Genomic DNA, 60,148 nt, shown 5'->3' with positions numbered 1-60,148 from the left:
CCACTGTCTTAATTTTCCATCCAGAACATGTAAAGTTGTAAGCATTTTTGAAGAGTTGCTTTAAAATTCTCAATGTCCACAAGTCCTAGAATATTTCCATTAACTAATTACCATGGTATTATTTTCAGTTAAATAGTTCGGCAATTGTAAATTGATAATAACATAGTCTTTTTCTGATCCCATACTTTTTTATTCTTTCACATTTAATGGAATTCTGTAATAATGGATTTTGCCACCTTCTGTCACTTTTATTACATCCAAAGATAGCTGATAGTGAGTATTGGCAATATTATTTGGTGCATGACTTAATGACCTTACACTCATCTATTCTAGGTGATGTTATGACACATTTTTTAAAAGTTGAAACACTAATTTAATATAATTTACTTTATTTTAACAGATTAAGAATCATCTTTGCAAGAATTGAACTGAACTAGAAGTTTTCATACTTCTTATTGGTAAAAAGTTAACTTCAAAGACAATGTCATTTCTTACTGAATTATGGAGTATGAAGCTACCTACCTAGTGAATAAGAGTGCATAAACATGTAGCTCCACAATTATTGATCTTGTGGCAGCATTGACAAGGGATACCATTTCACTATGATATTAGGATGGTCAAGTCTCGTACAAGCATATGGCAGAATATTCCAATGGCATTGATAATATACAAAAGTCAGCTGCATAGCACAATGATATGCAGAAATACCAATACAGTTGACCATCTAGGTGTAATTTTCGGTGTATTAGGCTTGAGACTGCGTAGCTATCAACAGATACCTTACAAATACCATTTACTAACATGTGAATATTGCAAGAACCATCCAGTTTGTGCATACATAACCCAAAGTTCTGAATTGATATGAAAACAATTGACTGCACAGATATTCATAAATTTGATTCAACCAATCTATGTAAAGTACCATATGGACATGTAACTTTACTGCTTTAAATTATCAAAATCTGCTTTCAAGAATCATCAATAGGTTCAACCACAGAAAAGATCAAAGGAGGGTTCTTGACACATAAAAGGTAGGTATATGCATAGACAATGTTGAAATATACTAGTCGAGGAGTGCACAAACTTGAGAATATGTACACTTTAGAGAGAAAGACCAAACCTGCTGATTAGAATGGCAGGTTGCTGATAATATAAAATGAATAGCCTTCATTATATAACTGTTTCTTTTAGAAGAGATGTTTGTTATGCCAGAGATGACACAAAAGGTTTATACAGCACAATCCTCAGTTCTCTTAATTATATCCCCCATTTTTTTTCACATTTTCCAGCTTCTTGACAAAACCATGAGCAAGAAAAGCATTCAATCCAATAATGGTTGTTTCATTTAGCGTTAGATGTGAAGGCTCCCATGCTCGAAATGGTTTGTGTCATTCTCTCCATAGACGCAATCAATCCCTTGCCGATTTCGATAGTGGCTTCCAGCTTTTTTTCTTCAAGGAAAAACCTCTTCTCCGCCAACCTTACCTTCTTTTCCTCCAAAGAAAGCTTGCGTTCGGCTAATTCAGCTGATTTGCTTTGGGAAGGTGGATCTTTTGAAGCCTTTGCTACAGCTGACTTACTTTCAACCTTCACTGGATTAGTAGTCCTAGGAGAGTTACCAACCCTCCTTTTCTTACTTGATGAAACAAGCATCTGATCATCATCTACTGATGGACTATCTTCAAATATTATAGTGTCATTTTCTACTGGCTCACTACAAAAATCTGTGGCCAAATCCACTATAAAAAAAACAGACGTAAAATAGATCCACAATAAAAAGTAAGTTCCAAAAAGCCTACCAAGACCATTCAATTTAGCGCAAAACACCAAAATACCCCATAATTTGTCGGGTATTTCTCTGAATTCCCTAAGTAGAGTTCTCCCAAAGTTTTAATAAAATGCCCAGAATATCCAAATTATCAAAGCTGACCTGAATACCCCTTTGCACTAAACTTTTGTAATCAAATACCCGAGAAATTAAGGGTATTTTGGTGTTTTTCTGTTCCATTTAGCAACATGAGCTAATTTGCATACCTGAATCTTCATTTGATGAGTCAACTATAATAGATGATATGTCCATTGATTTCATGAGCCCGAATCGAGCCGCCATCGCATCATATAGCTCTTTATCAAAACCACGAGGAAACCCTTCATGCTCTCTCTCATCACCCAACATTGTCCAATAACTCGGTTTTCCAGAAGAAACTTGTTTCTCCCAATCAAAAATCTTTCTGAACATTGGCCAGATCTTCTCCCATTTGTCCTTACATTGTGCAGCTGATTTAGTACAACCTTTAGTCTTCACAAATTCCGCAACTCCATCCCATCTTTCTTGTGAAAACTTAACCTTTTTCCCAGGCATCTCAATATCAGACTTATCTGCTTCAGCTTTCTTTGCATCAAAGAGGGCCATCACTTCAGCATGTGACCAGTGGCACCGTGAACGTTGTGTAGCTTTCGGAACAACCTCCATAGCCATCTTATCCTGCATACTATTATTTGACAGCTTTTCTTGCATTCCATTATTTAATATTCCGGCTTCTAACACAACTTCTTGCGGAATCTCTACTTGTGGGTTCTGGGTAGCTTCATTTTGAGGATGCAAGTAATTCGGGATCAGTTCAAACTCATTTTGAGCTCTCTGGTTGTTTTGTGAAAACTTCTGCACGAAATTCAGATCCAGTGTTGGCTCTGGTGTACAATCAGAAAAGACACTGGAAAAATGGTTTGAGTGAAGTAGTTGCCCTGTTGGAGATCCGGAAAGTGATGAGAAGTTCATAACAGAATGGGGGTGGCTTGTCATGTAGAATATCTTGATTGGATGATTTCACCAACCTGCGAATTAATTTCTCTCTCTCTATCTATCGATCCCACTGCATACAACATTGTAGTTTTCAATTTCTTCATCAACATTGAAAGTTGCAGCATCCAAATTGCATATTACCCAACATAGAAAACAAGCTGCAACCTTGCTTCATGAATTATGATGCATTTGAAGTTCCCATTCTAGACATATGTTTGATTCACTGGTAAGGGAATTGCATGTACAAAGTTCATAAAAACTCCACTAAAAATGCAGGCAGTCATGATGCGTGATAAATGTGTGCTTAGAAGTATTAATTGACCAGTGGATCATATCTTTTATGAGCTTAGTGAGACAATAATTTCAACTGTGAAACCCTCTTATACAAAGGCAGGAGTGACTAGAATAATGAGCCAATGGGATCATGGAAATGAGGACATTCCCATTCTCCAGGGGGCACGATTGATTGAATTTACACATAAGATCTATTCCATAACCTATTTTGTGTCACCTTCTTCTTACCCCTTTTTTCTCAGAGCATTGTGACCTTTTTCCTGTGTACTGTTATTCTCTTTGTTCTTGTTCTTGTTTGTTCTTCTTCCATTTTTGTAGCTATGAAATATCCTATTTAAAATTCGTCCTCTTTTCTCTATTTCTTTCTAATTTTTCTTCCAGTTTCTTTTCAGTATAAACTATTATTCTGTATTTCACCTCATTTGTTTTCTGTTATTCTCTTTTTCTTCATATGTATCTCTCTCACACACACCTCCCAGAAAATGAGAAACTTTAAAATGAATACTTTATAGTAAAAAGCCAACAAAGAAAAGAAGAAGCCATTCTTCTCCAATGAAATGGGAATGGGGGGAAAAAGAAAGAAAGAAGGTGAAGTAAAAAAAAAAGCAAGCAAGCAAGCACCATAGAGTAGTAACGAAAAGGAAGTTTACCAGGAAGAAATCGTGTGTTACAGAAACAGAGGAGCGGAGCAGAGCAAGCAAAAACCCTTCTCTTTCTGCTGCTGCCGGTAGAAAAAACGAAAAAAACAAAAACAAAAACAAAAGCAGCTGCTCCAATTTTGCTAAATTACATAATTACCCCTCCGCGTTTTCTAAAGTATTTATGTATTTCCTGCAAATGACCCCCTTTCCAAAGCTATCATCATAGTATCCTCTTAACAACACACACACACACACACACACACAAGAGACTCCTCACAAAAACTCTGTGTCTCTTCCCTTCTCTCTACTCACGTTGTCATGTCAATCATCGCTTATGTCTTTGTATTAAAGGAACCGGGACCCCGAGAGGAATGTGTTCGACACCCTTTCCTTCTGTTCTCTTTTTCTGTCTTTTTCGTTCTTTTCATACTCGAATCGAGGACTGATCTGCACCATGTCCGAACCTGGGCACCCTTCTCTCATGGATTTCTTGTGCTTTTCCCTTCACAAAACCAACCATGAGGGCTAAGAGCTACTCTCGTGGGCATGGGCATGGGCATGCCCACGACCCTTTTTCCCTGCCATTTGTCTTTTCAATTTTTATCATGTTAGCTCTCTAATCTTTTGTATGTAGGAGGTGTCGTTACCATTTTTATAAGCCGAAGGCACCCCCCCCCCCCCCCCCTATCATGTCGTTGACATGATTTGCCCTTGTTAGAATAACCTTCCAAAAGAGGAAGGAAGGGAGATGTTATGCATTTGTTATTGGTGTGTGTAGCATCAAGATTAATAGTTTGCGTCTCCTCCACTTTCTCAAAATGTGATGCAATTCCTCAACACTAGTTTCACATTGATAACATTACATGGAACAATGAATTGCCATAAGAGAGAGTTATGTTTTCCCGCCTTCAGTAGTCACAATTTTTTCCCACCCACGATATTTTGAGGATTTGGTAATTACACTTTTTCCATCATTCATACAAAACTATGGCAACATTTGAAGCTAAGGTTTGGAGTTGAGTTTAAGAGCATCCATGTCGATACTATAAAAAGGACTTTGTGCGCACATTGTACAACCAAGACCAAGAAAGAGATTTCCAATCTTACAAATATAAATGTACACAACCTATCAAGTGAAGAATACGTAAGTGCACATCAATGCCTTATAATATATCCTTGACCATAATTGAATTTTATACATATCGAGTCTCAATGGGAGACTTGTCTTTTTTATACTTAAAAATCGTTGTATAAAGTTTCACAAACTCCAAGATTCATCCTTCTTTGTAATATATCCGTGACCGTAATTGAATTTTAGACATATCGAGTCTAAATGGGAGACTTGTCATTTTTATACTTAAAAATCGTTGTATAAAGTTTCACAAACTCCAAGATTCATCCTTCTTAGCAAACTATATGATAAATAAAACGTGGTATCCAATCAACATGATGAGCAATAGGCAAGCTTGCATTGAAGCCCCACCCAACTTTATGCCATGCAAAGTTGGTGACCCTATGATGCTCTCACAACCCAATGCCGTGTTATAGTTATATGTTTGTGTCTTAGCATATTGAACCTTCACAAGGATAACAAAATAATAATAATTGTACGAAATGTTCTTGATACATGATATGGATGCTTGTACAACCTACAAAAATATTCAAGAGAAGGATGACCAACAAACTAGAAATTTTGTACAAACACTAATAATCTCACTATGCTTCCTTTAATATCATGGATTTTCATGACCTCGCTTTGAGGTTTCCCATCATTTATAATGTATATGTATAACAGTATATGCATATAAATAAGGTTAACAAATAACATAGGTAATATATCATGTTTGAGTCATAGGTAAAGGAAATATAAAATGCACCATTAGTAAAAGAAGGGAAAAGTAATTATATGCTTAATTTTGATTATATACTACTATAAAAAAACATTGGTATAACCTGTAGGCATAGAAAAAGGTTCCAATTTGTTGTGTGGAAAAAGGGATTATTATTCATACCTCTCGAAACCTATGGGATAATTTACCTTATCATTGGTCAATGTGGCCTAGTCTCTTTACATAACATACTTATATATGTCTCAAGTTGATTCAAATAACAGAAACAAAACAACCTCCGACTAACATGAAAATGAGTAATATAACACGGGAATGCTTGTATGAGAAGTATGTGATGCTATGACATAAGAGGAAAGACAAGTTAGCGAAGGCATTGAGATTGAAACGCCATGATGGTAAAAAGCCAAAACAATAGTATCGCGACGCAAGCATCATCGACCCTAAATGTTTGTGCAAAGGACAAGCCAAGAACGTAGCTCACGAGAGATAGATATGTAGATAGATAAGCAGAGAGATAGACAGACAAACAAACAACCAGATACATAGATTATATTATCGTCTTCGGAGGTAAAATATGACCTATGAGACCTTACATCTCTTTCGAACTAACTATTGCTCGCGCAAACAACCTTAGTTTGAGGTAGTGTGATGGCTCTAGAAAATGAGTGTGCATGGCCTGCCTTGACTTTTATGTGTTTGAAATGCCCCTTTTTACCGAACTCAAAATTTGTTTTTCCACTACTTTCTTGCCTTCAAACCCCAACACCCCAATCCCTCACACAACCCCTTCATCATGCCTCTCTCTCTCTCTCTCACACACACACACACACACACACACACTCACTCACTCACTCACTCACTCACTCAACATGTTACACACACATCTCTGTTGTGGGCAGTTTCCACATTTTTCATTCTCCTCTGTTTCCCCCCTTCCTCTGTTTTCAGTGAAGAGAAAAATAGATCTTCAAAAGGGTAAAATTATATAAGTATTACAAACATGGCTTCGGAGAAGAAAGCAGCACCAGGAGGAGGAGTGTCAGATGTAGGGGCATGGGTCATGAATGTACTCAGTTCTGTGGGCATCATCCTGGCCAACAAGCAGGTCATGTCTACCCATGGCTACGGTTTTCAATTCGGTATTCTTCTTTTTCTAATTCTTCTTCAATTATCCATCCATCGTCAATTAATCAATCATTGACCCTCATCAATTGATCGATCAATCAATCATCCCATTGCACCTATTGTATCCTTCATCAACCAGCCTCATTCGGTTGCATCTAAGTTTTGCTTCTAAATTTATTCATTGTATTTTTTTCAGCATATGCCATTTCATAAATACTTGCATTGGTTTAGTCCATTTTATAATGGCCTTGATGATTCCATCGTATCAATTTATTTATTGTTACATTACACTTGGCAATCCCATTGCATCGTTGTGTTACTGATGCACTTTCTCGGATCATGATTTGCTTTGTCATAAATTAATCAATCACGTTCCATTCAGATTCAAGTTGAGTTATTCTTTCTTATTAGATTGTCTTGTTTCATTCAGTTTGCCTTGTCAATTGTTATGGGCATGACCATAATTTATCTCATGGTAACCCGCTTTACACTCTTGGTTAACCCTCACACTTTATCCTCATGTGTAAAATACTACGGGACTAGTTACCAGAAAATAAATTATGGCCATGCCTGTAACATCAATAGATTAGAATATACCTTAATCAATCATGTCCCCTTCAGATTCAAGTTTAGTTATTGTTTCTAAGATATTGACTTGTTTTGTTCGGTTTTGCCTTGTCATTAATTGAGATGCTCATGTAACATAAAAGTATTGCACAATGGATGCCAAAAACAAGGCATGGTAATTGATCAGAACTGCATGCTTATAAATGGGTTTCGAGGCTTCCAATGGGGATGTAACTATATATCTATTTCTGTTGTGATGCAAGGAGGGAAACCCAAGTCCCATTATAAATGTTATAATGGAAGCATGTTTATACATGGATTATCAGTCTCTCATTGTCAACCTATGCATTCTTTTCTCCTCACATGTTGGTCATCCAAGTATACGAGCATCACGACTGTATACCCATTCATTGCAATGTAACTGTAGATATTTGTAATATCTATGATGTGAAGGAAGACATCATCACCGAGCAGATTGATACCTAATTGAGGCCTGTTTATGCTTCTGCTGCCTACATGGATCTGTCTCACCCTATCAACATATATGTCATTTTTGTTGACCCATCATGTACGCACTCATGTGTCTTTTATCTGGTACGCACTGCACAAATCCACTAATTCTGAGATCCAGAACTAATCGACGAGGTCATGCACATTGAATATGTCAAAATAAGAAAATCAATTCCAATTTTGAAAAACAAGCAACTCCAAGATCATGAAACTTACATTGTTGCTGACAATTTATTTCAATTGTTTCTGCAGCTACCACTTTAACTGCCTTCCATTTCACAGTAACTGCTCTGGTGGGCTACATCTCAGCATTGTCTAGCAATGCCCCCTACAAGACACTCCCTTTCTGGGACCTTTTCTGGTTTTCGCTCATCGCGAATTCCTCAATTGTGTGTATGAATCTGAGCCTTATGCTCAACTCTGTCGGATTCTATCAGGTTTGTTTTGACTATATAAAGTTTTATGAATTTGGCACATATTTGTGTCACTAACATTAAACATTCATGTATATCACTGGCGTTTCATCAAACATTCATGCATATAGTATATGAGTGCCATGAGCATTCATGCATATAATTTTGGGCATCATTAAGCATTGATATGCATACCAGATTTTGATTGCCATAAACATTCATGCTGATAAATGTGTGTGTCACCATTGGCATTTATGCATATACTTTCTGAGTGGCAACCAACATCCATACATATAACTTGATGTAACTAAACATGAATGCATATTTTGCTTCAACTGCTCATTAATATCCATAGATAGATATTTCGAGTTTAACTAGCTAGCATGAATGAAATGTATGAAGTAAAATATGCAATGTGCTGAATGCAGATATCGAAGTTGAGCATGATACCAGTCGTGTGTATCCTTGAATGGTTACTTCATAACAAGACTTACACGAGGGAGGTAAAAGCAGCGGTATTCATAGTCGTTTTTGGAGTGGGTGTTTGCACAGTGACTGATGTGCACATCAACTTGAAGGGCTTCATTTCTGCAGTATTTGCTGTCTCATGCTCATCTTTGCAACAGATTGTATGTCTTAAACCCAATTTTGTATTTCCGATACAATAATATAAAAATAACTATGTCTTTCTTCCTTTTTAACCACCCATTTTCTTGCAGTATATAGGCTCCTTCCAAAAAAAATTCTCCATTGGCTCATTTGAGCTCCTAAGTCGGACAGCTCCAATCCAAGCTGCATCATTGCTCATCTTCGGTCCATTTTGTGATTATGTATTGAATGGGAGAAGTCTTTTGAATTTCCAGTTCACTCCTGGATCAATTGTAAGTTCCTCATACAACAAATTGCTGTTTTCGGTTTCTTGTATAGAATGTTTAAAAAAATTTACTCATTTTTTTAAACAAAAATCTTCTGATCAAAATGAAATTTTTTTGCTTTATTTTGTTTTGGGGCAGTTCTTTATTAGCCTCTCATGCGCATTGGCTGTATTTTGCAATCTGAGCCAATATATATGTATCGGCCGATTTTCTGCCGTGTCATTCCAAGTGCTGGGACATATGAAGACAGTGTGTGTATTGCTATTAGGGTGGATGCTTTTTGACTCAACTCTAACTTTCAAGAACATAATGGGCATGTTGATGGCTGTATTGGGTATGGTTTTATATAGTTTGGCGATGGAGGCTGCAAAGCAATCTCCATTGAAGATTGTTCCCATCATGAAAGATGTCAATTATGCTGATGAAGATGTGTCTTTGCTCAAAGGTGGATTTGGGTCACAAGACATTGAAGGTGGCAAAGAGAACTTGAAGTGAATTCAGTAATAATGCTAATTATAAGTTATATATTTTTTACACATCAACTATGGAATAGACAGAACCTAGTTGATATGTTTTACAAAACATATAAAAAAACTATAGAAAAAGAAGTCACACCACCATAACTAAGCTTGGCATTAAACAAAAAAATCGAAACTAAATCTTGCCCCACATGAGCATAGGTTGACGGATGTCTTTTTATGCCCTGCTCTCTCCCTCAACCAGCAAAGACAATATCTATATATTACCATGCACCTATGGGATAGAGAGTACCATTTTGCTTATAAGCTCATTCATAGTTATATCTAAACTGGTCTATTTTCAATGTGTAATGCAAACTCGTTTTTTCCAATCCTGAATAATTTTGGCTATTTCAATGACTATTGCACGAGATTTGCCCAATTCTACTGTAAATCAAGTAACACTAAAACAAAATATAGGATATTTTGAAAGACTAATCTTATTTTCTCAATTTTCAGGGCTAAATAAGCTGTAAATATTCACTGTAACTGATTTTGATGATTGGTCTAACAAATGTGAAGCAGAATACATGAAATGGATGTATCTCCAAACATGGGCTGAACGACAAATAAATGTTTGGAAATTAGGGCTTTATAGAAGAGGGATAGCAACAGCACTTTTTGGTGCAAACTCTCTTACATCATTCCTCCACCAGAAATTATGTGAAGGCCTGTAGGAATTCAAGCAACCAATAAATTAGGTTACTCAATTGCAGTATTCTTGAGGGAGAGAAAACATGCTTTGGTTGATGTTCCATTACGACAAAGGGGAAAAGTTAACTTTAATGAAGTATTTATGTTTAATAGGTATAGGGGGAATCAGTACTGCATTTAGGTTTAATTTTATTGTTTGCAACAGAATTAGTAACAATTATACCAGTCGTGACAGAGAGTGAACAAGAGGAACACCATTAGCAACAATACACATTAAGCAGAAGAAAATTATATTAACGTCTCTTTGTCAAACAATGGTTGAAATTGCAATATTTTGTACAACTGACGGTTCACCCCAAGAAGCTAGGGGCTTTTATATACCATACTGCAATATAACTAATTTATTATAGGATGAATGGTTTTTTATCTTAAACATTCAGTTTTCAATCATTACAGTAAAAATATACATCACCACTGTTTCACATGGAAGCAAAAACCTTTACAAGTGAAAAAAGCCTTTTGACGATGAAATATAAAAAAACAATTACAAAAGATATACCGATGCACCATGATGATTACAAAACAATTACAAATCTTCATGATGAAGAATTGCTGCACCTTGATTTAATATAAAGGAACCTTCTTTTGCCAAGAGGATCAGTGATTTGCAACCTTCCATTCTATAGCACTATTTGCAACTGTCTCAATTCAGCCTGAAATATAGAGTTCCCGGCCAACATACGATGCGCCAGCATCCTAATGTCTTCTCTTGAACACTCTAGAAATGCGGACCAGCTCCCATAAAGCCCCTCCACTTACCAAATCTGTTACGTTCATTTCTATACCACAAAAACAAAGATGTTTTTCTGAAAGCATGAATACAGTCAAGTTCATAATATGGATGGTACTATGAAAATATGAATTACAAGCTTTTCAACTAAGACAAATAAATATTAACTGTGTTATCTACAAAGTATATAGATAGATAGATATATCTTCTTCTTTTTATTACACCAATATTTACTAACTTTCTTTTATAATTACAGCATTACATAATAAATACAACATTATTGTACTAACTATAAATACAGAATAATCTATGTGAATACAAAATGTAGATGTTATGTACAAAACATAAACAAATACAAATACTGCACTGCACTGCACTGTCAAACTACAATATTACGACAGAATTCCTGTAATGACTCACAATATATTGACATAAATGTGATTTTGTCTCCATCTAAAAGCTTACTTTATTACTTAGTACCTTGCTGTGCCAAATGGCAAAGTGCCAGCTCGATATGACGCCGGATGGGTGACACGTCATTATTAGCATTCAAAACTATCCACGGCAAGGCACCCTCGTCGATTAGCATCGATCGACCTTTCTTTAACCCTGTGTGAAACCCAACCCCCCAAAAGGACGAATGATTACACATATCTATAGACCAATATGCATTCAATTTATCCAGAATTTCTTATATAAATGATCTACCTTGAGCAGCTGCTCGAGACTCGCACTTTGCAAAGTTTGCAATACCTCGAGCAACTTGAGCAAGGACATCAGGATGCCTCGACTTGGCCATGCTCAGAAGTGCCCTAATGCCACCCTCGTCTCTTAGCTTCAATTGCAGCTTATCTGAAATATTTGAATCATCAATAATATTACTCAAAATGATGAATAAATTCTACCAAACACATGGGTTTCTGGAGACATGACTCAAGTTTCTGAGCTAAATAAACATCAACCAGCTCAACTATCACACTTCAGTACCATTTCCACACAGGTTTGCAATTGCACCAGCTACCATGCGGAGGGTCTGTGGGTCTTCTGCATCATCAGCTGTTCTGGAAAGCAACGTAATGCCACCTTCAGACATTATCAGCTCTTGGTTGGTTTCTAAGAGGAAAGCAAAAAGTTGAAAATCACCATTTAGGTTAAAAATCCCAAAAAAAGACAGATTCTCTGAGTTAAAAGCAGACATTCAAGGCATCCATCAGTAGACAGTGGTGCACACCTCAAAAAAGATGGGAAAGAAGAAGACAGGATAATCTTGATAGGAGGCCATCTGTATCCTTAACTCTTGTGGAGGTTCCAGTCATATCCTCCAAAACCACAGAGAAAATACTTCCTTAACAATTTTCTCAGTTAGTGTTGTCCTCAAGGAACACATATTTTTGTGATACTTACTGATGAAACTTGTGAAACTGAACACTCCAAAAAACTTCACCTTCCTCAAGGGAGGTTGGATGTACTTGTCAAATTTGGTTAAAAACACTCACACATCTACTGCTCACCTATGTAATGCTATAAATCCCAACGGATATCATAAAAATAATTTGATTCCTCCTCAACTACGATTTCCTGTGAATACGGTAAGATTCAATATTAAATCCATCTATCTGCCTCCCAAATGCAGACAATGTATAGAGTGTTGACTTTCGAACAAGGCCTCGAGGTTTGATCACTATCAGCATAGCTCTGAATTCCGCTTGAAAACCAGGCATGCCAGGACTAAGCCATTGCCATAGGTCATGCAAGAATCACCATGGCAGGTTTTTAACATTATGTCATACTGACACATTCACCACCATGAGCAAGTGGAACCATTTTATCCTACCACCCTCAGGATTCAAGAGAATGAAACTTTACCTTGTAAGATAGGTGGACCTACAGCAACACAGTTGATAGTTGTTGTGAGATTTGCTTCTAGAAAGTTTTATATCAGTACTTGCCTTGAGTTAATTGACAACAGTTCTTGCAAGCTTCAAGTTACTTACTTCAATGGCAGAATTTCATTCCTCTAGGCATTTTACACTAAGGACACATTGTCGGAAGTCAAAAAATATGCATGGTATTTATCCAGTTCTCTTTATCAATTATCATGATCTATCATTTAATTACAGTATTCATATCAGTAGCTTCACAATGAAACATGGGGATGTCACTAGTAGTTTACATCAAAGAATATGGGTTAAACCATCCTAACAGTTTCAGCTCCAAGAAAATTAACAGACCATATGAACAATAAGCATATAAGAATCTAAAATTATCGAAGCTACAGTTAGTCCATACCATTCATGGCCAGGTTGGCTATGGCCCCTGCAGCAACCCTACGGATTGTCTCATCTTCTGAACGCTTTAAGAGCATCAATATGGAGTGAAGGCCTCCTGCCTCTACAATCTTTTCTTGGTTCTTTTCTGGGAATATGTAAAGGATAAAGAGTACATCATTTTCACATTCATTATAAGCATTTGCACTATGCTATATAAGAATTCAACAGGATGTATACCCTCTGCAGCAAGATTTGCAACAACTTTTACAGCATGTACCCGGATATCGACCTCCTCAGACTCCAGTAATGATAGCACTTTCTGCAATCCTGCTGCAGTGCAGTAATTGTGGTTCAACACAAATGTCTGTGACACAATTCAATAAGCTGATGAGGACAGCCACAATTTTACCATGATCATGGAGTTTGGTTGTAATTGATTTTTGACCCATCGGCATCTCAAAAGTGGTTTGAGAACTCTGTGTGCTTCTGTAGTTTTCAGATCCGAATGAGCTTCGAGAAGAACTTAATCCATCTTCCACTATCTTAGCCTGATATCACAACTCATTCATATTTTAGTTGTCTTAAGAACAAAGGAAAAGACTACATTTAAGCAAATCAGGCATGCACCTCATCTGCTCCAGTGTCTAGATGACCCAATTGATTTCGCAATTTCGTAATTTCATCCTCAAGTTTTTTCCTTATTATTGTTTCCTCTTCCAGCCTTTTTGTAAGCAGTCTAAGCTCCTGACCCTGTTTACCCGTGTCACAGACCTTAAATATTTCAGCAAACTTCTAAAACCTTGTAGATCCACTGGCAATCAGAAAAATACGATTCAAGATCTATTTTTGTGTATGATACTAAGGATTATCTGAGTTAAGACATCAAACTTTTATACCTCTGCAGACCAAGTGCTGTTTTCAGAAAGTTCAGAGCATTTAGTCTCAAGATCTCTTTCTGCTTGTAGCTTCAATCGTGTTTCATTCTCTAATTGAAGCTTTAATTCAATAATTTCAACATTGAGCTGTTTATATGAATCCGTTTTCTGGACAATGACCATCACTTTGTTACAGTAATACAGACAAGAATACTGTAGACAGAACTGAAGACAATGCATACGTACATCTGCCTGGTGGCCCATGCTTTGAATGGTTTTTCTCAAGTCATTTTCTAATCTTTGTCTTTCTGCTCGTTCCCATTCAAGGCCCTGCAATGCTTCGGAATGCTCTCTTTCAAGCTTAGCCCTTTCAGCAGACATTTTCTGAAGAAGAGTTTACCATGAGATATCTATACTGCCAAAGAATTAACATTGTTCAAAAACAAAATATTTGTATACTTCAAGTGCATTTGCAAGTTTCTTTTCAAATTCATTTGCACAATTCCATGCTTCTTCCAGTTTTGTCTGAAACCCTTGCTCTTGTTCTAATATAAGGCTTCCTTGTCTCTCATTTTCTGCGATCAGCTTGTTCAGCTCCCTATCCAGCTTACGACAAAGGCTTTTATAATCGAACTCTTCTTTAATTCTCACCATGTTCTCAATCTTCATTGCCTGCACTGCATGGAAGTGATTTAGGTTAGAACCTGGGATTGAACATACCAAAGAGGCAACAAAAAAACAAAAATAATTTCCCTGACTGCCACCCTCATCCCCATTATATCCCATGTCAGCTTAATCCTTAAAACATCATAGAAACTTTTGAAAAACTTGATAGAGAAACCAGCTACAAAGGGAAAAGGCCTCATGACTCACTCGTTGACCAAATAATATAGTACTTGCAGTTTCTCCTCGATGACGTGGTGATGGTCCTATAGTAATCACTAAAGATGTCCTTGCAGTACCTGAAAAAATCAACGTAAATGAGAAGGTTGTGTCATTTATTAAAATAGATCGTGCATAAGTATAAAGCACATATAATCATCTGCAATGCCAGTCCTGGATTGCCAATTTCAAGAATCTTCTGGGTGAGCTGAGTTTGGAAATTCAAACATGGCATAAAACATATGAACAATTGAGAAATACTTGGAAAACCAGTAAGTGAGCCATCCATAATTCTCAAAAGAGAAATGTCGAAGATACATGTCTCAAAAAGGAAAAGAAAAAGAAAAAGGAAAAGGAACGCAAATCCAGCATATCCTTGATAAAGAAAACACATGATAATTATTCATATTGCTGATTTCGGGTTTCATGAAAATTATGTTGACAAGCCTGGGAAAAAGAAAGTATGGAAAAATACCAACTTCTTATAATCCACAAAACAGATATGACAAAAAGACTCCATATCTGAGTAATATGAGTTGACTTCCAATTTTCAATAGAATCTGAGTTAACATATGTGAATACAAATTAATGTTGAACTAATTCGTTCAGTTTCTAAAGCTACTCTACAGGGCGATGCACAAACTCGGCCATGAAGAGATTGACCACTAAAACAATGGAACCACTTTTTAACGAAACCACATACAAAATGGAGCTAGCTTAAATTAAAGGTTTCCATTTGTATGTGTAATTTGATTAATCAAATTTTAGGCTTTCTTCCCATTTCTATTTAAACAGTAGGTTTACTGGCGAAGTAAAGACATCAAGTTTCACTTTCAAGACATAAAATAAACAAAATGTAGGTGATGATGACATAGCTGCAAAATAGCTTTACAATGATCATAACGTTTATTTCCTTAAAAAGTAATATATAACCTCCAAAGGAATCACGGAGCAGCCTTGTAAGTTTTGAATCCCGGATGGGAACATGAGCACTGCCTTCAGCTAATGCATTGATACACTTGCCAAGAGCTGTTAGTGACAAATTTATCGACTTTGCTTCCTCCAAAGCACGACCTTCACTCCCTACAAAGTCAAGACAGAACTATTTCATAATCCGACAGCTTTGTGACTCCCTTTAAATAGCATGCAAACGAACAAATCAACAGCAGCAAAGTAGGAAATAAAGCCTATCAATTAAAAAACGGCTAAATGATATCATATCCTTTAATCAAATCAGTATAAACCAGATTTTTCCAATCGCTCGGATCCAGCAAGATCCACCACCACCAGCTTGCTCTTTCTAACTGTTGGGGCTTTGAATCCTTTGATCATATGTACACAAATTTCATTTTCATTCATATCAATCAAATCTCCTGTTTTCCCGCCGATATGTTTCTTTATAGTAACCTAGAATCAATGGAAAAAACATAGTTCTTTGAAAACCCTTACACCTGCAGCACCACTGAAAAAGCTAAAAGGAAGCTAATATCAATATCTGACATAAGAAGCAAAACTAACCATTAATACTGCATGGCTTCTAGATGATTCAGCATTAAGTTTTGTATTGGCAGCAAATCTATTTGCTTCACCTGTTCGAAGAAGCTCTACGAAACTACATCGATCTCTTATCTGTACAACGGTAGCTCCTGGTACTGATACATCGCCTGTCTTTGGATCCTCAACTATTGGTATGTTATATTTTTCTGGAGCAAGTAGATCTTGTACTGTTTCCATGTACAGCTGTTTTTGAAAGAAATTGCAAATTAGAAGCAAGAAAAAAACTTAGGAGAGATATATAGTTTAAAACCTTTCTACTTATTTTGCAAGTCTATATTCCATGGAAGGAAGATTGGGTGAGTCATCATACCCAAAGCCCAAACAAAATTAATGCATGCACATGTCAAAAGGATGCCCCATGACCTACTGAACCTCACAAAAGGAAAGCAGTCTCGAGAACGGGATTTAAAAATATGTTTTTATAAACCCATAGATCAGAATTAAAATAGACATTAGCTTCACAGATGATGCCCAACACCACAGCCTTAAATATCAAAAGAATATGGCCAACCCTTTATACAATGTGATGCAAAAACCACGCAGATAAACAAAGAGGATTTCTCCAACAGACCAAGAACTACAACAGTTTATACGTAGCTCATTAATACCAAATAAGAATATGTATGAGCATACCAAAATCTGCAAATTTCTACATCAATTAATATATGCATTAAAATACTAATGGTTCACCTGCAAATATGATACATTGACAGAATCATTCCCTGGAGATATGTTTGCAAAGATGTCCTCCATAGCACGTACCATTATCCCACGATTTGATATGTCTTCATCACCCAAACTTCCAACTGTAAAAGTTTTACCTGTTCCTGTCTGCCCATAAGCCATGACTGTACCGTTGAATCCTTCTAGGACACTCTGCAAAACGCTTATGAGGAAATTTCGTTGGTTATGCTTGTTTACATATCTGAGACGGCATAATTTATCCAGCATGAATGAAAATTCACACGTAATAATTATCTCTTCATGATATCAAAGTACTCTGGCTTGCAAAACCTTATTGTAGGTTTGAAATACAGAACTCATGAAAGTACATGGTTTGTTATGATTATTGGTGACACTTGATAGATATTGCCAAGTTACAGAAAAGTCTGATAGCACAGGAATTCACACAAAATTTCACCTAGTGTTTCCCTTCCTTGGCACGCAAAAGAACTAGATATAATCTTTGTATGCTGGCTCAGGTTAACTATAATAACTTTGAAATCCATATTTGCGCCATTAATCAATAGCAACGAGATATACTGTTATTACAATTATATGCCTCATTTGAATATATGTTTGGTCATGCAAGGGGATCATGTCTATATAGATCACAATGATCAATTTCCACGTAAATAATGGATTCAGCAATTGAAATATTAGGATAAACATGTGTGCATAGAGAGCTAGAACCCATATTAAAAGACACAGAGAGAGAGAGAGAAAGATATATTAATAGCTTTTAGGCGGCCTAAATGGCCTATAAGAACAAACAAGAGATTACATCTTAAAATGTTGTGTCACCTTGGCAAACAGCAAACCAAATGTAACTAAGTAAAAAAGTCAATAGAATTTGAATCAAGACATGACTAAGAATCTCGTCATCTATACATGCAAGATTCTCAAGACAGATATATTATACCTTTTTGTCTTCGAAAGATCTCTAGCATAGGTAAATCGATAATGGAGAGGTCTCCAAAGTGAGGGAAGCACATGTGATGGAAAGAGATAATGGCCTTTATCTGTCGATGATAAGGGTGGTGAGATCATGGTCCACGAGCTGGGGCCTATGTGCTCAATAAAGGAATATGTGAATGTTCTGGTCAATACATAAAATTCTTTCTGGATCTTCCTATTAGTATCTTTACGTATTTATTCCCTATCTAACTCTTTCGATTCCCAGTTTTTTTACACCTACATCCAAGGGACCAGAAAAGTTTTTGATCCATGAACCAGGTATTGAACCTATAGGAAATACCTTGATTCGATTTCAGATCCAGAATGTGTGGGATCAAGCGTGCAGTTGAACCCATACATTATTACTCCACCAGATACACTCTCGAAGATTCTATTTGGTTCAGAAGCTTATATATGTACATGGGAGGGTTCTCAAGCACCGTATTTGGCAAGGATAGGACAGAGAGATAAGACATTTTGGCTTGGCCCTCCAGCAGGCAGAAAAGCAGGCGAAAGTTTACTGCAAGATAACTATATATGATAGTGCCTGTAGAGTAATATACACACACAACATATGATGACCGATTCTTGTGCACAACAACATACATGCCATGTGTAAATTGGAGTAACTATCCAGACAGAGGATTTGATGTAAATATATGAAGAGAAGTTCTGTGAATCAAGGGAAGCTATTGGTGCAAAAGTGCACTTCAGCAATTTGGTCAAATATCTATATATGCTCCTCAATTACCTTCAATTGTATGTTTTTATTGGTCAGATTTTCAAGCAATGGCCTATTTTCTCGTTTGTTCCTGTAAAATATCCCAGAAATCTCTCTGATTTTCAAAGAAAATAAGTTTTTACCTCCAACAACAGCAAAAGCTCCTAAACATACATTTTGCAAAAGAAGTCACGTTTTGACACATGATACACCCTTAGAATTCTCTTTCTATAGTTAAAGATGTTGAAAACTAATCTAAATCAAATATGTAAGTACATCTTGAAATCAATATATGGAAGGAATAACATCACAACCTCAACTACAGGTTTGGCAACAACTTCATATACTCGCTTTTGGGAAGAAAAGTCTGTAAGAACTTCATCAAACTCATAAGTTTCACACTCCCAATTGTTCTTTCTTAACTTCAACCTTTTTAACTGCAATCAAAATAACTTCGTTAGAGAAGGCATAAGAAGCTGACAAAAAACATTATTGAGCTTGAATTACAAATGAATTGCAAAAGAAACTTAGAGGATAACCTCAGGTTGTAATTCAACACAGTCTGCAAAGTCTGTGTCTGCAATAGACTCTTCTGCATTTCTAGGTCTCAATCTCACTGCCACACGCACTCTCACTGATACTGTTCCAAACATTATGAAAGCAGTAGCATTAACACGGTTTGATTCTCATCAAAGTAATTAAGCTTCTCAATAGATTTGGCAAAAAGTAAATTCTTTTGGTAGAAACGACCTGTTGAGGTGTAGACCCTAACATTTTATTGCACTATACCACACAAATGTTTTGACCTTAAGCACAGAATGTCCTATTTTTCTATTTTTGCTGCATTCACCTTGTATGGATAATGTGGTCCTCGGTAATGGATGATCTTGATGAATTCATGACATCACACAAGGAAGAAAATCAATGAAAACGTTCAAAGGCTGATTACACACCCATAAGCATTTATGCAACGATATCTATCCTCAAACTTATATTTAGGAGATTTTTCTTCCTGAAACACAAATGGAACATTCAATATATTCGGGGAATAATTGCACTGTTAAGCAAGATCAAAGATGGAAATTATAGTGAACTCCTCACACACAAAAAAAAGTACAATGAAGATGTTCAATAAGGTGAAAAGTAGTAACAAAACATTGTATATCCTTAAATAATTTTATTGGAAAAGCTGTTTGGACTAACAATAAGACAATACGTCAGTAAAAAATAAGCATGTTCATAACAAAGCTGAGCTTAACAAAGCATGTACAGATATTATGGTGAATGGCGATGAGAATGTGAAACCAGATGGCAAGTGTGAAATCCACATCTACGCAAAACTGTATGGTATAAATACACGCATACATATACATATATCCATAAGTTGTTCTCTAGGGGGATTAAGATGAATTTTCCGAAAACAAATTGTGGCAAGAATATGTAACAAAATAAGAAAAATCATATCCAAATCTGCCAACAACTGTCCACAAACATACCAATAATTCTAAAAGATGTTTGGATCAACAAAAAGACAAAAATAAGAGCCCAACAAGCAAAGGTCAAGAATGATGAGAAACTAACCTCCAGGATCACATCTTCCATTTCCTTGTTGAGGGAGGGAACTCTGGCGCCTACTGGCTGGGGCGAGTGATGGGCGGAATGATGGCGAGGCCGGCCTTGTCCTCATTGAAGATGGGGTTGATGGCCGTGGAGGAGACCCGCATTGCCTCATCAGAGTACCATTATTACTATTATTCACAGACATAGACCGCTCAGGCTTTGGCATTGCTCTAGAGGGTACATTCCTAAAAGACATTTCTTTACTGTTTATGCTCACGAAAGGGTAGTTTTTCAATAGACTCTTCTAAATCCCTTGCACCCAAGATGCAATTTAAAGCTTTGTGTTACATTAGATGCGTGTATATATATCTATCCTTGAGACGCTTGTTTTTCAATAGATTCTTTGCAAATACCATGCCTGCACCCAATAGGCAAGAAATAAGTGAGAATTCACTATCTATCTACACGCATATCCTCGAGCATGTTAGTTTGTCAATTAAACTCTTCTAGATTCCATACACCCAATATGCCGGAAATTGTTGTAAGCCATTATTGTGTATACGTTTATAATCAAGAAGGCTTATTTTATTAACTGTCTATTTTGCTCCTTGACAATGCGGTATGAGCTATTTACCAAATAACCTAGGTAAACAAGTAACGGACTATGTTTCTGTTTCTTCTTTGGAACAACTTCAGTCCTGCTGAGAGTTGGTTCGTTTTTTGCTCGATCAACCAGAGAAGAAAAAAAGAAAAAAGAAGCGAAGTCTATATTCCAAGAAGTGGATAATGGAAGTGAGGGGGCGAAAGAAAACAAAGCGAAAGAGGGGTGTGGATGAAAATCGTTAAATGGGGGGGGGGGGGGGGGAACAGAGGAGGAGGAGGAGGCAACAGGGGATAACAGGGGAGAACAGGGGAGATGGAACTATACACATACATAATTATACATATATGTATGTATAATTATGTAGATGAAAGGGAAGAAGGGACTCACATGTAAATTGTAATGGCAAAGACTATAGTTATAAACTTATATATATGTATATATGTACATATGCATTCTAACTTTTCTTCTTCTTCTATAAAATGAACTGATTATAATTTATTACTAACAAAGACTACACACACCCTCATTTAAGGTCACTCTTCACTTCTCTTTTCTAATGCATGATAATTATATGTTTCCTCCCCATGCACAACATGAAAAAGCGTTGCCTTTATACATTTCCATCGTGTGTTCCTATTTACCGAGCACTGCCTGTAACATTTCTTTCGGTCCATACGATTCTATAGTTCTTTTACTCTACATACTCATAATGTATGCGATGGTGTGTATTCATTAGATTATTATGATCCTATGCACAAATGCACCTGCTTTGATGCTAGTGTCGTAGAGATTGTTGGGTGTGGGCTCGAGTTTGAGGCAATGGATATACTACCGGAACAACGAGACTTGTTATAGAAAGCATACATTAACGGTTCCCTTTTAAAAACGGGCATCACTTCATTGAACGTGTTTGTCCTAAAATGACTTCTCAAGTTCATAAAAACCAAAACTTGCATTACATTGACAAACTCCATGCAATAAATGAAGTTTATTTGTTGGACTACAACAAACCACTCTCCGTGTATTTATGATAGGATTCATATTTATGGTACTATGGGCTCTTGGTAACATTTTTCCTCTCTCTTTTTGGCGTGTTATTAGCCTTCTATAAGATAACTATGGGGTTGGTTGATCTCTTACTCGAGACTTGTGATGTAATTGCATGCCAGGATAGTGCACCATGTAGTTCCCTTCTCTGGTATTTACAACTCTTGGTCCTAATTTCGAAGTCTTAACTTGAATGCATATTGTCTACCTTATATAGTTCATAAACAAATATTCTGTTCTCATAGTTCTTTGATATAATATACATATACATATATATACACTTCAAGATGAAGAAGGTCTTCCATGACAATGATGTGTTATGGTTTATAATTAGAAAGTTGTATATAGTCACTCCTATTGTGATGTTTACAATTTAAAAGAACATGATTCTTCGCCTCATAGATTATGCATTTGAATAACATTTCAATGAGATTTGAAAGCGAAAAAGACAACTTTATTGTGTTGTTTTCGTAAAGTGGCCTTTGAGCATGTTATGCTGAAACACCCAACATATACAAGCAAAAACTAGGTGAATTATCTATTAGAAAATTCCCATTAGTCAACAACAAGAATAGACATGTACTTTGATCACTTTGAACACAATGTGTTGCAATAGAGGCTAAACACATGTCTTAGTGGACAACATAACCAACTCATCCTTTGGTCCCCCATTAACACATCACCATTGTCAACTTGAAATGCATAATATCTTCAATTTCATATACCTATAGTCACTTGCTACACATGCCTTGCACAATGTTGAACCTAAAATACCAAATTTGTTTCTTGAAACTCATCTAGTGTAGTTGCTTTCAATTCAAAATCACATAATCATGTCACTTCAAATTCATATAGTATACGATCACGACATGTTTGTACTTTTGCATGTGCATATGTAATGTTCAATGCGCACAACTATTTGTTAGAACTTAGCACTAGCTCTCGTGGAGTCTAGATGAAATTGTATAATAAGATATTCTACTATTTAGTTTTATTAGAGAGGAGAATGATTATCTATGGATATGTGTAAATATTTTATGAGCTTATGTTGTTACCTCGATAGAATTGAATGATCTAGCCACAAAAAAACCCTTTTCCAATTTGACATTAGAGTTTAAATATTCATAATAATTTTTATGTGAAAATTTCATGGCATCATTCAACACATTGGTTTTAACTACAAAATACTGATGTTTGTGAAGTTATAGATAATAATATATCGAAAAGAGATAATTAAAATCTGTGTGGAGATTTGTCCACAATTATCCTAGGGATTCTTTCTTGTTACAAAATCAAATGGGACTAAGTGCCAAATTGCAGATTACATTTCAACATGTGTTGATTCTCAGCCCCAACGCCTAACTACATTGCACGAAAAAAAGGTGAGATATGAATGTAGTCTCTTCAATAATCTTCATTGAAAAAAAAGGCATGGTTGATAATTGATTTAATAAGAAAGAGAATCAATCCATTGAAAAGAGAATCAATACTAACCAATATAATCAAAAAATAATAATATCAAGTGTCATAACTCCACATATCTCAATATTCTTTTCGTAACGCCAAGACGAGGTATTTGCACTATGACACCAAACACAATTCATTGACTCAAGAATTAATACTAACCAATATAACCCTAAAAAATAATCAAGTGTAATAACTTTAAATATTCCTCTCTTAACGTCGAGACTAAGCAATTGCACTATAACACCAAATTAGCATCAGGACAACGAGGTATTGATTTCTCCTTTCAAATAAAGGGTAATGCTAAGGGAGTCTCTATACACGATAATGGCACAAAAACCATGATGAGATAAGAAGTACAACGAAGGATAATTGAGGTTTACACAACATTGATCAAGAGGAAAGAAAGTTGGCATACAACAATGATTGCTAAAGGTGCGAAGATAACGCTAATAACGTAACAAAAATGCTAATAAAAAGGGGGGGCTAAGGAAATTGCAATCATAATGTTATTGTTAGATTCACATTCCATACCAAACTTAATTTGATCTATGTGAAATCAACTACCATTACAAATGAGAATAACTATTAGGCACAGAAAAATGTGCTGAAACAGTCTAATTGAGAAGGAGATATTTCCAATCTCTACATTAGGATCTTGCAAAATAGACTATGTGTGAAACCAATCATCATATTTAATTGTGCGAAGTATGAATGTATATATTCAATGTTGGTATTTCGCTCATTTAACAGTTGAAGTCTAAAGAATTTGAAGTTAGTATATATCCATCTTTGTAGGCTGTTATCGGCGACTGCATGTTAATCAAGCCGTAAATTCTCCAAACAAAGACATATCTTCGTAATGACATTTAGAATCTAGAAAAAAATTTGGTGCATCACTATCAAGCTCTAGTATACATTCCACAGAATATGTTGTCAGCTCTTTACAACCACTCATTCGACATGATGCCAACAATGCTGACCATAAGGAAGTGTCAGGTAAAATAGGGAGATTACAGATTAAACTCACCGCTTGATATGACTGTCCTGCCCTCCCAAAAATGTCAACCATACAGACATAATGTTCAGGCATCACCAGACTAGGCTGATTAGACACCATATATATAAAACAATATACCCCTTCATCAACCATCCCAGCATGGCTTAATGATGATAGTAAACTAACATAACTGAATTCATCTGGCTTTATATCTTCCCCTTGTAAAATTTTGACAAAGCACTCAAGAGCTTGCTCTCCATATCCCCATTGAGCGTAAGTAGCCATCATCGTGTTCCATGAAACAATATTTCTTGTATGTAAATGATCAAAGACAGAATAAACATCCGCAAAGTCACCACATTTACCATACATATTCATGAGTGAATTCACTACATCTATTTTATAATCCAATATCTCATCAATGACAATCCATGCATGAATCACCCTTCCATTATCTATGGTTGTGAAATCTGCACATGCATTCAATGCAGTGATAGCAGTGACATAACTTAATGTTGGTTTGTCAATAAGCATATCATAAAATAACTCAAGGACATTACGATCTTCCCCTCTTTGTGAGTATACCATAATCATGCACGCCCATGTTCCTTCACTGCGGTCAGACATTTTTTCAAAAATATATTCCGCATTTTCCAATTGGTCAAATTTTCCATATAAATTTATAAGAGCATTGTTGATTACTACATCTGGCATGTATCCTTCCTCTACAATATATGAATAAATCAATGTAGCCAATGATAGATCCATAAGACATGTACATGCAGCTAATGCACTAGCAAAAGTATATGCATTGGGTATCAAGCTTTTCAAAAGCATCTCCTTAAAAAGGAGCATTGCTAGCAAATAGTGTTTTTGGTCTAGACATGCTACTATCATGGCATTCCATACAATTAATGGGCGAGAATCTAAACTTTCAAAAACCAAGCATGCTTCATTTATATTTCCACATTTTCCATACATGTTGATAAGGGCACTAGCAATATCAACATCTAGATTGAACCCATCCAGGATAACAAAAACATGTACTTGTTTGCCTTGTGCTAATGAAATAACATTAGAGATTGCACTTAGCACACAGATCAATGTGAGCTTATTGGGACTTGATCCTTGTTCCTTCATTTGTCGAAACAAAGTTAGGGCATCATTAGCATGGCCAAGTTGAGAGTAAGTACATATCAACGCCGTCCACGACACAACATCATGCTCTTTTAACTCACCGAATGTCCGATGGGCAGACAGTAAGTCTCCACATTTACCATACATATTCACGAGGGAAGTTCCGATCTTGATTTTGGATACAAAGTCACTTTTCGAAATGACCCCACTTTCGGACATAGCTCCGCTTCCATTTATATACAAATGGATTACCTTTCCGATGTCTAAATCTTCAGGTTTTCCACATCCACTCAACATACTGATGAAAGTGACATGATTAGGCAGCTTGCTTTCTTGATGCATTCTGTGAAGCAAAATCATTGTTTCTTTGCAACTCGTTTTATGTGCGTAACCTGCAATGAGTGTATTCCAAGTGACCACATTTCGAGTTTTTCCAATTCCAGAAAACATCATGGCAGCTCTATCCACATCACCGTAGTGTATGTAAGAAGCCATGACAGTGTTCCATGAGACAACATTAGGATTTGGAATGGAGTGGAAGAGGGAATCCGCCTCTTGCAGTAGGCCAAGCTTGCCATAGATACTTAAGACGAGGTTGGTGAAGTAAATGTCTCTGATTGAACCAGTTTCTATGAGATAGGCATGGAGGAGGAGGCAGAGAGAGAAAGAAATGGTACCTTGAAGAGATTTAGTGATGCAATGTTGGTGAGGATGCAGGGGAGCTCTCCAAGGAGCCTCATGCATGTGCATGGGCCCAAAACTGAGCTTCATCTTCGCCAGAAACAAAAGGAATTCTGAAGTGGCTTCCATCAAAGGCCATGAAAAATCTCACAAGTGTCTTTGGTCACAACAAAGTCAGTCAGTCACACATGGGTGTGTGAGTGTGTGTAGGGGTGGCATTGCCCGGACGTATGGCTCCGTAACTTGTCGGATATTCCCCGGATCCTTTTATATCATTAGACCTCCTTGTTGATTCTTGGATGGAACCATCGGTGCCATCAAATTGATCGACTTGAATGGTAGTATAGCCCGAATGTCTACTTGTGCATTGATGTGATTGTGAAATTCATTTGATCAACATGTTTCATGGGTTGCCTCGTAATAGGAGGGGTTCACAACCATCACAGAATGAATGGTCACGAGAGAGTCTCTGCTTTGTCTATTTGTGCATTGATGTGATTATGAAATTCATGTGATCAACATATGTCATGGTTTGCTTGAAAATAGGAGGGGTTCACAATCATCACGAAACCAACGCTCCATACCAATGTGTAATCATAATGCATTTTGTTTGTGGCATGATTTCATTAGCATATCTACCAAGTGAAAACTCTCACGTCCCAACATCAAAGTAGCAACGTATGTGTAACTAATATAGTATATAGATTTGAATAATATCAATTTTACAAATACTCATTGTCAACAAGATTTTGCTTCATTGTAAAATGATGTAGCATTTGTTGCACTGAGAAACACTACTAGGAAAACAAACATTCTCGATCCAATTCAGACAAAAAGACATTGTGATTCACAATACCAACAAAAGATAGCAACGTTGATACTCTTTTCCCCAAGCAACCATGAGTAGGAAGGAAAGGCCAAGACGACCCCCACCCCATTTTCTTTATGCCTTGTATGCAGGACCCCGCAATATCAGCCAGGTATGAATCAACCATGCATGAAATGAGAGAGAATCGGACTTCAAGAGTGGACATTTACCCACCATCACACTCCCCCGCCCAAAATCTTCTTTGGGTGGGACAACGGGCGGGGTATGCCTTGAGACCAGTAGAGAAGTCCATAATGTTATGGGGGTGGTCCAATGTTATCGGGATATATTTCGGCTCCGTGAAATCTCTTTCCTCTCAAAGGGTTCAATCCATCCAGTGTGAAAAAGGAAAGGCTTGGATGAAAGAAAACAGTTTTTAGTTCTGTTATTTTTTACTTGTAGTAGATTCTTCTTCTTCTTCTTCTTCTTCTTCATTCATTCATCATTCTGCATACACAGGCAGAAATACAAAGAGAAAACTGAAACAGAGACACAGAAACAGAGGCTCAGACACACAGCGCTAGTGACAGTGATAGAGACAGATTTATATGTAATAATGGACGAAATGAAGATGCAGAGAGCGAAGGAGGCCCTCGATTTGGCTTATATGATGTCCAACTTGCTCAACACAGGACTCGATCGCTCGACTCTGGCCATCATTATCGCTCTTTGTGAACACGGGATCAACCCTGAGGCTCTCGCCGCAGTCGTCAAAGAGCTTCGCAGGGAGTCATCTGCCCTCAGATCTCCACGATTCTCACCAGATCTTAAGTGAAAAAGCAAAAGAACACGGGGGAAAGAATAACAGAAAAGCGCTCTTTTTGTTTTCTTCTTTCGTTTTTTTTTGTACATGAAACCTTGGCCATGGCCCGTGAAAAGGAAATTTGCGGGTTTCCAAGGCCTGAACCAGCTAATGCTTGCAGTCATGTCACAGTGAAGAGATAGTTTTAAAAAAATGTTTGTGTTAAACCTCCTCATCTTTATTAATACATGTCATCCCCATTGTTATAATGCTTCAGTTGTAAAGTTACCCATGTTTTCCTTATTGCATTTTTGCCTTTTGTTTTTTGAAATCTCTAGTTTCTCAATTCTGTTATGCTGTGCATTCTACTCTTTGGCTTTTAAAATATTTAAGCTGATGAAGAGAAGTGTGAATCAATGGACGAGTAGTAAGTAGACAGAGCAAGTGGTAAAGCATTGGTTTATTTGCAATCTGAGCCAGGTGTATCTCATTGTCTTTTGAGACCAAACCACGAAACTTGGCCAACGATTATAGTAGGTTCTTGATGTATTAAATCATGAAATCCATAGCTTTTTAATATTTAATTGGTCATGCACAAGGCAAGAAGTTCAAATTGATTGACTAATGACGATCAACTCCATAATGGAATTTGATAGGACCCATTTTAATTTCATGAACAATATATTTATTTATTTATTTTAGTTTTGTACTGTGAATGAGATATTCAACATGAACAATATTATGGACAAAAGAGTTTCATGGTTCTGTATCAGTTGTTCTCCCTCTTCCATACATCATTCAAGAAGTAGCAAACAGTATTTTCTTGTTTGTTAGACTGTTATATGGGAGATGGCAAGGTGCTTATCAATATTCAACATAACAGATAGACTGGATTCATTTGATGATTTCTTGTTCTGTAGCTTCATGTTAGGTTTGGGAATATAAACCCAATTATTAGGATGAATTGCACTGCAAATATTCTATGTTACCAATTGAATGAGGAATTTTGTGTGTGCACGAACACCTCAAGTACAATGCTAGTCGTTCTCAGTTCTAAAGAGTATAATTCAAAATTTTCGAATGGGAAATGGGCAATTTTATTTTCAGGTAGATTAAAATAAAAATTTGATCTTCCTTTAAGAATTATATGAGATAGTGTATCTCCTTATGCATTCTCTACAGCAATCTATGGAACACCTAGATACGTGAACCCTGCATGTTTTGTCATTGTTTTATGTACAATTTTTTTAGAAATGCCTCTTTACAAATTTGTTGTTGTGGCAGTAAATTCAACTCCTCTTGGAACCCTGGCATAAGAGGAAAATTTTATACTGAAATGTGGTAATCAAGATGATGCGTGATGAAACTATGTTGGTACCTTGGAAGTCATGAAGTGTTTCAAAACTCCTTGCAAGAGCTCCCTTTCTTGCGCTAGTGTATAGACTTCATGCATCACCTTTGTTCTACACAGGCACAGTAAAAAAAGAAATCATAAGTGAATTTAACATGAAGTTTACCCATGAATTGGAGAGACTTGGTTAGTTATAACAATCTTACGAGCTGATAATCAGGAAAAGATGTTCATTGTACATATAACTGTTTAAACCATTGGGGCTTGAGTTATGGCATCTATGCATGTTAGTAGGAGGTAACAAGGCCTTTCTATTAAAATGCTCGAATAACATGTGTATCACATAATCTCAAATTCAAATTTCAGAAGACTTTTTTTTTCTATCTAGTGAGAAGCAGAACAAGGCCAACTTTGTCAATGTGCTCACCTGCTTTGTAAAAGTCGATGATAGTTCAGGAGAGTTGCAACAAAGGCAGCCCATACATGTAGCACCTTGGGAGAGATCAGAGCACTATAGCTTCTCCAAACTTTACCTATCTCTGTTATCTTGGGACGCTCTATTTTTTTTGTTTGATGAACCACAAGACACCCAGGGATGCTATCTGTATCATAGTGTAAAGAATTGCAATTGCATGTTATTAATGCATAAAACCAATGCGATTTTTTTTCAGAGGTCTCCACTGTCTCCATTTAATCGGTATTGACACGTGGAAGATGTAAGAATTTAAATGAATGATGTTAATAATAAGTAACACGGTAGGATTATAAGGGAGGAGAAAAAGAGAATGTGGAGCTTGAGTACAAATTTTGAAGACAAAATTCAGAGAGAATTGATTACATTAGCTGACTTAAGGCAATACTTGTAAGAGGTGTTACATTAGCTGACTGAAGGCAATACAGGTAAGAGACCTTGAAAAGGTGAAACATTTTAATCTATCACCAAGACTTCAAAAAACATATACAAGCAGAAACAAAGAGAATACTCTGATATAAAGAAAAGAAAAAATTCCATGAACTGAGTAAAATCGTTACATTGATATCCAGATCAGAAAAAAGTGTGAGGAAATTTGACATTCCTATTTGTTTCCTGAGAAAAATAAATGCACCGCCAAAAAAAGTTATGATAGGAAATTTATAGATATCCACCATGAAAATAGCCCACCTGTGCCCTGTTCATTCGTATCCTCCATTGGAGCTGAAATTCGAGCATGTGCTTTCCTTTGTGATGAAATAACTGATCCAAATGATAAAAATACATCTGTCGGTGGTGCATGCCACACCCAACCTAATAGTTGTTCATGTATCTTCTTGTCAGCCTGAAAATAACAAAAAAGAATGTACATCTACTCAGATTTTGAAAATCATCCATAAACTAACTTGATGGTTTAGTGGAAGGGGGTATATGATTGTAAAGAAGTAATTATTCCAATGGAGAAGAAGACATGCTAACAGATGTTCTAAGGACATTATATACCATTAATGCTAAACTTTCACGGTGACATGAAAGATCCAATTCAAATTGATACACCCCAAGTACTCCTCATGCTCTCCATTCCTCAGCTCATACTCAAAGTTTCATGATAACAATGTTTGAATATGGGTTGAAATGTGCAGTTCAAGAACATGACCAAAATGGCCATAATATCTCATCACTATTTCTCAAAGTAAGAGTTCCTTAATATCCCGTAAGAACAAAAATGGAAAAGGATAAAGATTATTAGGTTGTAATGAACTCAGTTTTCCAGGAATCTATATCCTATTGATTTTTTTGGCAATTTGGCTTATTAAAAACGAGGGCCTATACTAAATGCGTACCATGATTTTTTTATGGAAGTATACCATGACCACGGATATCATGAGCATGGTTTAACAACAAAAAGCAGTATGTTCTCTTGCCTGAAGCAGTTTACTTGCTAGTATTGACAGAGACTGGTGATGCATGTGAAGGAATTCCCAATATTCTTTCTCTTGAGCAGCCTGTAGCTGGTGTTCTTTGTTCTGCAAATCTTGCAGAAGCTTTACGACCTTCTCATAATCATTAGTGAGTTTCGCATTCTGCATAAGGAAACGCTTCTCATAGTCGTTGTGGCGCATCTTAAGTGTACAGAGTGTGTCGCGTTGCTTTGTGAGTTTTCTCTTCTGTTGACCAGCTGTAACATAGTTATCATGGTCCCTCTCAACAAGAACCGCGTAATTGTAATCTAGCTTCTCAGTATTCAATTGATAAGCTGCAGCCATGGACTCTAGATGTTGTTGCAGGGTTTGTATATCAGTTTCAAGCCGAACTTTAAGAAGATTATAGTCCTCAGTATCTTCTGTACGAATAGTATCCAAGGACTTTGTATAGGATTCTATCCGCTTCAACAGGTCCTCTTTTAAGGAACTTTCCTTTGCTCGTACATTTTTTAATAAGCCATCTACTTCTGCTTTATTTCTATGACAAAGAAAACAGATGTAAAATTACACCAAGATTTGATGTTAATATATATGTGCATTGTTGTATATGTGCAGGTATGCATGTACATATGACTGCGCATATATTTCAATAGATGCGTGCATAAAATAACTCAAAATGTTTCACAGAAATAGCAGAATTCCTCAGACATGATTCCAATTTAAATTAGACCAAAATATATGAACAAGATGTGAACGAAGGTTATACTGGAGATTTTCACAACAAAATTTGTTATGCTGAAACTAGGATGTACTGAATTATAAATCCATTACAAGGAACGATGTTGGCTGTTGTGTAGTAGCATTAAATTTCTAGCACAAGAAGCCGCCTCCTACCCATATTGTGTATGTTCATTCAAGGTCCCTACAACATCAAGCTCATCACACATTATCAAAATCTAGGACAGCTAGACTGGCTATTTTTCCTTATGTATGCAACATCACGAAATGATTAAAATCCTAATATATCCTCTAATTTTGATGCGTCAATACTTTTCTATCTTCCTCCATATCAGCAATGTCACATGTCATACTGTTTCATCTGAAGTACATGCCCATACCCAAAATAACCATCCATTCCAATAGAACCTTCAGGCCCTTTAACATACTTCAAAACAGTGGCTTTCTACATTATTCATGCAGCAGCATTAGGAGATGACTCTATCATCCATCGACAGGTCTTTCTCCAAGAGAATAGAGCACAATCATCGAATGTAATTTCCAAATGGTTTGAGAGTACTCTACATTGTACTAATGCCTTTCTTAGTCTACATTTCAGCATTCTTAGAAAATTTCCACCAAGTCCTTACAAGCACTATCTTACTTAGCACTGCAAATAACTTGGCACTTCTATTAAGTGAGACACGATAAATTTTGACATCCCAGGTTGCAATGAATGATGCTTATTTCATCCTTATCCATGATTACTTCTTCCCGATATTCTGTCATAAATGAAATTACTAAAACTTCAAACGTGGGTGGAAAAACAAATAGGCATTCATGAGCAATTAAAATCAAGCAACCTTAATAAGAGATCCTTCCGCTGTTCCAACAAGTCACACTCAATTTTTGACAGCTCCTCCATGTGAGTATGGTGAAAATCTATCACATGAGAACTCATGCTAATAATGAGTGCATTGACATCCTTCAACTGTTGTCGAAACATTCTATGATAATCTTCATCAACAGCTTTCAGCTCTCCTTTAATTATTTCCATGAGATTTTTTTTCCCTTTGATTAATTCATCGAATGCCTAAATTTGGCACAATAAGAAGAAAGCTATTATCTTTCATGAAGTGCAATTAAATTCTCTATTTAAAGGCTAGCATCATACCTTGCACTGTTCAGAAACTTGCCATGCAAGCTCTTGTGGAGCATTACACGACATTAATGTTTTCCAATTCAGACGAATTTTCTCTAGCTTTTCCTCACATACTACATCTTCTTCTTTAATCTTCTCGATTATTTCCTAACACAAAATTAAGGTCATTCAACATAAATTGCAGTAGAAATGTGATTTTCTGCAGACAATATATTTTGAAATTTGAATGGTCATAGCGTCAACAATGACAAGATACATTACCATGAATTGGGACACCTATCTTGATGAGACTGTCTATAATACCTATATGCCAGATTGCCAATTGATCCCTCTATCCTTTTCGATGTTCCTTCCTCTAGGAATACGAATGAAACCTCTACATATTCTAGGTAGTGACTCCTCCATAACTCCGCTACATATAATAGACAAACTTCCTTTCGGTCACTGAATCAGAGAGAAATATAATTGCATCACTTTGTTGGATATGATGTCTTAAACAATGATATCTCATATACCCACATATTATAAGGACTGGCTGGGATATTTTGATGAGTAATGAGGCAGACAGAGATTGACAGAGAGTGAGTGGGATCAAATTATTTCCCTATGCTTATTTATCGACAACCCAAAGAGAAATACCCACATGAATAAAGTATTTTATGTGCTCAATTAAGTATAGTTTCGAATCACATTCTTTGTGATCAAATGAAATCTGAATGTACTAGAATGTACAATTCAATGTCATTTCTTCATAACATACAAATATAAACTATAGACATTGGTTTGACCATGTACGAACTTAAAATAATTGACATAGTAGGAGATAACAAAATACTTGTTATTACCATGCTCTTGCCCTTTTCACTTGATATGTACTGGCATTCTCCTTCACATGCTGCTGCTTTCACAGCGTTAGCAGCTACTAGCATTGCATTCTGAAAAAAGAACAATTTAAAGAAGCAAAGAAGGACTCATGGAGTTAATACAGCATTAGTTGTTATATGCAGAAACTTACATTACTGATGATGTATTGTGAAGCCTAGCACAGATTTGTACAAAAATAATCACATATGACATTGCCAAAAGATTAGATAAACAAACTTAACATTGCTGATTCTGTGTTGTTGAGACTGGCACAGATTTATACCAAATAAAATTTGCATTTGTGGCATTACCAGAAGATTAGATGTTATATTAAAAAACTTACAGTTACTGATGCTGTGTTGTTGAGGCTGGCACAAATTTGTGATCGATCAAAAGCATTATCATTTGCTTTCACAAGGATACCTGCTAGCCCAAGTTTCACAGTAAATTACAAAATAAGACGTTAAAACTAGAAGACATAAATGTGGCCATATGCAGATTTATCTAAGTATATCTAATATAGCATCGCCACTTGCATATGTTTACATCACTGATTCATATACAACCCATCATTCGGAAATGGTCAATGCTTTTACTCCTTTCCTTTTGTTCCTTTTTTAGCATGTATACAGTCCAGAAGAGAACCAAAACAACCTAAACTTTTCTAAAGGAAACTTTCATATGTAAACATTACTGACTCATATACAGCCTATCAGCTGGGGATGCTCAATGCTTTACCCCTTTTCTTTTTATCTTTTTTTAGTACATATAGTGTTCAGAAGGGGAAAAAACCAAACCTACACGATTCTAAGAGGACACCAATCAAACTTAGAATTCATTAATATGTATTCTGCTACTTCTACCTCATAACTCTGAAGTTTCATAGTCGTAATAATTTTTTCATTCTGTGCATTATTAATGTCTTTTAGTTTATGATGTTATAAGTTCTTCAATATTTTTCAAAAATATGTAACAGAATTATTTATCACTTCTTCAGCAAAAACACACCTTTTATACTACAACGAGTGGTCTCAAGTGTTTTATGTTCCATGCTTCCATCATGAACAATACGATCAATACTAAAACATACAACATTTTTTGAAGTCAGTTACCAGGTTATTATTTTATCCTTTGTTTAATTGAATTCACCTTAACAAACATACAAATACACATAAATTCCAAAGTTAAAATGGCAAGAAAACTAGAAAATACAAAGCTGGATATTTATCGCTAGCCGGCAACATCACATGACAAAGAAAAGCCAAAAGACATCGATTTTGGCATTTAACATCAAGAAAGCATGAAGTAAGGATGATTAAAACACGTGGCTTGTAAAGTATTTTACATCACATATATATAAAGGGATACTATATATATTATTTTAGAGAAGTTCAAAAGCCAACAGAAAAGCCATGAAAGATTGGCCCAATTTTTGGGATTAAATAACAAAAATCAATGGCAAAATTTCTATTAGAATCATGATGTTGAGATAGATTACCTATAGAAAGAGATGAAAGGCATATCAGAAATGTAGAAAAGCAAAAGAAACTCAACATTCTAATCATCAGGAAAGGATGAAATAGAAGTTTGAATGCAAATAGAATACATTTTAATATTTTTTGATGCATACCCCCTATAACCTATTTATTCCACATTACATGTTTCTATACAAAACGCATTCCTAGTTAAAAGAAGAGTACGTACCCCTTTAATAAAGCTTCGTTTGTAGCAAGATTGACCCTCCTGTGTTCCATGTTTTCAATACCAAATATTGTTTTACTCTTCTTTACTTATATTGCACAATCTCAGTAACGTGACTCCTCTAACATCCTCGCCACCAAAAAGAAAATTTGTACCTACAAATTCACATAGATTAGTTTTCACAAGTTTTAGAAAAGGTTGTATGACAATTAATCAAACAAAAACTGTGAAAATCTCCTCTTTGCTGGATGAACGGTTATTTGCTACAGAAGACATAGATTAAATGTGATGATGTGTCAATTTTTAGAGTCCTATAAGGAAGATGGGAAGCAATAATTTAGATATTTAAATAAATTAAGGCATAAAATTCCCAATATTTAGGACAAAAGAAAGAAGGTGAAATAAAACAGAGGAGATAACTAAGTTCCTCAACTCCTGTATAACTTACGATTACATATATAAATATCAAAGCTAACAAGATATGAAGATAATTGATCATGTATGAATTTGCGTATAGTTTAACATCTAATAATATTACCCTTATTGTTTATCTTATCATTGAGATTAATGGCAACAAAGTGAAAATCATCAAGGACGACCTTGTGGAAACACAGCCCAAAAACCCAAAAAATGATGGGGAATGGTAATAAGAAATGCATTAAATTTTGTTTTCTTAGTTGATCTGTTTGTCTATGGTGGCAGAATATTTGTAGGGAAAAAACAGAGAGAGAGAGAGAGAGAGAGAGAGAGAGACTCTGTGCATTTTCTTCTCTGGGTTTCCATAGACAGGCAGAGTACCCGCCGTTCAATCGAGCATGTACGTAAAAAGATTTGTTATCTAAATTCCCCACAAAATACCCTTTCCTGCTTTTCACAATTCCCAACCTCTACCCCTCCTCCCTTCAATACAATCGGATATTGCTACTTCAATCAAACCGGCGTGTCTATGAAAAAATTGGATGTTATTTGAATTACTTTGCAAAGTGATCATGTATATTCATAGATGAATAATGAATTACTTGTTGTGATCCTATCAACTCTGAATCCACATTAATGCATCATGTTTGCCCTTCCATGTTTGGAATATCTATTACCGTCCTCTAGACCTCTACATTGTGTTCAATAGAATAAGTTAATACATGTTTGCCACGAGAAAATATGTTTGTTTGAAACTTTATAATCAAGGGAAATTGATCGAACTTTTAAGGTTATTCTTTCTAGATTTTCACCTGAAAGGCTGGTAGAATGCAAAGTCTAGATTCATGTAGGGCTTGACAACCTTCAAGTGTAGACAGTTTTGGGTCATTGCAAATCGCATTGTTCAGCGAACATCTCCATAATGGTTTTCAAATTTATGTTAAAATGGGATTTTCAAGTTAGTTATATGCATATACTATAGTTTATATTTGTGGGTTTGCTACAATTTGGACAATAGAAAATGTATTTTTTGGTTGATTGCCATTAAGGTCATCATCTACATGTCATACAATTCTTTCTATGATTAGGGGTAATGTGATGCATGATTAATGTCACAAAAATTGATTTTAAGCAATGGTAGTACAGCATGGATACTAATAAGTTAAAAGAGGAAACAACTAGGTACTACCATTGTTTAAAACAAATTTTTGTGACATTAATCTATGGTTGTAAGTAGTGCATAAGCAAACATATTACTTGACTAGGTAGAGCTTAGCTTTACCGAGAGTGGAAACAAAGCATATACTTGAAAGTTGAGTTCACCAACCACCACTTTTACATGAATGTGATTGATGATAGCTCCTACTTGGAACACAATTGAGACACATGAAGATAAACTACAATGAAAAACTTTCAAAATACAAGAAAGAATATTTTTAGTGATTTGAACCACCATTGTCAAACATGCCCTTCCAATAACCCAATTACTAGTACAAAAAGCAACACACAACAAATTTGAGTCATGTTGCAACAAGCAACGGAAGTGTGGGAATCCTAGATCAATAAAATAAATCAAATGAGATATTCAAAAACAGCCTAACCACCCCCAGATTAGTTTGGCATAGCCTACCAAATGTTGATGTCACAGATAAAACCTATATGAATTTCTCTTTGCTTTTGAGACGACACAAGAAAGATAAAAAATCGCTTCTAACTATATTTCATTGGAAATGTCAGAATGGAAGTAAACAAAACTGTATTTTCACTGTAAGATTCAACATGTGAAAAATGTTTTTAGCTTGTGTAGCCAACGCACATATTCCGTACTCTCCTTGTTAGACATGTAGTCCATCATATACCTCGCAACATCAACGGAAACTCCCCTAGCCTTTACAAGTTCGTGGAATGCTCGTTGAAGATCTTCATCCAAGTCCCTGAAACAACCCAGACCAGGCAGGGATTAGAAGCCAATGTGATAACCTGGTGCGCATTGTGTTGTCAACCTATACCCATAGCTTTGCTTAGAAAACAACAAGATTGTTAGCATGAAATCAAGATCAAAGGAACAAACATACTCAAAAATAGGTACATAAAAACCCATATCTTCTTCCACTTATAAAACGACAAGATTTGGGTGAACTTGATTTACCCCTAAACCCTTAAAAAAGAAGAAGATTCTTAGAATAAAATCAAGAACAAAATAGGGTGGGTGCATCATGACATACTCAAAGATCGGTCCTCCATAAGGCTCAGGTTGCCCAACCAACTTAGTCGAATTGGATTCGTGGAGCACCACATATTCAATCATCACCTCTCTCGCCCCTCGGACAAAACTGCAATCTAGTTCCAGGGTCACCTCCCCTTTCTTCATATTCACACTTAAATGAAGAACCTCCACTGTTTCCTCTGGCTCATCCTCAACTTGTGATGATTTGCTCTTATTATAGTGATGAGAATGCTTATGTTGCAACCTTTGCTCCTCCTCTTCGTCTTCTTCCTCCGGGTATTGCTTCTCGAGCATGCAAATAATCTCAATCTGTTCAGTTCCGACTGTTCTCGTCAATAACACATCCTCCATGCCTGGTTTGTCTATTAATTGAAAGGGGCCAACAATGGTGATCTGAGAAAATAAACAGACAATATGCACATGATTTTACATGTTTTCTTTCACCAACTTACGATCTCACAAGATGAAAACATGGAAGAATAAATCAATATAAAAAGAAGTCTAGGATTTTCATACTGGTAGTATACTTTATGCATATAGAGTTGTATATGATTCCCTAGATATAGAGCTCCCATTCTCTCCCCACTCTAACTCTTAAGATTTAACTCTCTAAATCTGTCTATAAGTTTTTTCATTCTCTATTATTTATCTTTGATTTTAGTACCTTGCCATTTCTTTGTGTCCTGCATACCTGGACATCATGCAAAATTGTACAAGGTTTGTGTGATAGCCCAATTTGGGTCTCTAACAGAGGTATAAAAAGATAAAAAGGTTCTCCTTTGATAGACTAATCCAGCATACCTCCTCATCAGTCTATCTAGTAGCTAGCCCCTTTCCTTCTACATATATATTTATATACTCCCTATTTGATGATTCCGGATGTTCTGATGTCTCAGATGAAATACAATTATGCAATTTTTTGTGGGGTCCCATAGTTCATGGCTTTAATAGCTTCCTCAGTATTATTCACTGGCATCATCATCATCTCTATCCAATTACAGATGGATTAACCTTGTCTCATTATCATCATCATTCTCTCTCTTGAAAATTACATATAGAATGACATCTCTCTCTCTCTCTATTGAAAGTCGCGAATAAATGACGTCTCTCGCTCTCGCTCTCGAGAATCACATACAAATCAGACCTCAGTCTTGGGAATCACATATAGAAACCTCTTCTCACTCTCTAAAAGCTCAAAATAGGCGGAGGGTGTGTGACAACTAACCTTGTCTTCATTGCCGATGATACCCTGAGGCGGGAGGCGGTGCTGGCGATGCTCTTGTTCGATTTCGGTGTTGAGGAGCTCGACGAGATACCCATCGGCGGCGCTCCGGCTGGCATAAGGCCGATGCTGCCATGCCAACACGGTGGTGAGGATACATCCTGCTGGTGCAGATCGGATATGAGAAGATCGGGGCCATCGCCAGAGTGCTGCTGCTGCCCTCCCAATTCCCTGCCTTGACAGCATTCCAAACCCTCCAAAACCTCTCTGCCTCTGCTTTCTGCTTTCTGCGTTCTGCTTTCTGCTTTCTGCTTTCTGCTTGCACTTTGTCACTCACATATGTACATATTCATGGGTGCCTCTTCATTCAAAATCTTTGTATGTTTAAACCCCCCCCCCCCCACCTCCCGGAGCCGCGGATCTCCTCGCACCGTGCAGACCGGATGTAATCGAAATGCTTGTAATATCCTCCTATACATAGCCCCGGGACATATACGTGCTCGTTTCCTATATGGATCTTCGTCTCCCAAATTTACTAGTTGCCATCGGATGGCTGAAATACCCCCCACCGAATGGAACGATCCATGCTTCTGTTCGGTTCTCGTTAGTTCCAATGAAAGTAAGTGGCTTTATTATCCATTCTGCTCACCACGAAAGTCATGCATTTGGATGCTACATACTGAATTCATTATTCCATATATAATCACTGACACGGGACGGGCCAAACAGCTTCTCGTCCATTGTTTGATTCTTATAAACTTGATATGGTGTGTTCTTGTTGGTCAAAGGAAAACAATGTATGTGGATATCTTGATCTTGTGTAGTTTGGGAAGGTTTGAGGTACATATTGACCATAATTTGCAAGAACAGTACATGGTTCTTACAAGAAGCACAAGGGTCAACAAGTTATCTAGGGTGTTTGGTACTACAATGTTAGACGAACATTAGATGTTGCGAAGGAAAGTGGTTGTAAGAAAATACCCCCCCCCCCCCCCCTTTTGAGAATTTTATAGCATTATCGTAACTTATTAAAAACATGGCACATATACGGAAATTCATTGTACAACTTCCCTTCATGAAATCATAAGAGGATTTTTTTAAGTGTACATGAACCCTTCCTTCAACTCCAATGTCTATGTAATAAGAGTGTTGGGAATATTTCCATGGTTGATGAAAAGTTTTTCCGAATTTGACCACAAATCCTCGTATATATTTCTACTCTTTGTTGTAAGTCTACGGTAACTATGTATTTTACTAGAGCGATCGACATAGTTGTTCTAAAACATTTGCTTCTCCCTAGGTAGACTTGGTTTTTGTGGCAAGGAGCAATGGTTTTATTTAGGATGTAATAAATAGAGAGCATATTCCGACATGAGGTTTGTGAAAGTTGGAATAAACCAACAAATGCTATATATTATTAACACGTTGAATCTTGTTGTGGCTTCATATCAAGAAAAATGCTTGGGAAACTGAGTTTTGGCAATGCCGTTTAAAAAAAATAAAATCTCTTGAATGTCAAGATTTTGTTTTTTCGATTGTATGTTGTTATGAATGGAGAAGGCACGTGTACTTCGTTCATCATACCATGGCAAGTATGCTTTGGCTTTGCCCTTTTTGTCCAACTACTCATCGACTCTTTTGTGTGACTTCCCACACATCAAGATTCAAAATCTAAAATCTCACATCCCTTAAACCTTCACATTTGTCACGTTATTGAAAGATGGCTTGACATATTCAATGCACATAATTAATATGATGGAAGTTTATCTTTGAACAAATGTTCAATTGTAGACAAAGACATAGAATTAGATGTTGAATTGTTTTTGTGAAAACCATAAAGGGTGATAAAAACAAGTTGGATATCCTCAACCATTTTCATCATCATGAATGAGTTTTTCCAAGTCATTATTGTGTGGCACTCATTCATTTTACATTGTTTAGGCTTTGCGATTGAGACGAACCTCTTGGCCATCAAGCACATGTGCTTAGCGCATCATTTCTTTTGCTAATGAGACTAGTGTTGGTGTTGGTGGAAATCATAATCTACAATAACATTGTAGCCATGTTAAGTTAAACAATTGCTACCAAATATTTATCACATATTGTAACACCACATTAATCAAATAGAATCATTAAGGTTGTCTTACTCATTACTACGTCAAATTAATGAAAAAAATAAAGTGCACATATATATATTAGTCCCATTACCCTAGTATACTTCAAAATCATTTGTTTTTGTCATCGCACAAGATCCAATTATGAGTTAAGTAACGGTAACCAATAGTCATTGTTGAACATGTTAATGAGTTAATTCTTGCATTTAAATTTTAGACTACTACCTTAATGAAAATTTGGTGTGTCATGCATGCAGGGTTTTTTTTTTTTTTTTACGGAGTGGATGAACATCGGGAATTGTCTTTCACATGATTGATGAAATATGTATGAACTTAGTAACGATGACGATGACTAGCAGTAGGCTCACAATTTTGTCCCAAGGGTCGATACACAATAATGCACACCATTCGATTGGAGTGACCATCACATCAATCATTGTCCGTTCATTTCCACGATTATATATTGAGAGTTTGGGTCGACGCTCATCATGAAGTACGAAAGTGGAGGGGGAGAAAAAAGGAGGAGCAATGTTGGGGGGGGGGGGGGGGTAAGCTAAAACTTACACGAACAGACATTGGGCTTGCTCTCACGATGTTGATGGCAACTCCGTAGTGATTGCTTACATCATCTAGAGACGATGCACGCACAATGAGGGATTCGTATCAAGGGTCCTGTCACAGGTGTACTCGATGGCATGCATGTGTTCAGAAGACCGGACAATTCGAGTCCACAGGATGAAGAGGCTCCGGATTTGTGGAATGGGCAGAAGAAGGGTGGGGGGGGGGGGGGCGGAGGAGCGTGTCGGGGAGGCCGTGCCGCATCTAGAATTGGTAGAAGGAAGCTGGGTATGCCTAGAATTAGTAGTAGTAGTAGTAGTAGTAGTGGTAGAAGAAATTGAAGAAGAAGAGGACTAAAATGAACACAAATATGGGGTTTTGGGTTGGGTTGGGTTGGGTTGGGGGTGTGTGTGTGTGTGTGTAAAAAAAGAGAACAAAAAAATTATAAAGTGGGAAGAAGAGCAACAAAAAATCGACCACCTTTACTTTTGTTTTTTACATGCACTTTTTTTCTCTTCTTTTTTCTCCCATTTCTCTCTCTCTCTCTCTCTCTCTCTCTCTCTAGACTTGCCCTTCTTCTTCTTCTTCTTCTTCTTCTTCTTCATTTTTCTCTTCTCCATCCTCTGTTTTCCCCTTTCCTCTGTTTTCCTCTGTTCCTCTCTTCTTTTTCTTCTTCCATTGCCTACCAACAAAATTGAGCTCACAGCTCCCCCACTCCTCTCTCTCTCTCTCTCTCTCTCCCTCTCTCTTTTCAATTTATTCCATTTTTGTCCCCAATATTTTCTCCATTCATCTCTCTGTTCTGATCAGAGCCATCCTCCATCTTCATCATTCATTTCTCCGTACTGATCAGAGCCATCTTCCATCTCCGTATCTGCTCTCTGTTTTATACTCTCTCTCTCTCTCTCTTTCTTTTTTTTCTACCCTTGTTTTCATGGCTGTTCTCGATTCTTCCTCAACCGTAGAATCCACACCTGAACTCATCACAACCCACGATCAAGATCGTCCAGATGAGCTCCAATCCCTACCTATCTCTGAATCTCTTGTGGTATCTGATACTGATCGGAACCTTAATTTAGAAACAGAGAATGGGAATGGGAGCCCTAATTTTGGGAATGGAAATGGGAACCCTAAAATTGAGAATGGCAATGGAAACCCAAAACTGGAGAAGGGAAAGGGAAACCCCAATATTGAGAATGGCAATCGAATCACGACTTTTGAGAATGGCAATGGAAACCCCAATCTTGAGAGTGGAAATCAAAACACTAATTTTGAGAATGGCAATAGAATCCTTAATTCTTCTTCTTTTTCATCATCTGTTTCGTCAGAAGGAGGAAATGATCAAAATGGGCTCCATGGAAGCACCGTGAGAGAGCTCGAAGATCTCTTCTCAAAGCTTAACCCACACGCTAAAGAGTTTGTTCCTCCATCTCTCCTTGATGGTTCCTTGGATATGTCGTCTATGAACGCAAACAAACTAGGAAGCAACGGTAATCGAAAGGTCAGTTATGTGTCTTCTATGCTCTTAACGGTTCTTCCTGTGACAGCTTAGCTACATGTTTGTGGCGAATTTACTTCTTCATTTACGCTCTTTCTTGGTGACATGACATTGTAGAATTTGATTATGCGAAGAAGTTCGGATTGGATGTTAAAATGATTGGAGTCTTACTGAAATTTACAAGAATAGAAATCTGAGTTTGAATTGGATAATAAAATGATTCTGGCTCAAAAACTAGAATGGAAATAGGAATTTGGATTGGAATATAAAATGTTTCAAATCTCACCTGAAAAATGAGAACGGAAATCAGAAATCGAGATTGATGGGAAAAATGATTCCATTCTTGCATGAAAAACGAGAATGGAAATCAGAACTTATTTGGATGTTAAAATGATTGGATTCTTGACCAGAAAAGAGATCAGACATTCTATATCGATTAGTTGGTAAAATGATTTATTCTTTCTTGAAAAACAAGAATGGAAATCTGACACAGCTAGATGATTTAATGAACAATATAACGCTCTTGCTTTAGTTGAAATACGCCAACGTAAAATGATATACCATGTGTTACATAAGTGAATACTGAATAACAAATCCATGCATCATAATTCATATCATTGGGTGGTCATATGATTCAAGTCTTAGCTGAAAATTAAGAAGGAAGATTCATGTATCTGATTGATCATTGAAGAATATAGTATGTTGCCCCTTTTGTGAAAATACACCAGTGCAAATGGTCATATACATCAATATACCAAATATTAAGTTACACGACTATATAGACCATGCATTGCATCACTGTGCAGTGTATTAGTTCGTACAACAATATGTATTGCATCAATGTACTGCACATTGCATTAGCATCTAAACTAACAGTGAATTCATGCATCGTTTATGCATTTGCTAATGAAAGATGAAGATTTATGGAAGTCTATGGTTTTATGAGACATCTGCATTAAATTATAATTGACCTTTTCTCGAGTAGATTTTAATGTCACATTTTCTAGTGTTTATAATGTGAATGTTTTACTGGAATGTACATAGAAGAAAAATGGCTATGCCAGCAATGAGCGTCGCATAAATAGCAGATTACAGAGAGCACAGAGGGATGATAGCGTTCGGAGGACAGTTTATGTTTCAGATATCGACCACCAGGTGGGAGTAATAATCCTAACTCATCACATCAATCATGCTCCTTCTCCTTGTAATATTCTTGTTTAGCATTTAATTTTCAAGCGCATCTTTGTCTATCATCATCATCATCATCATGAAGTTACAATCATCTAAATTTGTATGATTCCTAATAGAGGATTTCTGAATTACAATGAACTTGCAGGTTACAGAAGAGCAGCTAGCAGGCCTCTTTCTTACATGTGGACAGGTAATTCTTTTGATAGCCTGATACAGCAGCTATCTACCTTATTGAAATTTGTTATATCATACTTATTGAGTGATCTTGTGACAGGTGGTGGATTGTCGTGTGTGTGGAGACCCAAACTCGGTCCTTCGTTTTGCTTTCGTAGAGTTCACTGATGAAGGTGGGCAATAACTTGCGATTATCACTCTAATATAGGGGTATAGAGGTATGGAATGCATAGGCAAACATTTACAGTCTTTGGAATGTTTTTACCTTTAACAGAGGGAGCTCGCAGAGCACTCAGTCTTGCTGGCACAATGCTGGGATTTTATCCTGTGAGAGTTTTGCCCTCGAAGACTGCTATAATACCAGTCAATCCCACATTTTTACCTCAGGTATATTTTGAAATCTGTCAGTGTCATGCATTTTCTAAATGTTTATCATATTGACTCTGAAACTGGTGGACTTACATATGTATTTTGTTCTCTTCAGTCTGAGAATGAGCGTGAAATGTGTGCGAGGACAATTTATTGTACGAATATTGATAAGAAGGTGTGTTGCATTTGTGTATGTGGCTGTTAATGGACATCTTTGTTTGCAGTCGAGTCATGAATCTGATTGTTTTTGAGTTTGGAATCCATAATCGTTTCTTGTAGGTGTCTCAAGCAGAAGTGAGGCTATTTTTCGAATCTATATGTGGCGAGGTAATCTTCCTACAGTTGAGAGTGTATTTCTTTAGTAGTAGGGGCTGTCAAGCTATGAATGCATGAAGCATGTCATCGTCGTCAATTCAGGTTGCACGACTCAGGCTACTTGGAGATTATCGCCATTCCACACGCATTGCTTTTGTTGAATTTGTCATGGTATGTACTATGTATCATAAACTTATCATCTATTGTATACAGCAACATAATAGGAAAGAAATTTTCATGTTAAAATCTGAGTTGAGGACACTAATCTTTATTATTTGCTGTATAACCCTGTGGCACACCACATCACCCATAGAAAATAGTTCCTCTGCATCCAATATGTCAGATGCTGATGTCATTTTATTTGGACAAATACATAATGTGTTAGTATATATGTATCCTTGTTGTTTTGAATCATACGGAAACAAAAACTTGGAGTTAATTATGAATTAATGCTTTGGAATTTATCTCAAAGATAGCTCACGCAGCAGATAGGCAAGCATGTATTACCTTTCTAGGTTGTTATTGGGGTTTTCCCCAGTAATGTGTTATCATTCCACAGCATTAGCAAGTCTTGTCTTTAGTTATTGGTTTATTATCTTTGCAGGCTGAAAGTGCTATAAATGCACTGAACTGCAGTGGTGCTATACTGGGTTCGCTTCCAATCAGGTAACTATGATATAAAGGCTTTATTTTGTTGTCGAACAAAAAGAGGGGATGATCAAATCATAGGTTTAAAGCAGTCAGGGTAAGGTTTAATAGGATTCTAGTCCCTAATTAAAAATGCAACTCTTTTGAATTCTAGTCCCACATTCGTAAACTTTGCATATGTAAAAGAAAAAATAGAGTAAATAAGATAGGGCAGCGTTTTTAATTCTAAGCCCATGTACATAAACTTATAATATGTAAAAGAAAAAATGGAGAAAATAAGAAAGGGTAGTGTTCCTAATTGGCCTCATGCATAAACTTCGGATATATAAAAAAAAGACAAAAATGGAGTACATTAGGACTGGTAGTATTTAATTCCTAGTTCCACATACATTAACTTAGTATATATAAAGGAAAAAATGGAGTAAATTAGAAAATGTAGTCTTTGTTTTCAATCTCCGCTGCAACTCTATTTTCTGATATTGAGTTATATCTACTTTCTGTTTTGCAGGGTTAGCCCATCAAAAACCCCTGTGAGACCTTGTATGACGAGACCATTTTTCGTTTAAATTTTTTATGATCAAAAGCGGAATGTGTGATGAAAACCAAAAGAAGAAATATAATGGCGAGATGAGCGATGCAAATGCCATGGCTTAATGTGAAATCCCAGTTCTTCTTGGTTCTCTCCTTTGAGGGTATAAATCTTAGGAGTAGTTCTATTGCCTGCATTTGTAGGAAGATGGAGGAGAAGAAAAAGCTGCGGTTGGAAACTCAAAAGACTTTAATTATACATAGGACTTCATCATTTAGAATTGACATTCCGCCCCCTTCTTCTTCATATTTAAGTAAAATATTTGTTTGCCTATGATGAGAGTCTTCTGCGTATATATATCCTCGCTAATTTGGGTTTCTTAACTGAAGGACCTTTCTTTCTTTTGGGACTTTACTTTGCTTTTGCTCTTAGCAAAGCCTTGTTCTAAGATGTCCAAAAGAGAAGCGCCAAGCAAGATTATAACCACTGAAATTTTGTCTACACACTCTTGATCTGGTTAATGATCATGGAACACTGGTTTATATAATTGACTCAAATGTAGACCAATAATAATTATTGCCGAAGGGCACTCTTTTTGTACAAGCCAGACCATAAGTCAAATTTGCAACAATGAGAATTTTTTTGTCAAATCATGTAATAATCCTTACCTTTGATAATCTCTGTTCTTCTTTATACGGTTTGCAATCAATCTAATCTAAATCTCAAAGAGTGAATTTAATCTCATTCTGTGTGATAAGTATATATTGTTTTCTAAGTTATATTCATATTTTACGATCCTTCAAATTTGAGGGATTTTCTTGAAGGAGAAGTTCTCCAAACTTAGGAAACACATCATAATCTTCTGATTAATGGATTAAAATTTAGATTTGACTCATCTTCCAAATATGCATGTAGTCTAATCTAGATCCCATTTTTTCATGTATCTCTATCCTTGCATGAAAAATCAAACTGTAAAGAAACTAAGAAGTTAGCAGTTGATCTGTATATTATGTAGCAATTTCTTGAGATACAATTCAGACTAACTTTTTAAGGCCCTCCTTAATCAAGAGGCATTGTGCTGATAAACTTGACACATTTTAATTCCATTGAATTACAGATAAGGAACCTTTACTGCATAACAATATGCCTTACAATGAATTTATTTGCATCTTCTGACTTTATACTACAATAGATTTTCATGCAAGTTAAAGATCCTTGGCCTCAAAATAATTGCTATGTACAATCAATCATATATGAGTATGTTATTTCATACATTGGTGAGAAATATACAGGAGCTTAGACACGGGTATGATTTATACATTTATGATTTAAATGGTCATTTTCATGCAAGTTAAAGATCCTTGGCCTCAATATAATTGCGATGTATAATCATTTATATATGAGTATGTTATTTCATACATTGGTGAGAAATATACAGGAGCCTTATACACGGGTATGATTTGTACAATTTTTGAGAAATCTTTTAGGTTAAAATGTCATCTATAAATACAGAAGGTCGATATGTCATAAAAAAAGGCATTCTGAATGGGTAGCTCCATGGACTCCTTGGGAGTAAAGCATTATCTCATTGTGAGACGAGATGTTTGGTTGGGCGCCCACTTTTTCTTTTCAAAATTCTGTCACAATATTGTCTCCTCAAGGCTGTGCCTCGCCCATCCTCCGTTATTATCCATTAGTTGAGTGTAAATTACAATATATAGAATGATCGGGTGTCTGCCTTGGATCTGATGTTCAGCTTTGTCTATCCACTGAAACAATCAAATATATATAGTTCAAAAATGTCAAAATAAGAGGAGCCCTTGCAGATGGCCAGCTACATCCTGTAATCAGATTCGTGTGTACACCAAACATCTTGCTCAGCTTTTTTTGGACTTGGCATTTAACAAGAGAGCTGTCAAATCCTGCATACAAAGGGTTGTTCATTAGCTCTACATTCTGAATTTGACCTACAAAACTGATTATTTGGTATCAAATGTAAAACACAATATTATACTTGAAAATGATCATCTGGGTCATCATTATCTTCCCCCCTCCTGAGAATTTCCGAAAGTGTATGCTGCCAACTGTTGGGGGCTGTCCCATTACTTTCTGTGTTGTTCATTCTTGTGATGTGTCTGTAGAGACAAAGTAAATCGAGTATTACTTATAGATCAAACATGAATAAAATACTCTTGGTAACGACATCTAACTCACATAAAAGATGAGTGGAGATGAAGAGGTAACACCATCAAGAGATTAAAATATGTGAAATAAAAAGTTATTTCTAGTTTCACCTTTCTTGTACTTCATCTCCTGATGAAGACATCCAGCCCGCATCAGTACTATCACAAAGACCCCCTTCACTCCTATAACAAGCTAAAAAGACTAAGAAACCAATCTGGATTGCTTCAAGATATTCTGTGAACTTCCTAACCAAACAATTAACAATGTTTTATCGTAATTCACTCAATTGGAAAACTACAAGATCTGGCAAAAAAAGTAAAAACTGTTTCAGGTTACAGCCACCCAACAGATACTGAGAGGTTCATAACTAGTTAACAATGTTTTTTTGGTATTCCAACAAATGAAATAAAAACAGTTTCAGCTTACAAACATGAAACAGATGTACTGAGAGCTTCCTAACTAAACCTTGACAAGGTTTTGATGCCATTCATTCAATCCGAATAACTACAAGATCTGATGTGAACGCTCATCTTACAGCCTTTTAAGTTCATGCAAACTGAAATGCTACAGCTATACTGATGTAAAAAGAAAGAGAAAAACTGTTTTGAATTATATCCATGGCCAAATGTAAAGAACGTCACTCATGTGACTTAATGACACTGGCACATACCTGATGTCAGAATCGGAATAGCTTCCAGATCTTCCAACATCTTCAAGACATTGATGTAATTCTGCATCACTCAGTGTCAAACTCTTGTTCGCTGTATTGAAAGAACTCTTGAATGGCCGCAACTTTTGAATTGCATTTGAATCCATTTGGGATGCGACCTCTGATGATAAAATAGTTGAATTATCAACCATCTCCACTGTACTCCCAGCTGAGAGTGATCTTCTGAATGATAGCCTATACAGGCACATAATATTCATATCAATATAAGTTGCTCTTCAGTTCATAAAATTATATAACAAGGGTAATGCAAGATTATAGCCTACAAAGGCACATAATATTCATATCAATATAAGTTGCTCTTCAGTTTCATAAATTATATAACGAGAGTAATGCAAGATTAGGTAGTCAGTGAACAATATCAGTTACCTTAAATCATTCTCTGGATCATCTCCAACTCGTCTAAATTTCAAGTGATTGTCTGAGTCTAGCTGCCAAAGGTCGGGCTTGCCCGCTTCTGGACGAAAATTCCCTAAAAATCTGCACATTGAGTTTTTGTTATCTTCGTATCTGAAAAGAAGGGACACGTGTAAATAAGAGTTGAAACTAACAATGGCACTCACATATTTATTGCGTCCTGTTTCTCTCCATCAAGGTATGCATTACTGTAATGCCTCAGGAAAGCTCTAAATAACTCCTGAGATTGGATGGTTGCATTCCACTTCCCTTGCCACTGCAAAAAGAGCTGCACTTCACCATAATATTGTTAATATCGACACAACGAATTGTTAAATACTATTCAGAAAACTTTAAGTCATTAAAAGTTCTCACAAAAATTACAAAGAAAAACACAAATGTTAAGCTCCATCTGACCTTGTTATGAGCTGGTGAACCACCATATTGTAACGCAAGTGTATCCCCCATACTTTCATAGAATTCCATCAGAGTAATTCCGAGATTGCTGTTTGAACCAGCTAGATTATTGCTCCACAAACCAAGTGCATGCAATTGCCGGCCCAAACCTGCTAACCCAAATGCATACTGTGCAACATTTGTGCGATCAAGACAATCAATACAATTTGTCCTCAGAACCCCATGTTGAAGCATCCTTGTCACTGGTGTTCTTAGCACACTGTAAGATGAATATCAATGATTCACACTGACCATACTTTAAGTATCTATATCTTGCACTATTTGAAGTACCATAGACTTTTGGGCAGTTAAAATCCAACAGCATACCTACTTTAATTCATCATGGCGAGAGTTATTGTGCAAGTTTTTTCCGCTGCAATAAAATCCAACCCGATCTAGCATATCGGCAGCGTTATTTTCCAGTATTTCTAACATGTTTATGGACTTGTTTTGCCTGAAATGTTTGGATTCAGTGAAAAAAATGTTCATATATGTAACATAGGAAAATCAATAAAATAGACATAGAATCTTCAAAATGTAAATGGTTACAGACCTCTTTGCAAATAAGTGCAAATCTAATTGGATGAACCAAATGCGATCAGTTTTGGGTAGCTTATGATTTATATAAGCCACAGAGGTTGCAAATTCTCTACAAAGGATAGTTTCCCGTGGTCTCTTCTCCATTGTCTGTACAATGAGAAAACATTTTCTTCAGAAAAAAACTGTTCAGCAATAATTGGATGACACTTTCTTTCTTTTGATCTCATTTATGAGAAAGATTTCCACTTATTTTCTTTCTGAGGAGCCCAGCAAATGAATGTATCCTAATCTGAGCTATTAAATGTATCACAGGCTTACAAGGGTGTGCCTGAACCTATTATAATATGTTAAGTACAAAAAAGGTAAGTTGTTTAAGTACCTTGACCAGATTCAGAACCACAATCGGGTTCCCATATCTAGCTGCAAGGTTCTCAAAATGTAGTGCAGTAGCCTCATACTCAGAATCTTTTTTATGCACTGAAAAGATATAAAATAAGTCGGTGTTTAAGAAAAGTGTAATGAAAAAATCATGAAGATCAAATCAAACAGTAAAGATGAAAAAGAAATTGAAGGCTGAAACCATATGCATACAGATAATGTCTGGCTTTACGCTGAGCACGGCAGTTTCTTGTGACCAATATAACGGTATAGATCCTCGATGTTGGACAATTGAACTAATCTGACCAGTTTCATCAGCAATCAATTGTTCTGTTTCTACATCATTTGCCACTCTACCTTTCGCATTAACACCCCTCTTAAGGTACCTAAAAATAAATTCGGTCGATAAGAGAAAATGTAGAGAACATTTTTAATGTCAATGAAACCATGAGAAAAGATATTGTTGGACCTTGTTCCTGCATAGTGCCTCGATCGTCTTGCAATTAGTGTCAATGTGAAACTCGCATTCTCGATAACTAATTTCTCCTGAAAAATTCAGAATCCATCCACAATAATGATTTCAAATGTTTTTCTTACTAATAAATACTTAGTCCACACTCCGAAATTAAAATTTTATTTTGCTTGATCATGTAGGATTGAGCATATCATAGGACATACAAATATTACAACGAAAATATTCTCTGCTCTATTGCATTTTTAAAGGGAAACAACCATGATCCACAAGAGATCGTAAATACAAACTAAGGCGTCAAAACTACTAGCTCAAGCTCAGAGATTTACCTGCCTAAAGAATCCATGCACCAGGGGCACAATCCAGTAGGTGGATTTTAGTAATGTCCGATATCCTCTGGTAAGAAACGAGTTCCAAACAAACATGTCATCATATGGAATTTTCTGTTTTTTGCCCGTAATATCATTCCTCTGAAGAGTCCACATGGCACGATAGGTATAACTGTAGAAGAAATCTCTGGAAAGATTGATTGAATTGAATAATCTGATATACCTGTATTTCAGAGAAAAGTAAAGAAAGGTTAAGAATTTGCAACAGTATTGTGATTAGGTTCCAGTTATGGGCCGAAATGATACAAACCTTTTCTCAGATCGAGAGACAGCTAAACTTGTCAAAAGAGAAGGATGAGGGATCATCAGTAGCCGGCTTTTAGATATTGCATAGATAGAATGTCCACATATGCTACCAAGAAACCGGCGCTTTGTAATGAGAATCATGTAATAAGGCTCCAGAAACTTGACAAAACCTGAAAATAAAGAATGTGCATATATATAACCCACAAGTTTCTTTTTTTGTTCACATTGTTTTCATTCATCTCTTAATATACTGACCAATTATCCCATAGGCCTTTGTTACAAGGTTTATACCACCATGCTTACGGTTTCCTTCGGCCAATCTCTTGAGAAGGTCCAGACAGTCTTCCTTCGAGTATATTGCTGGATCCTCATAAATGTTAAGATCTTTCTCTGTTCTATCAATCTTTAATACTCTCCACCGAATACCGTGTTCATCCTTTCCAATGAGATAGAATCTCTACAACAATAAAAATGTTGCCATGACAATAAGGTATGATGCATTAAGTTTCATATATGTTCTTCCTTATATCAGATATCATAAGCAGTAAAAAAGGCTAATTATTGGTATTCATTCATTTCATAAAGTGCTAAATCATACAGATGTGAAGAATATATTTTATATAAATACATACATACATATATATATATATATATAGAGAGAGAGAGAGAGAGAGAGAGATTCGTGCATGTATCTACGAGTATCATTTGCGTTATAATAGTAAAATCGGCTTTTGGGTAACCTTCGTTGATTAGATCAAATGTCAAAACATTACACACACACACACACATACAAACATACATGCACACTTATATCATTCAGCATAGTTCATATACTTACTTCCTTATATTATATATGATATGCAGTAAAATAGGCTGTGTTTATTCACCTTTGTTAATTTCATGAAGTGTTGAAACATTGTAGAGATGAAGTAATATATACGCATATATCATTCACCATACATGAGCCTATGGCAGATTAACCTCATTCATTAAACTGAATGGCTTTTTCACCCAGATTAGCAGAAAATCGTAGAGAGGATTTGAATTTGCGTTCATTCGTTAAACAAATGCACTGACATTTTATCCAGAATATCATAAATTCATGAGCTTAGGGTGAAAGGGAAACTCGGGAAACAGCAAGCAAAGCACTGAGTTAAAACTAAGGTTACCTAAAACAACGCAACATTTCAGACCGAAAATCGGTACAATAAAAAAATTGAAGGTTTTCACCAGCAAAAAACAAGAAAACCAAAATGTGAAGGCGAAATGAAAATTAGAACATGGATGAGTACCTACCGCCTCTATTTCATATAGAAAGAATTTCTGGAGGGAATAGGTGCCAGGTTCGAGGTCAGAATCGCTCTCCACACAAGGAAACTTACGCTGAACACAGTACTGGTCCCCATTCTTGGCTGGGAAGAAGATCCATGGAAACGAGTGTATGCGAGGCAATGACATCTCTTAATTCCTCTTATGTCTTTGTTCTTCAGTGATTTGGGTTCTTATGCTTATTTTTGGATTTGTACTCGATTTAATTTATTTGACTTAGTGCTTCTTCTGCTTTTCAGGGTTCTTGTGCTTCAAATTCTGCGTGGGATATCTTGAATGAATTGAACTGAATCGGATCAAGTTGAAACGAGGGATTGACGGAGAAGAAGGGAGAGGATTATGTGTATAGATGTATACAAATATATGTATATATATAGTGAATAATGATGAAGAGATGGATTAGTAAATTGAAGAGAAGGAGATTAGGGAAGATGACCAAGCGGCAGGGGAGAGAAGAGGAAGAGGAAACGCAGAGATAGCCGAGGAAAAGGAAGAAGAAGGATAAGAACAAGCGAGCACAAACAGTAAGAAGAAGGAAGGACAGAGAGAGAGAGAGAGAGAGAGAGAGAGAGAGAGGCTTGCGCGACGTTCTCTTCCCTTCCGACGAATATTCCGAAGATTCTCTCTGCCCACTATGCTGGCGCCACGTCAGCATGGTCAACGCCGCCACACGGCAGCAGCGGTTGGATACCGGCCGGCAATCTCTCTCTCTCTCTCTCTCTCTCTCTCTCTCTCTCGGCCTTGGCCAGCCTGTCCTGCCCGTCCGTGTTCCCGCCATTTCCCGTCCGTCGGACAACAAAACCCTGTGAAACCCCGGCCACCTCTCAGACCAACTTCCGGGCGAGAAGCGGCGTAAAGAATGTTGTGTGTGGACTGTGGTCTACATTTTATGGCCTCCCTCGGTGTGGTGCGCTTTCACGTGTTTGTTGCCATAGTCTTCGCCTTCTTCCATGTTTCGTAAATGCAATCAATCGTTCATCAGCTCATGATCTGGCCTTTGAATCCACTCACAACATGCTAACAATATATATTGGTGTATCACTACTGGCTTCGAGAAATCGATTGCTAACATCCCCGTGACAATTTGTCACCCCCCCCCCCCCTTGAGGATATATTGTGGTTGATTGATTGATTGATTGACGAGTGGTTTCAATACAATCAAAGCCAAACACATAAGGGACACACACCACACCATACGTCACTTTTTCTCTCTGCCCATAGGTCGACAATATATCAATGTATCACTCATTTTAACACATGTGTTCCATGTGTACCTCCTCGCCTTCTTCTTATGCATGTGAATTTTGGATTTCATTGCTACAACATTATCACAATCACTATGCCATCCCTACAACGTGAAATGCATATTGGAATGGTATTCAATTCTATGTTCAACTTATTATGTTTTTCAATCCATTTCTAGCCCAAGTATTTTAAATGCGAGTCGCTTCTGATATGATGCGTAAAACTTTAATCTTAAAATTGTTTGTACGCCTTCATCTTGTTATGATTTTTTTTTTTAAAACTTTTGTAGGTTATTGCTCTAATATCATATTTAAACTTGATTTGGTATTTATCATGGACCTATTCCATCGCATTCCAAATGTGGCATTAGCATGTGTTTATCCTCTTGGACATCAAGAAATATCAAGACATGCACCCAAATTTCAACGTACCGATATTTTCAAGGTGATCAAATCATGTAACGACTTTATTGTCCTATAAAGTGCTTGCACGATGGATCTATTCACATGTTTCCTTTTTCACAATGAATATTAATGATTTGCAAATTGCCAAGTGCATATAACTAACCCCTTTCATGTGTTATATGTGTAATATAGCTCTTTTATTCATTACCACTTCTCTTTTACTTGTTGACAATTTAAGAAATTCTAAAATTATATGATGTACATCATAGTATGAAGCATATGTATCATTCGTGCATTCACATTCGCGAACATTCTCATCATTCGAGCATGAAAAACACCATCTAAAAACATATGGTAAATACCATACTTTTGCACTCATTATTTATTATAAGGTAATTTTTTTTAGGGTAAGAAAGTTAAGGTACTATGATGTACATCATCAAGCCCACACGCTTTTGTAGCATCTAGTGTAAGTGGGTTCAAACTTCACATGCTTGCATTTTTAATTGTTGTAGTATTTATAAATCATAAGAACTTTGATATTTGATATTTCAAAGAGCTAATTACCTTTTTGTGTCCTATCGAACCTCATTACAATGCACATTATGGATCGTGAAACGTATCCTATTTGGTAGGAGTCGGGACTCAGGACATGTCACCATGTGTAGAGTTGTTGTTAAGCTTATGACGAGGATTTCGTACCATGAATTTAATCACATGTACTATTGCTTTTTGATAAAAGATTGGATTCTTTTGTTTCTCTTTTTGACATCATGGGATATAGTAAAGATAACATCTTAGTTTAATATAGAGATATGATATTGTCTCCTTTTGAGTTGGTATCTTTAAACACATAAAACGCATTCCATGCATTCATAAGCGTGTAGTAATGTTAAAATGAGAGGATGACCACGTCTAATTCAAAGATGAAAATAACACGCAAAAGAATTATCTTGCACCAACACCTATTCTTATTAGTTAGCACACAACTCAAATATTTGGTTTGCACCATCCCACTCTTAAAGTCACTTTAGATATGTATACATATGCAATGATACGTACACGTTTTGTTTCTCATTTATTATGTATACACGTCAAGGTTTCAAGATTTAATTTTTGCATGCACAAATCTTGATTTGCAACATCCCCACCTTAAAGTCAACTTTCTATATGTATGTATGTTTGTATATGTTTTGTTTGTCAAGCTTTTGGTTCACACACACACACCTGATGGCTTCGAGCTTTTTTCTTGCATGCACAATTCTTGAAACATTGGTTTGCACCATCAAAAACTTGAAGCAAACTTTAGATATGCATGTATTTGTGGTGACTCGTATACGTTTTGTTTTTCAGATGTTTGCCTTACACATATGCATCAAGGTGTCAAGTTTTTTTATGCATACACAAATCTTGAACCATCAATTTGCCTCGTCCCTACCTTAAAGTCAACTTTAGATATGTATAAGTGATGATTTGTATACGTTTTGTTTCTCATGTGTTTGCTTAATGCATAAACAAATCTTGAACTAATTTTTTTTTCCAAAAGAAGAATATACTCCATTAGTTAAAATGACATACAATACACAACTTTAGACATTACCTACATGTGAGCTATTTAGTGTAAGATAAATAAGTGATGTAGTCCATATGGAAGTAGGTAACAAATCTTGAACTATTGATTTGCACCATCCAAATCATGAAGCCAACTTTATTTTAGTATATGCAATGATACATGTTTTGTTTCTCATGTATTTTACTTATACATACTCCTTAAGGATTCAAGTTTTCTAGTTACACATAACTAATACTTTGTGTATGCAATTTAAGAATCGACATATTTCTTTTATTGAATGCCGCTTGTTTCTCCTTTAGTTATGAATTTCTACAAAATTTTCCATTTCTTTTTTCCTTATACACAATATTTATAAATGCATTAACATTTTCCTTACATACACACAAGTAATACGAGTAGTCTAAAAGCTTTAAAGAGACAAAATTGGAAACACTTCATCCGATACATGCCTTTCCTCCCTAATGTTGACGAGTATTATGACTGCAATGCCACATGTCACATGACCATATATGGAATCAATCTGTAAGGTATTGTTTGATTTCATGAAATATGAGCACAAATAAGAAACGTGCAAGATTTGTCCAAGAATTATTGATTGTTTTGAAATTGTAAATAGATGCATGAGATGGTAAATTGTGCACGTTTTCAACCCATTTAGCTTTTTAAATAAGCAATCACGTCACAACTTTTTAACCTTAACAAAATAAAGCACTCTTTCCATGTTGATTATTTTTGGGATTACTCATATGTGTGCATTTTTTCCCTTTTTGGCCTAGCTCATATTGTTAATGTAGATATGGTGCAATATCAAAATTTAGGTTTATTGGCACTTATATAATGACTAGACAAGCATTCAAGAGATTTTGCGACTAGGATTTCATTTTACATGCAAAATACAATGGATCACGTTTATATAATGTTGGTTAGAATTCTATGGACGTGAGCATTGATTTAAACACATAATTATATTATGTGTTGTGCTTTCTTAAGCATTCTATTGATTTCCAAATGGCGTAGAATAGCCTCCGCAACGAGTAACTTTGGAAAGTATAAACAATGAAGATGATGGCAATGACATGCTCTAGTAAACAAATGAACATGCATGCCATTTGAAAGGGTTATCTCGAGATATTCATGCTTTTCCAATCACATAAGAGAATGTGAAATGCACACAAGAGATCAAAACCAGCCTAGTTAGCTTCTTACTTCTTACTCAATTTATAGTTCATACAAAGGAACCCATTTGGGTTGGCTTAACTAAAAAGGTGTGCTAAAAGGGTGGCACAAAGGAGCACATGCACACCACAAGATATATTGAAAGTGCTTTATGCATGTTTAATTTTTTTGATATTTGACTAAAGCCTTGCTCAAATTGAGCACCAATACGACTTTAGAAATGTAAGTGGTAGATATAGGCTGGTTACGGGAAATTTTGAAACTTTTTTTTGTCATGATAATGAAAGATGGTTGAATACCTTTACCTCCAAACAAAACATCATGGAGATATTAGGGCACATGCCCACTGGCCATGAACCTTGTTTTTATATGATAGTGACTTGGGTGGCCACCTATGTGTAAATAAGTTTTTTTTTGGAACAATTTTCTATTGTGCCAAATAAATTTACTTCAATGTTTTCCATACTACTAAGTTGAATACGCCTAAAAAAGGGCCCGAAGAGTTATACTCCCACTATTAAAATGAAGGAGATTATATTATCTGTATTGGATTATCATTCACTCACTCACTTGTTTGCTTGAAATTGGATGAAATTGGTATGCATTATATTCCTCTTATTGTTATTGTTGTCCCCATCTTATACCCATTCGCAACCCCATCACAAAGTGCTTGGCCTTGTAATGCCTTACTTTTGCTGCCACACACATCATCATTGCTTCCATTGACCTCTTGTTGTTGTTGGTGGTGTTGGGGTATTTGTCTCCCATATGTTTTCCAAAGCAGCATTTGTCGATACAATGCATTATCTTGCCACTCATTGTAAAGGGTTAAATCTTTATATTGGATTGTAATATATCGTTTATTCAAGGTTTCAAGTTCTAAGGTCTTAGCCTCTAGGGAGAGAATTAAAGTAGTTATTACTATCATGATATGGCAAGACTCGAACCCATGACCTTATGCTACATGGGTCAAGCTCTTACCATTAGACTATGAATTGTAATTTGTAGGATATTATTTTCATTTATGCTTTATCATAGAAAATTGATGTATATTCCAGATCTCTCTGGAACATTCTAGAAGCTTCAGGATTATTCCTAAAAACACTATAAAAGGAGGCACAAGACATTGTTTTGAACCAAATTGGTTCAACACCAATCTTAAGCCTCTTAGCCGATTTGTACTTATCTTTCATATAATATAAGAGCTGTTGTCATCATCCTATCTCTCTCTCTCCTCTTCTCACTTCCTCTCTCTCGGGAATCTTACGCAGTCCCATCCTCTTAGTACTAATAGTACTACTCTTCTTAGTACTAATTCCATCTCTGCTTTAGTACTATTCCTGACAGTTTGAACCAATTTTGGTCCTCTTTCCTCCAGCCTACTTGTCGTTCTCCCTCATCCTCCTACCCTTTTCCCTCTACTATGGCTACTGTTAGCGCTCAAGAATATCAATCCGTTTTCTCCGAGTTATAGTGCCTAAAAGAAAAGTTTGTTGCCCTGGAACAAGAAAACCAACGGCTGATAGGGGATTTGCAACAAATCGCTCTAGAAAAG

General features: G+C 36.3%; 8 protein-coding genes and 1 pseudogene across 13 annotated transcripts; 3 read left to right on the top strand and 6 right to left on the bottom strand.

The window, feature by feature from the left end:
• Positions 1 to 1,124: 1,124 nt before the first annotated feature.
• On the bottom strand, positions 1,125 to 3,871 carry LOC147868447 (uncharacterized). Of its 2 annotated transcripts, none has more exons than XM_087319300.1 (3): positions 3,748 to 3,871; positions 2,035 to 2,835; positions 1,125 to 1,739 (listed from the first exon to the last, which is right to left on the bottom strand). In XM_087319300.1, exons 2-3 carry the CDS (start codon positions 2,801 to 2,803, stop codon positions 1,342 to 1,344), a joined length of 1,167 nt encoding a protein of 388 aa, XP_087175426.1. In that variant the 5' UTR covers positions 2,804 to 2,835; positions 3,748 to 3,871; the 3' UTR covers positions 1,125 to 1,341. The 2 variants fall into 2 exon arrangements, with proteins under 2 accessions (XP_087175426.1, XP_087175431.1); XM_087319305.1 differs by having other exon boundaries at positions 2,035 to 2,873; positions 3,748 to 3,842.
• Positions 3,872 to 6,446: 2,575 nt separating this feature from the next.
• LOC147868446 (UDP-rhamnose/UDP-galactose transporter 2-like) lies at positions 6,447 to 9,985 on the top strand. The gene is made up of 5 exons (XM_087319292.1): positions 6,447 to 6,727; positions 8,043 to 8,227; positions 8,632 to 8,832; positions 8,923 to 9,084; positions 9,217 to 9,985. The coding sequence occupies exons 1-5, from the start codon at positions 6,589 to 6,591 to the stop codon at positions 9,571 to 9,573; spliced, it is 1,044 nt and encodes a 347-aa protein (XP_087175418.1). The 5' UTR covers positions 6,447 to 6,588; the 3' UTR covers positions 9,574 to 9,985.
• A 538-nt stretch (positions 9,986 to 10,523) lies between these two features.
• LOC147868445 (kinesin-like protein KIN-UB) lies at positions 10,524 to 21,320 on the bottom strand (annotated as a pseudogene). Its single transcript, XR_015529766.1, has 19 exons — positions 20,604 to 21,320; positions 19,562 to 19,662; positions 19,337 to 19,459; positions 17,315 to 17,500; positions 16,586 to 16,807; positions 16,312 to 16,474; positions 16,001 to 16,150; positions 15,059 to 15,147; positions 14,645 to 14,857; positions 14,432 to 14,569; positions 14,207 to 14,353; positions 13,938 to 14,060; positions 13,720 to 13,858; positions 13,548 to 13,640; positions 13,330 to 13,455; positions 12,028 to 12,153; positions 11,749 to 11,892; positions 11,521 to 11,649; positions 10,524 to 11,089 (listed from the first exon to the last, which is right to left on the bottom strand). The product of XR_015529766.1 is annotated as a kinesin-like protein KIN-UB (transcript).
• Positions 21,321 to 24,230: 2,910 nt separating this feature from the next.
• On the bottom strand, positions 24,231 to 26,683 carry LOC147868444 (pentatricopeptide repeat-containing protein At1g11290, chloroplastic-like). The gene has a single exon (XM_087319277.1). It carries the CDS (start codon positions 26,642 to 26,644, stop codon positions 24,521 to 24,523), a length of 2,124 nt encoding a protein of 707 aa, XP_087175403.1. The 5' UTR covers positions 26,645 to 26,683; the 3' UTR covers positions 24,231 to 24,520.
• A 1,143-nt stretch (positions 26,684 to 27,826) lies between these two features.
• On the top strand, positions 27,827 to 28,428 carry LOC147868443 (mitotic-spindle organizing protein 1-like). The gene has a single exon (XM_087319283.1). The coding sequence runs from the start codon at positions 27,940 to 27,942 to the stop codon at positions 28,156 to 28,158; it is 219 nt and encodes a 72-aa protein (XP_087175409.1). The 5' UTR covers positions 27,827 to 27,939; the 3' UTR covers positions 28,159 to 28,428.
• A 667-nt stretch (positions 28,429 to 29,095) lies between these two features.
• LOC147868442 (dynein regulatory complex protein 1-like) lies at positions 29,096 to 36,627 on the bottom strand. Of its 3 annotated transcripts, none has more exons than XM_087319256.1 (12): positions 36,571 to 36,627; positions 35,820 to 35,971; positions 35,124 to 35,194; positions 34,459 to 34,538; positions 34,097 to 34,186; positions 33,264 to 33,398; positions 32,953 to 33,182; positions 31,373 to 31,910; positions 30,639 to 30,792; positions 29,904 to 30,078; positions 29,504 to 29,588; positions 29,096 to 29,432 (listed from the first exon to the last, which is right to left on the bottom strand). In XM_087319256.1, exons 2-12 carry the CDS (start codon positions 35,867 to 35,869, stop codon positions 29,415 to 29,417), a joined length of 1,626 nt encoding a protein of 541 aa, XP_087175382.1. In that variant the 5' UTR covers positions 35,870 to 35,971; positions 36,571 to 36,627; the 3' UTR covers positions 29,096 to 29,414. The 3 variants fall into 3 exon arrangements, with proteins under 3 accessions (XP_087175382.1, XP_087175376.1, XP_087175390.1); XM_087319250.1 differs by lacking the exon at positions 36,571 to 36,627 and adding an exon at positions 36,355 to 36,557; XM_087319264.1 differs by lacking the exons at positions 35,124 to 35,194; positions 36,571 to 36,627 and adding an exon at positions 36,355 to 36,557.
• Positions 36,628 to 37,928: 1,301 nt separating this feature from the next.
• LOC147868441 (uncharacterized protein At2g39795, mitochondrial-like) lies at positions 37,929 to 39,994 on the bottom strand. Its single transcript, XM_087319238.1, has 3 exons — positions 39,686 to 39,994; positions 38,459 to 38,853; positions 37,929 to 38,167 (listed from the first exon to the last, which is right to left on the bottom strand). The coding sequence occupies exons 1-3, from the start codon at positions 39,926 to 39,928 to the stop codon at positions 38,008 to 38,010; spliced, it is 798 nt and encodes a 265-aa protein (XP_087175364.1). The 5' UTR covers positions 39,929 to 39,994; the 3' UTR covers positions 37,929 to 38,007.
• A 3,107-nt stretch (positions 39,995 to 43,101) lies between these two features.
• LOC147868440 (polyadenylate-binding protein-interacting protein 8-like) lies at positions 43,102 to 47,771 on the top strand. Of its 2 annotated transcripts, none has more exons than XM_087319227.1 (10): positions 43,102 to 43,855; positions 44,900 to 45,007; positions 45,189 to 45,233; positions 45,318 to 45,390; positions 45,492 to 45,604; positions 45,702 to 45,761; positions 45,866 to 45,913; positions 46,004 to 46,072; positions 46,506 to 46,567; positions 47,058 to 47,771. In XM_087319227.1, the coding sequence occupies exons 1-10, from the start codon at positions 43,289 to 43,291 to the stop codon at positions 47,113 to 47,115; spliced, it is 1,203 nt and encodes a 400-aa protein (XP_087175353.1). In that variant the 5' UTR covers positions 43,102 to 43,288; the 3' UTR covers positions 47,116 to 47,771. The 2 variants fall into 2 exon arrangements, with proteins under 2 accessions (XP_087175353.1, XP_087175347.1); XM_087319221.1 differs by having other exon boundaries at positions 43,110 to 43,855; positions 44,897 to 45,007.
• Positions 47,772 to 48,439: 668 nt separating this feature from the next.
• On the bottom strand, positions 48,440 to 54,562 carry LOC147868439 (phosphoinositide phosphatase SAC2-like). Its single transcript, XM_087319210.1, has 16 exons — positions 54,163 to 54,562; positions 53,122 to 53,323; positions 52,871 to 53,036; positions 52,561 to 52,783; positions 52,229 to 52,305; positions 51,973 to 52,145; positions 51,761 to 51,858; positions 51,395 to 51,528; positions 51,173 to 51,295; positions 50,803 to 51,061; positions 50,553 to 50,674; positions 50,359 to 50,469; positions 49,933 to 50,166; positions 49,373 to 49,444; positions 49,093 to 49,213; positions 48,440 to 49,000 (listed from the first exon to the last, which is right to left on the bottom strand). Exons 1-16 carry the CDS (start codon positions 54,322 to 54,324, stop codon positions 48,956 to 48,958), a joined length of 2,322 nt encoding a protein of 773 aa, XP_087175336.1. The 5' UTR covers positions 54,325 to 54,562; the 3' UTR covers positions 48,440 to 48,955.
• Between the last annotated feature and the right edge of the window lie 5,586 nt (positions 54,563 to 60,148).

This window comes from Azolla caroliniana, unplaced genomic scaffold, assembly GCF_043228905.1.
Source record: "Azolla caroliniana isolate FFs.n. ecotype wild unplaced genomic scaffold, voAzoCaro1.0.p SCAF_1, whole genome shotgun sequence".
Classification (NCBI taxonomy): domain Eukaryota; kingdom Viridiplantae; phylum Streptophyta; class Polypodiopsida; order Salviniales; family Salviniaceae; genus Azolla; species Azolla caroliniana.
The sequence above is the reverse complement of the archived record's forward strand: the minus strand, read 5'-3'. Positions and strand labels throughout refer to the sequence as shown.

What these genes read in the sequence shown, in the direction of transcription:
- LOC147868443 (XM_087319283.1), top strand. Translation starts at nt 27,940, where the DNA reads ATGGACGAAATGAAGATGCAGAGAGCGAAGGAGGCCCTCGATTTGGCT.
- LOC147868440 (XM_087319221.1), top strand. Translation starts at nt 43,289, where the DNA reads ATGGCTGTTCTCGATTCTTCCTCAACCGTAGAATCCACACCTGAACTC. An exon ending in GAAGCAACGGTAATCGAAAG is followed by an intron (nt 43,856 to 44,896) that starts GTCAGTTATGTG and finishes GAATGTACATAG; the next exon opens with AAGAAAAATGGCTATGCCAG. An exon ending in TTTCAGATATCGACCACCAG is followed by an intron (nt 45,008 to 45,188) that starts GTGGGAGTAATA and finishes ATGAACTTGCAG; the next exon opens with GTTACAGAAGAGCAGCTAGC.
- LOC147868446 (XM_087319292.1), top strand. Translation starts at nt 6,589, where the DNA reads ATGGCTTCGGAGAAGAAAGCAGCACCAGGAGGAGGAGTGTCAGATGTA. An exon ending in ACTCTGTCGGATTCTATCAG is followed by an intron (nt 8,228 to 8,631) that starts GTTTGTTTTGAC and finishes TGCTGAATGCAG; the next exon opens with ATATCGAAGTTGAGCATGAT. An exon ending in GCTCATCTTTGCAACAGATT is followed by an intron (nt 8,833 to 8,922) that starts GTATGTCTTAAA and finishes ATTTTCTTGCAG; the next exon opens with TATATAGGCTCCTTCCAAAA.
- LOC147868441 (XM_087319238.1), bottom strand. Translation starts at nt 39,928, where the DNA reads ATGCTGTCAAGGCAGGGAATTGGGAGGGCAGCAGCAGCACTCTGGCGA. An exon ending in TCATCGGCAATGAAGACAAG is followed by an intron (nt 38,854 to 39,685) that starts GTTAGTTGTCAC and finishes TTATTTTCTCAG; the next exon opens with ATCACCATTGTTGGCCCCTT. An exon ending in TATGGAGGACCGATCTTTGA is followed by an intron (nt 38,168 to 38,458) that starts GTATGTCATGAT and finishes GGGTTGTTTCAG; the next exon opens with GGACTTGGATGAAGATCTTC.
- LOC147868447 (XM_087319300.1), bottom strand. Translation starts at nt 2,803, where the DNA reads ATGACAAGCCACCCCCATTCTGTTATGAACTTCTCATCACTTTCCGGA. An exon ending in CTCATCAAATGAAGATTCAG is followed by an intron (nt 1,740 to 2,034) that starts GTATGCAAATTA and finishes TTTTTTTTATAG; the next exon opens with TGGATTTGGCCACAGATTTT.
- LOC147868444 (XM_087319277.1), bottom strand. Translation starts at nt 26,644, where the DNA reads ATGGAAGCCACTTCAGAATTCCTTTTGTTTCTGGCGAAGATGAAGCTC.
- LOC147868442 (XM_087319256.1), bottom strand. Translation starts at nt 35,869, where the DNA reads ATGGAACACAGGAGGGTCAATCTTGCTACAAACGAAGCTTTATTAAAG. An exon ending in ACAACACAGCATCAGTAACT is followed by an intron (nt 34,187 to 34,458) that starts GTAAGTTTTTTA and finishes TTCTTTTTTCAG; the next exon opens with AATGCAATGCTAGTAGCTGC. An exon ending in CATCGACTTTTACAAAGCAG is followed by an intron (nt 29,589 to 29,903) that starts GTGAGCACATTG and finishes GTGCCTGTGTAG; the next exon opens with AACAAAGGTGATGCATGAAG.
- LOC147868439 (XM_087319210.1), bottom strand. Translation starts at nt 54,324, where the DNA reads ATGTCATTGCCTCGCATACACTCGTTTCCATGGATCTTCTTCCCAGCC. An exon ending in CGTAAAGCCAGACATTATCT is followed by an intron (nt 51,859 to 51,972) that starts GTATGCATATGG and finishes ATATCTTTTCAG; the next exon opens with TGCATAAAAAAGATTCTGAG. An exon ending in TATTCCGATTCTGACATCAG is followed by an intron (nt 49,445 to 49,932) that starts GTATGTGCCAGT and finishes AGCTTGTTATAG; the next exon opens with GAGTGAAGGGGGTCTTTGTG.